This window comes from Lactuca virosa, chromosome 1, assembly GCF_052849685.1.
Source record: "Lactuca virosa cultivar CGN04683 chromosome 1, Lactuca_virosa_CGN04683_v6, whole genome shotgun sequence".
Classification (NCBI taxonomy): Eukaryota; Viridiplantae; Streptophyta; class Magnoliopsida; order Asterales; family Asteraceae; genus Lactuca; species Lactuca virosa.
This window is the reverse complement of record NC_136426.1, coordinates 53,694,147-53,766,235: the sequence shown is the minus strand read 5'-3', so window position 1 is coordinate 53,766,235 and position 72,089 is coordinate 53,694,147.

The window sequence follows — 72,089 nt, the reverse complement described above, 5'->3', positions numbered from 1 at the left end:
AGTCGGTTAGTGGAGCGCATGTGGTTAACCGGCACACTAGCTTGATTTAAAAAGGTAGGCAAAGGGTTTCTTAAAGTTTATCATAGGCCGGTGGAGCATGTGTGGTTAACCGGCACATCGGTTGGGTGATAAACATTTAAGAGTACCAAGTAATTTGCATGGTTACTTCACACCTTGTTTTGTGATCCTCGGCATCCCAGTCACAAAACCTGAAGGGCACACTCGAGATTGAAACATGCCATTGAAAAGTTCAATGAATCTCAAAAGATCTAGGAGTTTCAAATCCAATTAAAACCTAATAAATTATTTCGTTTTTCATGGTGGAAATTGGTGAATCGCCATTCACCTACCTTCAAATATTCTATAGCTTGGATTACGGCATCCCTCTTCCAAGTTATAAAATATTGTGTTGGGTCCTAGCCTTAATATTTCATATTGGGTGTTATATTAAGGACTTTGAATCAACTATCTTGAATATCTCCCAAAAGAAGTCTGGTTCAGACATCTATGATCTTCCCAAATCTCTTGGAACTTCACTTCCTCCACCTCTTCCAATTATTCTCCCTAACCCACAAGTTCAAGGTCACTCAAGCCCTATTGGCAAGCAAGGTCTATGTGTGATCGCATCTTGGAGATGAAGTCACATATTGACAAGACGGGAGAGTTGGGTGTCAAAGTCTTAAGAAAGTCAGATGTCCAATCACTTTCTAAGTTACATAGTTAGTTCCTTTGGGACTACTATGAAACAGACTATGACATGACCCTTAATGATCTTATCTATTTGCTTTGTGCTACTGAATCAACAATGATTTGGAGCACTGATAGAGCAAATTTGATTAGTAGATCAACTTCCCAAACCTTCAATGGACATTGACAATGGTAACATTGGATACCCAGTAAAAACTTTCTCTTCCCAATGGAAAGGGATCGACCATAGTCAACTCGGTTGACCAAATGGTAAAGAGAAAGGCCAAGTCTGAGATAGTCCCATGTATCATTACCAAAGAGTCCATATGTTTCTATTGCCAAAGGAAAGGGGAATTGATTGCGAAGCTGACTATTTACCTGAAAGATCATAAGGTTGATCAAGTCAAGAAGTTTGACTCAACTTCAGGTAAAGTCCATTATCTAACTCTGTTAAGTTTCTATTCTGAGATTCTTATTACATGATGTGACTGGGTCACATGTTGATGTATTAAGAATCAAAGAGAAATGAAGAAACTTAAAGGAAGTATATGTTGATTCTGATCGCAAAGATGAATCTCGATCGCATGGTTCAGTGATCAGAATTTTGAGTTGTTGCTTAGGAGTTATTGATGGGTTTTGAGCAATTCTAACACTCCTAAGTGTACATGCAACCCTAGAAAACCTTGGATCTATGTTTGTCTAAAATACATGCAAAATAATTTTTTCCAAGGTTCATAAACCTGTCTAGCATACATAGGGAACTTTATAATATAAAAGATAGCTAGAATTACATACCTTGTAGTTGTTATGATTCCTTGAAACCTTGAGAGCCTAGCACCCCAAGTGTGATGCCTCAAATGCTTCACACAACACCAACTGCTTTTGGAGTAAACTTGAGAGAACTGTAACATTTGCAAAAATCGGCCAAGCCCTCTTATAACTATGTGTAGCCGATTTTGGTGGAGAACATGTTGCTTTTATAGTGTGTCACATCTAGGGTTACACCATGTAAACCCTAATGTGGCATGACTCTTCATTTCCATGACCTATGTGTTTGTAACTCCCATGGAGCCTCCATGGAGCATCCAATGGGTTTAACCCAACTTGATTATCCATGAAGCCTTTTAGCCCACTGTACAAGTTATGGATGATTTACATAATCAACCTATATATTTAATTAGTCATCTTTTGATCACTTAATTAATCCTAGATTAATTCTTGATCAATACTAATTAAATAATACTATTAATATATTAGAACTTATAATATATTAATAAACCACAAGTGTTATTTCTCTCATTTAGTCTATCCAAATGCATGATGCCATGCAACCCAAATGGACCATGCCGGGTCGGGTCAAGTACATACCAGAAATAGTTATGGACTTAAACACCTTATCCAACAGTCTCCCACTTGGATAAGTCTAATAACTATTACTGCAAGTATGACTTCAGGAACCGATCAGCAATCGTAGCTCTTTTCAAGGTTTCTCGGAACTGAGAAGATGATGGTACGCCATTTCAGATAAGTGATCATATAATCCTCTGTTCTAGATATCAGCCGGACAAATACATGGAACAATGTCTTACTTTTGTCCAGCAGTTTGTTTCCCGATTTCCGATTTGTTTGACATAGAACTTAATTGAACACATCAACTTAGTTCTGACCGGGCCCGGTACATGGGTCAAAACAAAATCATCGAGGGGCCCAGATATCGCTTCTAATCCAAGAAGGAACAGATAAACTTCGACTCATATGCTTGTTCTACTACTTGTTAAATCACACACAAACGCACGTTTTATAACATCGAGTTACCAATGCGTTTTCGCACGATCAATGCATGACCAACTCATAGTCAACAAGTCATATCTCTAGGTTTGAAGACTTATATGATATTACCGTCTCGCGATCACTCGAGATAAATTCCATGAAGTGATACCAGTGAGCGTGGGTTGAATCCAATACTCAGAACTTATGAGCACTCATGAGTGTTGAGGCCATGTCCAACATCTTAGACCTCTACAACCAACCCATGACAGTCTTACTTCATATCTACTTCCAACATATGACTGAATGTGGTTAATTTGAACAATATGTAAACACAACATAAATATTCTGGAAGTCAAAACATGCAAAAGAAATAATAGTAAACGATTGACAAAAGATAGCAACACTTTACTCATAAATAAACACAACTTTTATTCATCATCAAATGTCAATTACACTTTACATATTTCAAAATTATCTAACTACTAAAACTAATATCATCCTTCAGCCCTATGCTCCGAGCATGCTGGAGATGCTTAACCCTACCCAGTCCCTTCGTGAGGGGATTTGCCGGGTTCTCATCCGATGATACCCTCTTTGCCACGAGGAGTCCTTCTTCTATACGATGTCTGATGAAATGGTATTTTCTGTCAATGTGTCTGGATCTCCCGTGATCCCTTGGTTCCTTTGCTAAGGCAATAGCACTTTCACTATCATAGAAGATTTCCATAGGCTCCTTAATAGCTAGTACAACTCCAAGATCTCCAATGAAGTTCTTTAGCCATATCGCCTCCTTTGCTGCCTCGCTTGCCGCTATATACTCTGATTCGCAAGTTGAATCAGCCATTGTCTCCTGCTTGGAACTTTTCCAAGAGATAGCTCCTCCATTTAAGGTAAAGACCCAGCCCGACTGAGAGCGGAAATTATCCCTATCAGTCTGGAAGCTAGCATCACTATACCCTACAACTCTCAAGTCATCACTCCCACCAAGGGTAAGGACCCACTCCTTAGTCCTTCGCAGATACTTGAGAATATTCTTTACCGCTGTCCAGTGAGCCTTACCAGGGTTCCCCTGATACCTGCTAACCATGCTTAAAGCAAAGGCTACATTAGGACGAGTGCAGGTCATAGCGTACATGATCGAGCCTACTGCAGAAGCACAAGGTACTCGACTCATTTCTGCTATCTCAACCTCGGTACTCGGGCTCTGAGTCTTACTCAGTCTAGCGTTACTCTGGATGGGTAACTCTCCTTTCTTGGAATCTTGCATGCTGAACCTCTTCAGCACCTTATCCAAGTATGTACTCTAACTAAGCCCAATTAGTCTTTTACTCCGATCTCTCAGAATCCTTATCCCTAGAATATAGGCAGCTTCTCCTAGGTCTTTCATAGCGAAACACTTCCCGAGCCAGGACTTCACTTCCTGCAAGGTCGGGATGTCATTTCCGATGAGTAGTATGTCATCCACATACAGTACCAAAAGCTAACTATACTCCCACTAGCCTTGACATATACACAAGATTCATCTTCACTCCTCGAAAAGCCAAACTCTTTGACTTTCTCATCAAAGGAAAGATTCCATCTGCGAGGTGCTTGCTTTAATCCATAAATGGATTTCTCAAGCTTACATACTCTATTAGGGTATTCTGTACTTACAAAACCCTCTGGCTGGTTCATGTAAACATCCTCAGCCAACTTTCCATTGAGGAAAGCGGTTTTGACATTCATTTGCCATATTTCATAGTCATGAAATGCAGCTATGGCTAACAATACTCTAATAGACTTAATCTTGGCCACTGGTGAAAAGGTCTCATCATAATCAACTCCTGGAGTTTGAGAAAAACCTTTTGCCACCAGTCTTGCCTTATAAGTGTGTACATTACCATCCATGTCGGTCTTCTTCTTGAAGATCCATTTGCACCCTACTGTCTTACAACCTGGTACATTGTCAACCATGTCCCAGACCTGATTGTTATACATGGACTGTATCTCGCTGTCCATTGCCTCTTTCCTTTATCAGACTCAGGGCCTGCCATGGCTTCCACATAGCTGTTAGGTTCATCCAGACTTACCAATGTCTCATCACTGATAAGTGTCTCACCTTCCGTAGTAATATGGAAACCATAGTAGTGCTCAGGTGCATTCCTAACCCTTATGGAACGCCTCAGAGGTACGGATTCGTCAATTGGATCAACAGGAGTTTCCTCCTCAAGTTGACTGCTAGGGTTTGAGGTTCCTTCACCACTTGACTCTTGAATTTCTTCAATGTCAATTTGCCTCCCACTGTTTCCTTGGCTTATGAACTCTCTTTCTCGAAAGACACCCCTCCTTGCTACAAAGACCACATTCTCACTAGGTCTGTAGAAGAGGTAACCAAAGGATTTCTGTGGGTAGCCGATGAAAATACACCTCTCACTTCGAGGTTCGAGCTTGTCGTGAGTCTCGTGTCTCACGAAAGCCTCGCAACCCCAAACCTTGATGTGGGATAAACTAGGAACTTTTCCACTCCATATCTCGTGAGGTGTTTTGGCAACCTTCTTTGTAGGGACCAGATTAAGGATATGGACAGCAGTCTCTAAGGCATACCCCCAAAATGAGATTGGTAGCGTAGCTCGACTCATCATGGAACGAACCATGTCCAACAAGGTTCGATTACGCCTCTCAGATACACCATTCAACTGTGGTGTCCTGGGAGGTGTCAATTGTGAGACAACCCCACATTCCCTCAGATAGTCGAGGAACTCAGTACTAAGATACTCACCACCGCGATCGGATCGAAGCATCTTAATGTTCCTGCCCAATTGATTCTCGACTTCCTGTTTAAACTCTTTAAACCTTTCGAAAGTCTCTGACTTATGCTTGATTAATTAGACATATCCATATCTACTATAATCATCTGTAAAAGTCACATAATAACGATTAGCATCCCTTGTGGCAGTTTTGAAAGGTCCACACACATCCGTGTGCACTAGATCCAACAAACCTTCACCCCTAGCACAAGAACCTGTGAAGGGTGACTTTGTCATTTTTCCAAGTAAGCATGATTCACAACTATCGTCTGACTTTAGGTCAAATGATTCCAAAACTCCATCCTTTTGGACTTGGCCTATGCGTTTCTTGCTTACATGTCCAAGACGACAATGCCATAATGATGCCTTATCCAAGTTATTATCATTAGTAGAATCAATACACAACACATTATTTCCTAAATCATCTACAACAGACACAGCTTCATACACACCATCACAAGGTAATGCTTTAAAATAAAACACATTATTAAAGAAAGCATTTATTCCACCAATTTCATTATCAAAAGAAAAGGTAAAACCTTGTTTGTACAAAGCATGAAAGGAAATAACATTTCTTGCCATTTTTGGCGAATAACAACATTTATTCAAATCTAAAGTAAACCCACGACTTAGCAACAAAGTATAAACTCCAATCTTGGTGACAGGTGAAACTTTCCTATTCCCCATGATCAAGTTTATCTTTCCATGCTTCACATTCTCACTTCTTCTTAGTCCCTGCAAATCAGAACAAATATGAATACCGCAACCGGTATCAAGGACCCAAGAGTTAGAATAGGGTGAGTTATTAGATAAGATAGTGTAAATACCTGCATGGTTGGGTTTCACTTTCCCATCCTTCAACTCTTGCTGGTACTTTGGGCAGTTCCGCTTCCAGTGCGCCTTTTCGTGGCAATAGAAGCATTCAGCCTCTTTGGGATCAGAAGAAGGTGTAACGAAACCTTTCTTGGTTCCGCTAGAAGAGGAGCCATCAAGAGTCTTACCCTTGGTACCCTTCGAAGGGTTATTCCTCTTCTTCCCTCTACCTTTCTCGATTGCCAGGACAGGTGCTGAGTTTGGAGTAGTAGTAGGAGTGGTCACAACCGACTTACCTTTAAGACCTGATTCTGCGGTCTTTAGGATTCCTTGAAGTTTGCTAAGTGTAAATTCCTCCTTGTTCATGTGGTATGTCATGCGGAATTGATCATAACACGAAGGTAAGGAGTGCAAAATAATATCTATTGCTAACTCCTCTGGGAAGTTCACATTCAACTTCATCAATCTGTCCACAAACCTTTGCATTTTCTGCATGTGGCCCGTGATGGGTTCACCATCTTTCATTCGGGTTGTGATCATAGAGGAGATGACTTCATATTGCTCTTGACGATCACTCTGATGGTAGCGGTCCATCAAATCCTGGTGCATCTCAAAAGGATAGTAGTCCTCATAGGACTTTTGGAGCTCGGCTGTCATAGTGGCCATCATGATGCATGCCACTTTTGTAGCATCTCTTTCATGTGCCTCATATTCAGCAAACTCCTCAGGAGTAGCAGTTGGCTCAGGTACCTTAAGCTCCTTGTCGAGAACATATTCCTTGTTCTCGTATCGAGTGACCATCCTGATGTTTCTGATCCAGTCAGTAAAGTTGGATCCATGAAAGATGACTCTCCCACAAAGGTTCATGAGAGAGAAGGAGCCAGTAGGGTTTGAGCCAGGAGCAGCATTGTTGGAAGACATCTGAAAAGAAGAAAACAAGTTTAGTTTAGATATAGAGATAGTCCTTAATAAAACACCCAAATGTAATATTAAGGCTACGATCCAATCACAATATATTATAACTTAGAAGAGGGATGCCGTAATCCAAGCTATAACATATTTGAAAGGTAGGTGAATGACGATTCACCAATTTCCACCATGAAAACGAAATATAAATTATTAGGTTTTATAAGGATTTTAGAAATTCCTAGATTCTTTTGAGATTCATTGAACTTTTCAATGGCATGTTTCAATCTCGAGTGTGCCCTTCATGTTTTGTGACTGGGATACCGAGGATCACAAAACAAGGTGTGAAGTAACCATGCAAATCACTTGGTGCCCTTAATGATTTTCACTCAATCGATGTGCCGGTTAACCATACGCTCTCCACCGACCTATGAAAAACCTTAAGTCACCCTTTGCCTACCTTGTTAAGTCCAAGTTAGTGTGCCGGTTAACCACATACGCTCCACCAACGACTTAATCAAAGTGCAAAGTGTAATTTCATGGGTTAGCACCTTATTCACATTTTCCTAAAGTAACTAAGATTGGGAATTTTATAAAACATTTAGTTACTTTATAATAATCATTATACTTTTTAATGAGAATTTTAAGTCACTGTCCTACCCGTTCGGCTAACGACCCTCCACGAGTCAAGGAAGCGGTGGGTGAGAGTGGACACCCATTAAGCTGCCATTTTATAGGCAACAACCTTATACCCCCTTATAGACCAGCTTCGTGAATGAGGCCTACTAACGGTAAAACGACTTGATCTTATATATATATATATATATATATATATATATATATATATATATATATATATGTATATATATATATATATATATATATATATATTATTAAACTTATAATATTATAAAGTATAAGGGTTGAATTTTAACTTTTAAAATTATAGGGGTTGGAACTAAAGTTAAGTAGATGACTTTACAAGTTCCAAAACTTGAGGGAAAGTTTTGTAACTTTACAAAACTCTTCAATTCATAACTTATGAGATTAATTGGTTCATTAAAATGAGTGACTCTTCATTTTATGTAACCTATGTGTTTCTTTAATGGACATTAAAAGATAAACTTTTGGTAATCCATAACTTGAGGACAAATCATGGATTCCATTGAAACACATAATGATCAAGAATTAAAACTAGCAAGAAGTTACACATAATTCCTATGATCATCTAAACTCATAAGAACATGAATATGAATATCAAAATTTCAAGAACACATAAAATCATGGAATTTTGATATTAGCCATTGTAAATGGATTAGAACAACCATTACACCATCTAAAAAAAGTTTAATAACACCAAAACAGTTTAGGGTAATGTTTCTAGTCCATTTCCAGCAGCAAAAGTCGAAAAACTGCATTCTGAGGCCCCTACTCGTCGAGTGCACGAACCTACTCGACGAGTAGGATGAATTTGGTCATAAACTCGGCGAGTCCCCCCATGGACTCGGCGAGTCCCCCCATGGACTCGGCGAGTTCATCATGCAGGCAGCAATAAAATCGACTTTTTTCACTATTTTGCATCAAATATTAACAAACAAGCCTAGTCTCTGATACCACTGATGGGTTTTGAGCAATTCTAACACTCCAAAGTGTACATGCAACCCTAGAAAACCTTGGATCTATGTTTGTCTAAAATACATGCAAAATACTTTTTTCCAAGGTTCATGAACCTATCTAGCATACATGGGGAACTTTATAATATAAAAGATAGCTAGAATTACATACCTTGTAGTTGTTATGATTCCTTGAAACCTTGAGAGCCTAGCACCCCAAGTGTGATGCCTCAAATGCTTCACACAACACCAAATGCTTTTGGAGTAAACTTGAGAGAAGTGTAACACTTGTAAAAATCGGCCCAGCCCTCTTATAACTATGTGTAGCCGATTTTGGTGGAGAACATGTTGCTTATATAGTGTGTCACATCTAGGGTTACACCATGTAAACCCTAATGTGGCATGACTCTTCATTTCCATGACCCATGGGTTTGTAACTCCCATGGAGCCTCCATGGAGCATCCAATGGGTTTAACCCAACTTGATTATCCATGAAGCCTTTTAGCCCATTATACAAGTTATGGATGATTTACATAATCAACCCATATATTTAATTAGTCATCTTTTGATCAATTAATTAATTCTAGATTAATTCTTGATCAATACTAATTAAATAATACTATTAATATATTAGAACTTATAATATATTAATAAACCACAAGTGTTATTTCTCTCATTTAGTCTATCCAAATGCATGATGCCATGCAACCCAAATGGACCATGCTGGGTTGGGTTAAGTACATACTAGAAATAGTTATGGACTTAGACACCTTATCCAACAGTTATGATATATTGCTTAGGAATAGATAACAACAAGTTTTTCATATGCTTTTACACTGTATGGATAAGTTTTTCCTCAAAGTTTTAAAATTAAAGGAAATTTTGGATTTTATTTATTCTAAGTATCCTTACAATGGCATTTGTGAAAAAAATGTTGCTTATATGATTCCTTTGATAGAAATAATGGAAAATGGATTTGTTTCTTTCATTTGTGGTAGTGTCTAAATTTACCAAATAAGGAAAGATTCTCATCACCCAAGGTTTCAGTTGGATAGAAACTTGGAAATCATGCAAGTTGTATAGTATGATTAATGAGAATTTTCATCTTTGGAAAAATTAAGATTAATTCCTTGTTCACATGTATATGTGAGTCAAGTGAAGGACTAAGGGATCGAGTACACATTCTGGTGCACTGATCAAGTCCACTACAAAAGATCGATAAGACTATTCGTCATGATTTACTAAAGTTTAGTAAGTATGGTTATACTTACAAGTTTAAGTATAATTCTGTAGCATTGGAAAAGTTTCGATGTATGGCAGAACGAAAGAGAAGAATCAAATTAGGCAGAAAGATAAAAGTTTCCCAAATCTGAAAAGATGGGGGAGTAATTTAGTATCAGGTTTTGTGATCATCTTAATGATTTAGAAATCATATCACAATTAGTCCTCTAAGGAAATCTTAGTGCATTCCTATGGCTAAGAAGGGGAATCAGGAATTGTTGGAATGGTTAAATCAAGAAGATGAGTCATACTTCGTTCCAAAACAAGTCTTAGAGTCATACTCCAAGACTGTAAGTTGAGTGACATATCTTAAAGAAAGGTTTAAAACACTTATCAATTGTAAGAGTAAAAGTGTCCTACTCTTGTACATTTGAAATTGATAAATTGTGATGTTTTGGATAAAACAAAGACCAACTAAGGCCAATTATGTGAAGTGTTTGTCTTGATAAAGAATCCGCACTATCTCTTGAATATTTAGCAAAATAGTTTTATATGTCAAGAGGACAGTGGGAATCTAAAAGATTCTGAAAGTATTTCAAGAAATAATCAAGAATAAAAACCTATATTTCATCACTAGCACAAGACTAGAGGTTTATAACCTATTGTGTTGACATTTCTGTGCCCATTCCAATAAAGTTGGCTATACATTTGAGTTCTACATGTTCTCAATTGTTTGCATAACTACTTGGAAGCAATGGCAGGCCATGTACTGCCAGGTGGCGAGAAGTTAAGATTGCACAAGTTCAATCCATATGAGTTTGGATTTGTCACTAACCTAGTCTTGTGATTATGGTTTTAACAAATTCACGTGGATAAGAACACATACACCATAAAATCTAAGGGTCATAAGGTTTCTCTCCGATTCATGAAAATGATGGTGAGGAAACACTTCCACTAAGTAGTTTTTAAGTAAGATAGCAATTGTGATCTTTGCAATCTAAAAGTCGTTAATGGAGCATGCGTGGTTAACCGGCACACTAATATGGACTTATGAGAAATGGAAAAAGTCTACACAATCGATACTATGATTACGAAATCCCTTTTCATAGTTCTAAAATTGTTTAGACACACCTGTGAGCTATCTAAGATAAGGTGTATGATTTTGATGAAGTCTTATCAAAGCAATCTCGTATCAGAAATCTGAACTTTGGTAAGAAAGTCAATAAAGTATTGATTTCTAGAAGTCCAGCTAATTTCTGGATACATGTCAAAGCTAGTGGGAGCATAAGTATTATGCTAAAAATTTTCATGTTAGTGGGAGCATGATAATTATGATAAGTATTGCAAGTTAGCAATATTAATTATAGAAAACAAAACTTTCAATTCATGAAGTTGCAGGGGTTGAAAAAGTTGTTTTGCTATAATTAAGGGAGAGGAAATTGTACTTCATTTCAATTCTAAAAGCTTAGATTGAGGCTTTAATCATCTTTAGTCAAGGATATATATATGGATTTTGTGTTGCAATGGCTCAACATAAGGAAATTCTATATATGGTTCCATTATTTGCGTTCTAAAATTCGATTATGATTACAGCATCCCTTTTCATAATCTGAATTATGAGAACTTGGGAAATAGACATAAAAATATTGTAGCAAAAGACTGGTCTAGAATCATGTCTTTATGTGAGACATCATGAATCGTGTCCCATTTGCTTTGGGTACAGGATTGATTGCATGTGCTATATTATTTGTCCTTTCTAAATTTTCCAAATGCCCAGAGGCATTAAGAAGGGAAAAGGTCTAGAATTGGATATGACTAAAATGGTTAAGCAATTGTCGAGGACAATCTAAGGTTTACCAAAGATTGGTTGCTCAGGGACAGTTGGAAGTATAGTGCTAATTTTGGAAGGACCATATTGACATATTCTGAAAAGAAGCATCTCTTGTTCAGAAGTGATAGTAAAAAATGAGAATATGAAGTTGTCTCCATAGGTGGAAGTTATCTGTGTAAGATTAGAAAACTTAATGCAAGAAGCATGTTCAAAGCAATGTACTTTGAATATGAGACTTAATTTCCATGGAGTTGATCTTCATTACCTTATAATGACTGTTGACAAGTCTTTGTGACTTTGTACATATTCATTACAAGAGGGTCAGTGCATATAAGTTTAAAATCTATCAGATTTCGGTAAATGATAGTTTACATTTTCGATAAGGATTTGGGAGTGTGAAAAGAGAATCATTGAAATTATGTTCAATCGATCTAGTTCACAAAGTAAAGATCATAGACAAACTTAGTGTACATACTTGGTATATGGCATAACTAATGTTTAGACAAACATCGGGTGCATACTTGGAGTATGGCATGAGTAGTGTCTAGAAAACATAGTGTGCATGCTTGGAGCATGGGACAACTATTGTTTTAATTCAAGTATAAAGTTGATAGTTTGAAACAGTATACAATGAATAATGTGTAATCCATATGGTGATAAATAAAAGATGTATTATTTATATTCATAAGTTCTAAGAACATATTGGATTCGATTATTCTCGTGTTTCACTTTGCATGTTTTGACTTCCTGAATAACTAGGTCGTATGTTGGAAGTAGATATGAATAAAGACTGTCATGGGTTGGTTTGTAGAGGTCTAAGATGTTGGACAAAGTGGTGCTACAACACTCATGAGTGCTCATAAGTTCTGAGTATTGGATTCAACCCGCGCTCATTTGAATCACTTCATGGATTTTATCACGAGTGATCATGAGATGATAATATCTTATATTCTTCAAACCTAGAGATATGAGTTGTTACTATGAGTTGGTTGTACATTGATTGCGCGAAAACGCATTGGTAACTCGATGTTATAAAACGTGCTTTTGTGTATGATTCAATAAGTAGTAGAACAAGCCATATGAGTCAAAGTTTATCCATTCCTTTTACCTTCGGGATAAAAGCAATATCTGTGGGCCTCTCGATGATTTAGTGATGACAAATATAAGTGCTCGCCCGGGCCTGGACTGATCTGATTTGTTCAATTAGTCAGTCGTCATAAATCCGAAATCAGGAAACAACAAATGGACAGAGAGAACGATTTGTAATCCATGTCTCAGTCCATATGATATCTAGAATGAAGGAATATATGATCCCTTATCTAATGGATAAGTCATTGACGAGATCAGAGTTTAGTTAAAACGTCAGAGTTCGACAGCGGCTTAAAGAGATACGATTGCCAGTCGGTTCTTGATGTCATACTCAATAATAGTTTTAGACTTATCCAAGTGGGAGACTGTTGGATTAGTGTCTAAGTCCATAACTATATTTGGTATGTACTTGACCCGACTCGGGATGGTCCATTTGGGTTGCATGGCATCATGCATTTGGATAGACTAAAATAAGAGAAATAACACTTAAGGTTTGGTAATATATTATAAGTTCTAATATATTAATAAGATTATTTAATTAGTATTGATCAAGAATTAATTAAGTGATCAAAAGGAGACTAATTAAATATATGGGTTGATTGTGTAAATTATCCATACTTGTATAGTGAGCTAATGCTCCATGGATTATCAAGTTGGGCTAAAACCCATAGGATGCTCCATGGTGTTTTGTACCCATGGATCATGGAAATGAAAGGCCATGACAATTATGGTTTACATGGTGTAACCCTAACTGTGACAAACTATATAAGCATCTTTTTCTTGTCAAAATCGGCCACCATGAGGCAACCATGTGAGACTATGAAGAAATGGTGAGGGCTAGCCGATTTCAAGAAGTGTTCATTTCTTTCTAAGTTATTTCAAGTGCATTTGATGTTTTGTGAACCATTTGAGGTGTCACACTTGGGGCACTCGGCTATTAAGCATCAAGGAATCAAGCTACATAAAAAGGTATGTCTTCTAACTAGTTTTATTACCCAAGTATCAAAAGATTGTATGCTAGATAGGGTAATACCTTGGAATAATCATATTTGCATGTATAATAGAGAAAACATAGATCCAAGGTATTTAGGGTTTCATGTACACTTAGGAGTGTTAGAATGCTAAAAACCCAACACCTTATCCATATATCCGTTTTCTGACAGTTTTTATAGTTTTATGAAAGTTTAAAACTGTCATATGACAGTTTTCAGACATAGATCTTAAAGTTGGTTTTTGGTCTCATTTATGGTACATACGAAAATAACATAAAACATTCTTTGTTTTTGTCTCTCTGAGTCTTATCCGATTAAAGATTGGGAGTACCACCCAAATACTTTCATCTGAAGTGAAACCACAATTCTCAGAATTTCCAAGGCTATTTTATCCTGATTTTCTTACAAAGATTTAAGTATTTCTGTGATCATGGCAAGTGGTGATTCTGTGAAGGAAATGACAAGTAAGTTTGAAAAAATATACATGAAACAACCTGAAGGGTTTGTGATGCCTGGAAATAAACACAAAGTGTGCAAGTTGAAGAAATCATTATATGGTTTGAAACAAGCACCAAAACAATGACATCAAAAGTTTGATGATGTTGTCTTGTCTAATGGTTTTGCATTAAACCATGGTGACAAGTGTGTATATAGCAAATTTTATACTTCTGGTAAAGGAGTCATGATTTGCTTATATGTAGATGATATGTTGATTTTTGGTACTGATTTAGAAGAAGTTGATAAAAGAAAAAAAAATTATCATCTAGTTTTGATATGAAAGACATGGGGGAGGCTGAGGTAATTCTTGGTATAAGAATTAGAAAAGGAAAAAATGGGATTTCAATTTCTCAATCTCATTATATTGAGAAGATATTGAAAAATTTTAACTTCGAGAATTGTTCTCCTGTTAGCACTCCTATAGATCCTAGTCTTAAGTTTCTACATAATAAAGGATCTCCAGTGTCTCAACATGAATACTCAAGGGCTATTGGTTGTCTAATGTATGCCATGATTAGTACTAAGCCTGATATAGCATATGATGTAGGAAGGCTTAGTAGATATACTAGTAATACTAGTTCACATCATTGGCAAGCTGTGAGTAGAGTATTCAAGTACTTGAAAGGGACCGTGAATTATGTTTTAACTTATAGTGGATATCCTTCTGTTTTGGAAGGTTATTCAGATTCCAGCTGGATTAACAACTTAGAGGATCACTCCTCTACAAGTGGTTGGGTGTTTCTTCTTGGAGGAGATGCCATTTCTTGGGCATCTAAGAAACATACTTGTATTACTAACTCAACCATGGAGTCTGAGTTTGTTGCATTATCTGCTGCTTGTAAAGAAGCTGAGTGGCTAAGGAATTTGATTTATGAAATTCCATTATGGCCTAAACCGATATCTACCATTTCTATCAGATGTGATGGTGCTGCAACCTTGGCTAAGGCTTATAGTCAAGTGTACAATGGAAACTCTAGACATTTAGGTGTTAGACATAGCATGATTCGTGAGCTCATCATGACTGGTGTGATATCTGTGGAGTTTGTAAGAACTCAGTTGAATTTAGCCGATCATCTAACCAAAGGGTTAGCAAGAGATCTTGTGCACAAGGCGGCTATAGGGATGGGTTTAAAGTCCACTTAAAATCTTTTATATTAAGATACCCAATTCCCATCTAATGTAATATTAGACGCTGAATTCAATGTGGAAAGCTTGATATTTGAAGATTGGAACACATTATTATCATCATCCCAAGGTATGTGTTCAGTACTACAAGTTAAGGAGCTTGAAATTTAATTTCTTAATAGTTCTTTGAAAAATTGCATTTGCAGGTGCAAGAACAAAAGAACTACCTATATAAGTATGAAGTTTAGCTGCTTCAAGAAGTTGGGACTTGACTTTGATATGCTTATTGAAGGATGGTACACAAGCTAGTAAAATATAGTGTCAAGTCAGAACTTTGAGAATGTAAATTGTTGTGTATATTATCTTCATGTATTCACTTAGAATAGAAAGGGTTCAATCCTTAGTGGCACCCTGATATTCGAATATTTGGAATGAGTAATATAATAATGTGAAATTCAATCGTCATGATATTTCATTTATGCTTCAGTTTGTTGGTGTTATGTTTCATTTTAAGTTAATCAAGATTACACTTAAATGGGGGAGGTTTGTTGGTGATTTGTTATCATCAATGTTATTTAAGTTTAATGGGATTACTTTGTTGACCAAAAGTGATATTGATAAATATTAAACAAGTAAGGAAGCTGTGGAGTACACACTTGTTTAAGTTTGATCAAGTTTCGAAGTACACTGTCATTTAGGGGCGAAGCCCCTGAACGAACGGGGGTCCGGGGGCAGCGCCCCTGGGAGCGGGGTCCAAGGGGCGGCAGCCCCTGGCGGAGTTCAAGGGGCAGAGCCCGTGGGTGGGATAATTGACCATTGGTTTGACCCTTATCCATATATCCGTTTTATGACAGTTTTTATAGTTTTATGACAGTTTAAAACTGTCATATGACAGTTTTCAGACAAAGATCTTAAAGTTGGTTTTTGGTCTCATTTCTGGTACATACGAAAATAACATCAAACATTCTTTGTTCTTGTCTCCCTGAGTCTTATCCGATTAAAGATTGGGAGTACCACCCAAATACTTTAATCTGAAAGTGAAACCACAATTCTCAGAATTTCCAAGGCTATTTTATCCCGATTTTCTTATAGGTGACAAGGATGGAACTTATTCAATCTCGTCCCTAAGGAAGATCACATATGAAAAACTTTTGGAACTAAGTACTATTGAGACCATATGGAATAAAACAGCTTCTAGAAATAATTTGCTTTTGTTGAGAACAAGACATTAGATACTTCCCATCTATAGAAATTTGGAGCGAATTGGAACCAATATTGGGTCCTCCTGTTCCTAGGCATCCAACAACAAGCCTGAAACATAAAAGCACACATGTTTATAGAGTGCCCGACTGCCAAAGAAGTCAAATCAATCCTAGGCATTAACTAGTGTGACGACATCCCATCCCAACTTATAACGCCTCGATGCAATTATTCTTCCAAGCCTAAAATCACAAATTTTCCTCACAAGGTGTACTCGATGATCACGATTATCTTATTGATGTTAACTTAGCTCATTTAGAGTAATTGAAATGATCCTATTTTCAATAAAAAGGTAACAAGTTGTAAAAACTTATCAAATGAGATCAAGCTCATGATACTTAATTAGATCAAATGTGTTTCGCTAACATCTCGCGATACCACCTCATAATAGTCCACACATTCACGAGCATTTAAATGGCACACTAACCATTTGCAATATTCGTGTGGTAGATTTATGGATGTGAAATTTCATGTACAATTGTTAATGAAAACTCCAAATCACTGGCATCCTCTATGAGGGCCATTTATTAAAGTGTTCGTTTACCATGTAAGACTAAATATTGTATCCTATTGTTAATGCAAATCATGAATTGTCATTGATGGTTCATGAGATTCAGTTTTATGTGTATGTATATCATCGATTGGAGATTTTGGCTTAACCAAAGATAGGTTCAAATTATTTCATGATCAAGAAAGGATGATGAGTAAACTTAAGTCGAATAACTACCAATAGAAGAATATGTCAACAAACCACCTTCCATCCACCTTCTCATATTTCCATTGCCAATGGTTCTTCTTCATTAGACATATCTACATTGTCAATCCCAATTTTTTATTGCAATTAATGACAATTTATCAGCCCTACCATATGCTTATTTCTATAAATTCCATCAAAATCCCAAGAGATATGTGAAAACATGTTGGAACAACTTTAGATGTTGCAAATATGGATACCGATCTACATACATTGATCCGACTTGCCAACACTGTTTTCAAAATATGGAATGCGACTCACCATCAAGAGTTAGACCAAACAATATAGTAACTAATGTCAAAGTCATTCCAAGCCCAACAACATCGATACATATCTCAAACTGTCCAAATAACACTCTAAAACAAAAAGGAGAATACTAAGAAACTTTCAAAAAATAATATTAGCGTTTTTCTTTAGAAATATTATATGACCTAATGAAAGAATATTTGTGTTTTTTTTTATCTTATTAATGTAAGCGAGAATTTTATATTGGATAATTTTGTTATTGCGAATTTTGTTGACAAACATGATCATTTAGCTCTCATGCAAGTTAGAACCATTCATTATACGAACTTGCAGCCTTATTTTCGTGGAGTTAGTGGCCATTTTCTCAAATCTCGCAAAAATATAGTTATCTATAAACAAAATCTTATACCGTCACTTTAGTGAATTATTTCTTAATAAAGGAAGCCTTTAAAATCTCATTATCTCAAATGGCGTTTTACCAAAATACCCTTGAAATGCAAGAATAGATAATCCATACGTAGCACACCTCTCAAAGCTAGTTAGATATGCTTTGCAAAGCACATCTTGTTTTTATGTTTAATCCACCCACTAAGCGGCGTATGATTGGGACCCAACGCATATTATTGATGCTGACATGGCAAGAGTTTATTGGTCCAATAGCAACCCTCTGGATTAGATTCAGATGCATATATTTGTGCCTAGGATAGAAAGAATTAAAGCAAAAATTATGGTGGCAAAATAGGGAAAAAATGAGTTGTAATCCTTAAACCCAATTGGATGGGTGGGTGACACGTAAGAAAGTAGCGCCTGAGGGTCCCACTGGTTAAGAGTCGCACCCCTTAAAATGGGAAGCAGTGTGCAAGTGTTTCCGTGAGTCAAGTGGGTGGTACTCCTACGAAATGATCCAAATTTAGGATTCAAAATAACCATTTTTCAAAGATAGAAAGACATAATTGTGAGAAGATATAAACTATATATACACTCATATGTATATTTGTTTTACGGATAATATACAAGAAGATATGACAATTGTAAAATATTTCAAACATCATACCCTATGAAAACATAAAAAACAGATAACTAACTTTTTATTTTTTTTTGATATTTATGCAAAATCTTGTAACATTGAACAAAAATATCACCCGTTATGATTTATGAAGTGTATGATGATCATACCATTAAAAAGAAACGAAGGGGAGGGGTAATTACACGAGTGATTGGAAAAAAGAGAAAGAGGGGGTCCAGTTGTCTTGGTGCTATCGGTGGGTGACGGTAGACGATTAATTGTCTGGACTATTGCATGTACTATACAAGAAAATTTATGAGATATAATATATTAATAAATATATTTCGTATTAGTGGGTGAATCTTTTTTATTAGGCAAGAGAAGTGATCCTGTATATAATAATTTTTTATAATATATAATTATTTATGTTTTAGATAATTATATAATTTATATATTGTATAACTCTTTAAATCATAAATACATAAATGGTTATATAACAAAAAAAAAATGTTAACTATAACTTTTTTTAACGTATACAATATTGTTAGATTGGTAGGTGTGAGCAGCATGTTATTTCATGTTAACACACCCAAAAGTTGTCACATCACCATCCTAGTCATTTTTAGTGTTATAACACAAAGTGTGGAAATTGACAACACCAAATAAACACAATCACAGACCAATGTGTCCCAGAAACAGCACCTCGCGCAACCATCATCAGAGTCTCCAATACCTCCCTCAGATGCTCCTCATGCTGCTCCTCGACCTTGGAATAGACCAGTATATCATCAAGAAACACAATCACAGACCGATCCAACATGAGCATGCATACACGATTCATGAGATCCATGAATGCGGCTGGAGCATTGGTGATCCCGCAGAGCATCACCACGAACTCGTAATGACCATAACGAGTTCTTAAGGTCGTCTTATGTGTATCCTCATCTCTCACTCTCATCTGATGGTAACCTGAACGCAGATCAATCTTGGAAAACCAACATGCACCCTAAAGTTCGTCAAATAAATCGTCGATCATTGGGAGTAGGTAACAGTTCTTCACTATCAGCTTATTCAGCTCCCGATAGTCAATACACATCTGATGCGTCCCATCACTTTTCTTCACAAATAAGATCGGTGCTCCCCATGGTGAACTTGTAATGCCCTGTTCCGAATCGTTTCCTAATACGGGGTGGTGACCCGAAGACTGAGTTGATGTGTTTTGAGCATTCTAACACTCCTAAGGTGTACATGCAACCCTAGAAACCTTGGATCTATGTTTTCTCTAAAATACATGCAAATTTGATTTCCAAGGTTTACAACCTAACTAGCATGTTATGGGGTACATGTAATACAAAACTTTAAGTAGAATAACATACCTTTCTTTTGTGGTTGATTGCTTGGAGTTTTGGAGCCTAGCACCAATAGTTTGGATGCCTCAAGTGGTGTCACAAATCACCCAAAACAACTTGGAAATACTTGAGAGAATATGATTCTTCCTAAAATCGGCCCACCCTTGTTTCTCACACACACTAGTGCCAATTCTAGAACCAAGGCCCTCTTTATATACTATGGAGGATTAGGGTTACACCCTAATACCCATGACTCTTCATTTACCTAGGATCCATGGGTTAAAAGCTCCATGGACTATCCATGGACTTCCATATACTCTTAGCCCATCCTAAATAAATCTTAGCTCATTCCATATATATGCAAGAGTCCATATTTAATTAGTTCCATTTGATCATTGAATTAATTCCATAAATCAAATCTTGATCAACACTAATTAAATAATATTAATATATTATAACAAATAATATATTAATGGATCATAAATATCTTATTCTCAAAATATGTCCATACAACTTGTTAGGTGAAGTGCAACCCAAATGGACCATGTCGGGTCGGGTTAAGTCATACCAAATATAGTTACGGACTTAGACACCTTATCGAACAGTCTCCCACTTGGATAAGTCTGATAACTATAGCTGCAAGTATAACTTCAGGAACCAAGCAGCAATCGTAGCTCTTTTAAAACTCTGTTGAACTGTGAAGCGCCATTTTAGATAAGTGGTCATATTATCCTCTGTTCTCAAGATATCAGCCAGACAAACACATGGAATAATGTCATACTTATTGTCCAGCAGTTGTTTCTCGATCTCTGATTTGTTTGACATAGAACTAAATTGAACACATCAATTAGGTTCTGACCGGGCCCGACACATAAGTCAAAATCAAATCATCGAGGGGCCCAGATATCGCTTCTATTGCTAGAAGGAACAGATAAACTTCGACTCATATGCTTGTACTAACTACTAGCTGAATTATGCACAAAAGCACGTTTTATGACATCATGTTACTGATGCGTTTTCGTGCAATCAATGGACAACCAACTGATAGTCAACAACTCATATCTCCAGGTTTGAAGATATATATGATATTATCGTCTCACGATCACTCGAGATAAATTCCATGAAGTGATACAAGTGAGCGTGGGTTTAATCCAATACTCAGACCTTATGAGCACTCATGAATGTTGTAGCAACCATTTCTATGTCTAATGCACCTTAGACAAATATTACAAGCCAGATTCATGACAGTCTTGATTCAATACTTAGCTCAAACATATGACCGACTGTGGAGAGTTTGAATAAAATAATTATTCTGGAAGTCAAAACATGCAAAGTTGAAACAATAGTAAACGATTAACATATGATAGTAACACTTTACTCATAAATAAATAAGAACTTTTATTTAATCATCAAAGGTTAATTATATTTTACAAGTTTCAAAACTATCTAATTATTGAAACTAATATCGTCCCTCAGCCCGATGCTTCTTGCATGTTGCAAATGTCTAATCCTAGTTAGTCCCTTCGTGAGGGGATCAGCAGGATTATCTTCTGACGATACCCTCTTTTCCACGAGGAGTCCATCTTCTATCTTGTGTCTTATGAAGTGATATTTTCTGTCAATGTGTATGGATCTTCCATGATCTCGTGGTTCCTTGGCTAAGGCAACCGCACTATTGCTGTCACAGAAAATCTCCATAGGCTCCTGTATAGCTGGTACAACTCCAAGGTCTCCAATGAAGTTCTTCAGCCATATTGCCTCCTTTGTCGCTTCACTTGCTGCTATGTACTCTGATTCACAAGTAGAATCAGCTACTGTCTCCTGCTTGGAACTTTTCCATGTAACTGCTCCTCCATTCAGGGTAAAGACCTAGCCTGACTGAGAGCGGAAATTATCCCTGTCAGTCTGAAAACTAGCATCACTATACCCAACCACTCTCAAGTCATCACTCCCACCAAGGGTAAGAACCCAGTCCTTAGTCCTCCGTAGGTACTTGAGAATATTCTTTACTGCAGTCCAGTGAGCCTTGCCAGGTGTGACAACCGTTAATTTTTGGTCAAGTCAAAGTCAACTAAAGTCAACAAGTCAAACCGGTCAACTAACTCTTGTATATTAGGGTTTCCATTATGTTTCTTATTGTATAACTCGCAATCTTAATACAAAGTATCACTTAGAGTTTTCACGTGTTCGGAAGTTCTAAACCCTAGTCAGGGCAAGTGATGAAACTACTTGATAAAACATTATTCCATACCCCTCGGGGGTGTATTACATTCATAACGAGGCTTAACAGAGTGTAAGAACCTTGCGTTACGAAGCCAAACACTCAAAAAGGTCACAAACGTAGTCTCTCTCAACCTCTTTCACTCTACCTCTCTATTTAAAATCTCTCCCAAATCTCTCTCACAATCTCTTTTAACTTTTTATAATCATTTGGGGCATCCCGACACTTAACTTGGTGAAAAACCGCTAGAAACGGGAAGTTCTTATGAAAAACAGCCTTATAGGACCGAAGTCCCTCCTAGAACCGAAGCCTTCCCTATTAGAACCGAACCCTGCTGAACTTAAACCTACTGGACCGAACTGTTGAAGGACCAAACCCGAACCTCCCCCTTCGGACTGAACCTCCTTTCGGCCCATTTCTCTTTCGGGTCATTTTGCCTTCGGGCCATTTCGCTTCTATTGCCTTCGGTCCATTTGGGTTGCATGGCATCATGCATTTGGATAGACTAAATGAGAGAAATAACACTTATAGTTTATTAATATATTATAAGTTCTAATATATTAATAGTATTATTTAATTATTATTGATCAAGAATTAATCTAGGATTAATTAAGTGATCAAAAGATGACTAATTAAATATATGGGTTGATCATGTAAATCATCCATAACTTGTATAGTGGGCTAAAAGGCTCCATGGATAATCAAGTTGGGTTAAACCCATTGAATGCTCCATGGAGGCTCCATGGGAGTTACAAACCCATGGGTCATGAAAATGAAGAGTCATGCCACATTAGGGTTTACATGGTGTAACCCTAGATGTGACACACTATATAAGCAACATGTTCTCCACCAAAATCGGGACACTAAGAAACAAGAGGGCTATGCCGATTTTAGAAGTGTGTATTCTCTCTAAAGTCATTCCAAAAGCATTTGGTGTTGTGTGAAGCATTTGAGGCATCACACTTGGGGTGCTAGGCTCACAAGGTTTCAAGGATCATAAGCAACAACAAGGTAAGTTATTCTATCTTTCATGCAAGTTAAAATTTGTTCCCCATGTATGCTAGATAGGAATATAACCTTGGAATTCAACTTTGCATGATAATTAGACAAACATAGATCCAAGGTTATTAGGGTTGCATGTACACTTAGGAAGTGTTAGAATGCTCAAAACCCATCAGTGGTATCAGAGCCTGGTTCGTTTGTTGTTGTTGTTTTTTTTTTTTTTTGTGTGCAAACAGCTTGAAAAAAAAATCGTTTTTCTGTTTTCTGCTCGTATGAAAGTTTGCACATTTGTTGCTGGAAATGGACTAGAAACATTACCCTAAACTATTTTGATGTTTTAAAGCTTGTTTTAGATGGTGTAATGTTTATGCTAATCCATTTACAATGGCAATTATGAAAATTACAAGTTTTTTTTAAGTGTAATTTTTGATTCTTGAAAGTGTTCATATTCATGTTCTTGAACTTATGAAGATTATATGATCATAGGAATTGTTTGTAACCTTCATGGTAGTTTAATTCATGATCATAATGTGTTTTAATGGAGTCCATAACTTGTCCTCAAGTTATGGAAAACCAAAAGTCTCACTTTTATTAAAGCCATTAAAAGAACACAAGAGTTATAAAAATGAAGAGTCTTCATTTTTATTACTCAATTAATTCATAAGTTATAAGAAATGAAAAGTTTTGGAAGTTTACAAAATTTGCCCTCAAGTTTTGGAACATGTAAAGTCTTGATTAAAACTTTAGTTCCAACCCTTAGAATTTTAAAAGTTAAAATTCAACCCTTATACTATATAATATTATAAGTTACTAATATATATATATATATATATATATATATATATATATATATATATATATATATATATATATATATATATATATATATATATATATATATATATATATATATATATATATATATGTATAACGTCAAGTCGTCTTACCGCTAGTACGCCTCATTCACGAAGCTGGTCTATAAGGGGGGTATAAGGTTGTTGCCTATAAAATGGCAACTTAATGGGTGTCCACTCTCACCCACCGCTTCCTTGATCGGTGGAGGGTCGTTAGCCGAACGGGTAAGACAAGGACTTATAAATTCTCATTAAAAGTATGATGAATATTATAAAGTAACTAAATGCTTTTATTAAATTCCCAATCTTAGTTACTTTAGGAAAATGTGAATAAGGTGCTAATCTATGAAATTACACTTTACACTTTGTTTAAGCCGTTGGTGGAGCGTGTGTGGTTAACCGGCACACTAACTTGGACTTAACAAGGTAGGTAAAGGGTGACTTAAGGTTTACCATAGCATCGGTGGAGCGTGTGTGGTTTACCAGCACATCGATTGAGTGATAAACCTTGAGGGTACCAAGTGATTTGCATGGTTACTTCACACCTCGTTTTGTGATCCTCGGTATCCCAGTCACAAAACTTGGAGGGCACACTCGAGATTGAAACATGCCTTTGAAAAGTTCATTGAATCTCAAAAGAATCTAGGAATTTCTAAGAACCAATTAAAAACCTAATATTTATATTTCGTTTTTCATGGTGGAAATTGGTGAATCGTCATTCACCTACCTTTCAAATATGTTATAGCTTGGATTACGGCATACCTCTTCTAAGTTATAATATATTGTGATTGGATCCTGGCCTTAATATTACATTTGGGTGTTTTATTAAGAACTCTCTTAATATCTAAACTAATCTTGTTCTCTTCTTTCAGATGTCTTCAAACAATGCTGCTTCTGGCTCTAATCCTAATGGCTCCTTTACCCTTATGAACTTGTGTGGGAAAGTCACTTTTGATGAGACCACTGCAACTCCCCAGGAGATCGCTGACTTCCGGGCACATGAAAGGGATGCTACAAAAGTGGCATGCATCATGTTGGCCACCCTGACAGCGGAACTCCAAAAGTCCTATGAGGACTTCTACCCTTTTGAAATGCACCAAGATCTGATGGAAATATACCATCAAAGTGCACGACAAGAGAGGTATGAAATCATATGCTCTATCATAACAACCATGATGAAGGACGGGGAATCCGTCACGAGCCACATGCAGAAAATGCAAAGGTATGTGGATCGGTTGCTGAAGCTTAATGTGAACTTCCCTGAGGAGCTTGCAATAGATATCATTTTGCACTCCTTACCATCGTGCTATGATCAATTCCGCATGACATATCACATGAATAAGGAAGAGGTCACACTCAGCAAACTTCAGGGACTCCTGAAGACCGCAGAAACAGGTCTTAAGGGTAAGTCGGTTGTTAACACTCCTACTCTAAACTCCGCCCCGGTTTTGGCAATCGGGAAAGGTAGAGGGAAGAAGAGGAAGAGCTCTTCGAAGGGTACCAAGGCTAGGACCCTTGATGGCTCTTCTTCAAGTGGAACCAAGAAAGGTTTTGTCACTCCTTCTTCTGACCCTAAAGAGGCTGAATGCTTCTATTGCCATGAAAAGTCACATTGGAAGCGGAACTGCCCAAAGTACCAGCAAGATGTGAAGGATGGGAAAGTTAAACCCAACCATGCAGGTATTTACACTATCTTATCTAATAACTCACCCCATTCTAACTCTTGGGTCCTTGATACCGGTTGTGGTATTCATATCTGTTCTGATTTGCAGGGACTAAGAAGAAGTGAGAATGTGGAGCATGGAAGAATACACTTAATCATGGGGAATATGAAAGCTTTACCTGTCACCAAGATTGGGGTTTATACTTTATCGCTAAGTAGTGGGTTTAGTTTAGATTTGAATAAATGTTGTTATTCACCAGAAATGGCAAGAAATATTATTTCCTTTCATGCATTGTATAAACAAGGTTTCACCTTTTCATTTGATAATGAAGTTGGTTCGATTAATGCTTTCTTTAATAATGTTCTTTATTTTAAAGCATTACCTTGTGATGGTGTGTATGAAACTGTATCTGTGGTTGATAACTTAGGAAATAATGTATTGTGTATTGATTCTGTTAATGATAATAACTTGGATAAAGCATCATTATGGCATTGTCGTCTTGGACATATAAGCAAGAAACGCATAGGCCAACTCCAAAAGGATGAAGTATTGGAGTCATTTGACCTAAAGTCAGATGATAGTTGCGAATCTTGCTTACTTGGAAAAATGACAAAGTCACCCTTCACAGGCTCTTGTGAGAGGGGTGAAGGTTTTTTGGATCTTATACACACAGATGTGTGTGGGCCCTTCAAACATGCCACAAGGGATGCTAATCGTTATTATTTGACTTTTACTGATGATTACAGTAGATATGGATATGTCTACTTAATCAAGCATAAGTCAGAGACTTTTGAGAGGTTTAAAGAGTTTAAACAGGAAGTCGAGAATCAATTGGGGAGGAACATTAAGATGCTTCGATCCGATCGAGGTGGTGAGTATCTTAGTTCAGAGTTCCTCGACCATCTTAGGGAATGTGGGATTGTCTCACAATTGACACCTCCCAGGACACCGTAGTTGAATGGTGTAGCTGAGAGGCGTAATCAACCTTGTTGGATATGGTTCGTTCCATGATGAGTCGAGCTTCGCTACCAATCTCATTTTGGGGGTATGCCTTAGAGACTGCCGCCCATATTCTTAATCTAGTTCCCACAAAGAAAGTTGCCAAAACTCCTCATGAGATGTGGACTGGTAAAGTACCCAAACTAGACCACATTAAGATTTGGGGTTGCGAGGCTTTCGTGAGACACGAGACTCATGATAAGCTCGAACCTCGAAGTGAGAGGTGTATTTTCATCGGCTACCCACATAAATCCTTTGGTTACCTCTTCTACAGACCTAGTGAGAATGTGGTCTTTGTAGCTAGGAGGGCGTTCTTTCGAGATAGAGAGTTCATAAGCCAAAGAGACAGTGGGAGGCAAGTTGACCTTGAAGAAATTCAAGAGTCAAGTGGTGAAGGAACTTCAAACCCTAGCACTCAACTTGAGGAGGAAACTTATGTTGAGCCAATTGACAAGTCTGTACCCCTGAGGCGTTCCACAAGGGTTAGGAATGCACCTGAGCATTACTATGGATTCCATATTACTGCGGAAGGTGATACACTTATCAATGATGAGACACTGATAGGTCTGGATGAACCTAACAGTTACGCGGAGGCCATGGCAGGCCCTGAGTCAGCCAAGTGGAAAGAGGCAATGGACAGCGAGATACAGTCCATGTATGACAATCAAGTTTGGAACTTGGTTGAGAATGTACAAGGTCGTAAGACTGTAGGGTGCAAATGGATCTTCAAGAAGAAGACCGACATGGATGGTAATGTACACACTTATAAGGCACGACTGGTTGCAAAGGGTTTCTCAAAAACTCCGGGAGTTGATTATGATGAGACCTTTTCTCCAGTGGCCAAGATTAAGTCTATTAGGGTTCTGTTAGCCATAGCCGCATTTCATGACTATTAAATATGGAAAATGGATGTCAAAACCGCTTTCCTTAATGGAAAGTTGGCTGAGGATGTTTACATGAGTCAGCGAGAGGGTTTTGTTAACACAGAGTACCCTAATAGAGTGTGTAAACTTGAGAAATCCATTTATGGGTTAAAGCAAGCACCTCGCAGATGGAATCTTTGCTTTGATGAGAAAGTCAAGGAATTTGGCTTTTCTAGGAGTGAAGATGAATCTTGTGTATATGTCAAGGCTAGTGGGAGTATAGTTAGCTTTTTGGTATTGTATGTGGATGACATACTACTCATAGGAAATGACATCCCAACTCTGGAGGAAGTTAAGTCCTGGCTTGGGAAGTGTTTCTCTATGAAGGACCTAGGAGAAGCTGCCTATATTCTAGGGATAAGGATCTTGAGAGACCGGAGTAAAAGACTAATTGGACTTAGTCAGAGTACTTACTTGGATAAGGTGTTGAAGAGATTCGACATGCAGGACTCCAAGAAAGGAGAGTTACCCATCCAGAGTAATGCCAGATTGAGTAAGACACAAAGCCCTAGTACTGAGGCTGAGATAGCAGAAATGAGTCGAATACCTTATGATTCGGCTGTAGGATCGATCATGTATGCTATGACGTGTACTCGACCTGATGTAGCCTTTGCTTTGAGCATGGTTAGCAGGTATCAGGGGAACCCTGGCAAGGCACACTAGACTGCGGTAAAGAATATCCTCAAGTACCTACGGAGGACTAAGGACTGGGTCCTTACCCTCGGTGGGAGTGAAGACTTGAGAGTTGTAGGGTATAGTGATGCTAGCTTTCAGACTGATAGGGATAATTTCCGCTCTCAATCAGGCTGGGTCTTTACCTTAAATGGAGGAGCATTTTCTTGGAAGAGTTCCAAGCAAGAGACAGTGGGTGATTCAACTTGCGAATCAGAGTATATAGCAGCTAGCGAGGCAGCAAAGGAGGCGATATGGCTGAAGAACTTCATTGGAGACCTTGGAGTTGTACCAGCTATTAAAGAGCCAATGGAAATTTTCTGTGATAGTAAAAGTGCAGTTGCCTTAGCCAAGGAACCAAGGGATCACGGGAGATCCAGACACATCGACAGAAAATACCATTTCATCAGACGTCGAATAGAAGAAGGACTCCTCGTGGCAAAGAGGGTATCATCGGATGAGAATCCAGCAGATCTTCTCACAAAGGGACTGACTCGGATTAAGCATCTCCAGCATGCTCGGAGCATAGGGCTGAAGGATGATATTAGATTTAGTAGTTAGATAACCTTGAAATTTGTAAAGTGTAATTGACATTAGATGATGAATAAAAGGTGTTTTATTTATTAGTAAAGTGTTGCTATCTCTTGTCGATCGTTTACTATATTTCTTTTGCATGTTTTGACTTCCAAAATAATTATGTTTGGTATATCATATTATTCGAACCTCCACAGTCGGTCATATGTCGGAAGTAGGTATGAATCAAGACTGTCATGATTGGTTGCAGAGGTCTAAGTTGTTGGACATGGCTACAACACTCATGAGTGCTCATAAGTTCTGAGCATTGGACTCAACCCACGCTCACTGGAATCACTTCATGGAATTTATCTTGAGTGATCGTGAGACGGTAATATCATATAAGTCTTCAAACCTAGAGATATGATTTGTTACTTATGAGTTGGTTATGCATTGATTGTACGTTAACGCATTGGTAACTCGATGTTATAAAACGTGCTTTTGTGTATAATTCAATGAGTGGTAGAACAAACATATGAGTCGAAGTTTATCTATTCCTTCTTGGATTAGAAGCTGATATTTGGGCCCCTCGATGATTTTGTTTTGACCTATGTACCGGGCCCGGTCAGAACTAAGTTGATGTGTTCAATTGAGTTCTATGTCAAACAAATCGGAAATCGGGAAACAAACTGCTGGACACAAAGTAAGACACTGTTCCATGCATTTGTCCGGCTGATATCTAGAACAGAGGATTATATGATCACTTATCTGAAATGGCGTATCATCATCTTCTCAGTTCCGAGAAACCTTGAAGAGAGCTACGATTGCTGATCGGTTCCTGAAGTCATACTTGCAGTTATAGTTATTAGACTTATCCAAGTGGGAGACTGTTGGATAAGGTGTCTAAGTCCATAACTATTTCTGGTATGTACTTGACCTGACCCGGCATGGTCCATTTGGGTTGCATGGCATCATGCATTTGGATAGACTAAATGAGAGAAACAACACTTGTGGTTTATTAATATATTATAAGTTCTAATATATTAATAGTATTATTTAATTATTATTGATCAAGAATTAATCTAGGATTAATTAAGTGATCAAAAGATGACTAATTAAATATATGGGTTGATCATGTAAATCATCCATAACTTGTATAGTGGGCTAAAAGGCTCCATGGATAATCAAGTTGGGTTAAACCCATTGAATGCTCCATGGAGGCTCCATGGGAGTTACAAACCCATGGGTCATGGAAATGAAGAGTCATGCCACATTAGGGTTTACATGGTGTAACCCTAGATGTGACACACTATATAAGCAACATGTTCTCCACCAAAATCGGGACACTAAGAAACAAGAGGGCTAGGCCGATTTTAGAAGTGTGTATTCTCTCTAAAGTCATTCCAAAAGCATTTGGTGTTGTGTGAAGAATTTGAGGCATCACACTTGGGGTGCTAGGCTCACAAGGTTTCAAGGATCATAAGCAACAACAAGGTAAGTTATTCTATCTTTCATGCAAGTTAAAATTTGTTCCCCATGTATGCTAGATAGGAATATAACATTGGAATTAAACTTTGCATGATAATTAGACAAACATAGATCCAAGGTTATTAGGGTTGCATGTATACTTAGGAAGTGTTAGAATGCTCAAAACCCATCAAAACCTACTGGACCGAACTGCTGAAGGACCGAACCCGAACCTCCCCCTTCGGACTGAACCTCCTTTCGGCCCATTTCTCTTTCAGGTAATTTTGCCTTCGGGCCATTTCGCTTCTATTGCCTTCGGTCCATGACTGCTGGGGACCGAACTTTGGCCCAATCCGAGGAACTTCGCAGACTTCCATTTTTCACCCGGTTTTCGACCCCGACTCTGTTTTAAGCCCGTTTTTTTATTATTTTAACGTGGGATTTTCACCCAAACTCATATTTTGACATATAAGACCCCATATATTCATAAATTAAGCACATTTTTTGGGAAATCTTTATTTTGGAATAAAATCTAGTAGGTGAGATTTTGAGGTGGAGTGTTGACTTCACCTTTGAGTTATGACCCAAGCAACCCACCACACCCACTCCAAGACCATACTCAGTTACTATTCACCCATACCTAGTCAACTATTTGTCCTTTCACCCTCTTTCTCTAGCTCATAAACTTAATTAAAGGCTGGAAGTTATTATCTCTCCTACTTTATTCACTCTTTCTCAAAGAAGAACAAACACACTTCTCTCACTTTCTCTCTCTCTCAAACTCGAGACTCCAAGGCTGTGATTGGGCTTCTCCTTCACTTGTGGGTAAGTAATTTCATCTTTCACTTGATTATCTTACACTCTTTCACCCAAATCAAGGTTTCCTTACACAAATATCATCATATTTGTTGTTAGATCTTCGAATCTTCAAGCATCTCCCAAGTGTTCATGACTTGGAAACTCATTTTCTTCATCATCCATCTACTGAAATCACCCAAGGTGAGTTCATACCCCTACATTTTCACGTTTTCTTTAAGTTTTAGGGGGGGGGGATACAAGTTAAAATACCAAAAACGTAACAAAACTCAAACAACAACTTTCATCAGAAAGGTTGAGTCTTATTCATGGACTGTTTTGACTATCTTAAACTTAATATCTTTCAAAACTGTTTAATATGAAAATAGTTCAGGTTCATACCTTTAAAATGACTTCTTTCACATCTCCATACGATGTTTCTACGATTTATGGTTATTCTTACAAAACTACCTATCATTTCAGAAACGAATTCGGACCAGTCTGTGAATATGAATGTTTTCACCCAAGTTAAAGGCTTCTAAAAATCATAATAAAAATTATGAATAAACTAGACACAATTTATGAACTCTCAGAATTTACGGATTCAGTTTTCGACTTCATATGATTTTTGTATGATTTTTCTAAAACTGTGCATAAAGGTTAAAAACTAGTTAATAGCTTACAACTTTCATAACACTTTGTAACATGTTGTGCAAAGTGCATAACAATAAGTTTCTAAATATTGAATGTATTTCTTGTTAGTTTATCATCATAAATAGAAATTAGTCATTCATGATAAGGTTTTTCCATTCATTTCGAACACATATAATAAACTACAATAAGTATAGTTTATGGAGTTTACGATAAAGGCACACCACATAAAAGGTTTTACTCTCAAAACAAATGGCTTTTCAAACACTACATGATAAACTATAATAGTAATAGTTTAAGGATTTCATATCACTAATTTATTCATAAAAGGTGGTTTCACTTCCACCGCGGAAGAGGTTTTATAATCAAACTATATGTAAACTAGTTAAAATAAGTTGTGAGACAATTCTCTCCCCGTACTCTTAGAGTATGGGATTCTAATTCCTGTAAGTTATAACCAGAGTCTCTTGTAGGTAGAGCATGATAATTGTGTATAGATCTATATTGGGATTGACACCCCACACCTCACTGCTAGCTACAGCCGGACCGACAGGTCTGCGGGTGACAAGAGTCATAGGATCTTGACGTCTGAAAAACGTTGTGGCAGGTTATTTCTCGTTATAGTATGGTTATAACGGCTCACATAGGTAGTTAACAATCTTTCAAGTTTACAGGGAAAATTCTACTTTGTAAGGGAGTTTTATCTATTTAAAACTACAAACACTTTATAAGTATAAAACACACTCATACTCTCGGTCTTGGGATTTAGGACTACATGACTTTTATAAGGAAAATATTGGATTTTCTTTGGAAACACATTTCTATTAAAACTACATTTCATCTAGAATTGTTGGACTTCAGCTATCATTGCTAAGTGTATATGCTAGAGTTATATAAGAATCTAGTCACAATCGACTTAGAATTGGTGGGCCCGACTTACTTCCTGTTCCTTGTTTGGTTGTGGACTTAGGGCAGACCCATTATATTCGACGGTTTATTTAACTTAAATTTTATATAACTTATATACATTGGGTGATTATAGAAGGAATCTAGGGGTCCTTCTAGGGTACATTATCGCATAACATAGGAGCATTCATTTCACACTTAATAAAGAAAATATTGGATTTTCTGGAATCATACTCTGTCGCTTTTACAAGAAAAACGGTTTCTTCCTCAAACAAAACTCTTATGAACTCACCAACTTAATTGTTGACACTTTTTCAAAACTACTTGTATTCTCAGGAAATCAGTGAAACAGGAAACCAATAACATTTTGAGGATGGGACGTTAAATCGTCAAACAGTTCATTTTGTTATCATAATGTAATTGATATTGAAACATGTAAACATATACTATGGTGTAACATTTTCAATTATATTTATGATGGTTGTACTTACTTTGAGCACTATTATACTCGTTGTTGTGATACTATACATGAAGTCTTCCACCCCCAGACGTTTCCACCATCCTTGGTTTGGGGGTGTGACAGATTGGTATCAGAGCATTGTTTATAGTGAACTAAGTATATCGAACCACATATGATATACAAACTATAAATGCATTGGGACTAAAGTCTCTGATTTAACATTTTCAAATGACTATACTTTTAGAAATAAATAGTTTCTTGTTAAAAGTATACATGCATGCATACATACTAAGGTCAGCATCATACTAGAACAAAACAAAAGTGGTGATTGTTGAATGACACAAGTAGGCTTGGGGATGTATAGTCAGGTCTGGGAATGACATAGCCTCATCAACTATGTCTATCCCAGAAGTGATTAGCATATGCCCGAGAATGGTTGTGGTGTTGCAACAAGTCTAAAAACTTACCAACTCTATCTACAAAGAAACATTGAAAACATAAGACAAACATTAAAATACTATAGGAGTATTAGGTGATACTATAACCAACTTATGTGAAAACTAAAGACCCTTATTAGTAGGTCTATAATGACTGAGTGCTTACGCTAAGGTTATACGTAATTAAAGATATTATAGACTCAGAATCTATGACTATTGCTCTACTTCATGTTCCTTGTTTGGTTGTGGACTTAGAGTAGAGTCATTTATTCAAAGGTCTATTCTATCTCAGATTATGTGTAACTGGTATGCACTATGTGATTATAGACGTGACTAATGAGGATCACCCCCTATAAGTAATTGTAGGATTAGACGTCTATTAATTATCTCTTCTACCCCTATTCTCGCACGAACAACATGGCAAAAGCTCAACTACCAGGAGACCCCTATTCTCCTAACCAGAAAGATGGTGGTTAAAACGAAGAAAGCCCCGAAGAGGATCCTGAGGAAATAATAGAGTAAGACCCCGAAGACAATTCAGATGAGCATCCGGAGGAAGCGAAACCAAAAGAAGACAAAGAAAAAGAAGAAATAGGAGAAGACTCTAACGAAGAGCCCGAGGTCTACAATACACCCTCCAGTCGCCACACCCCGGCGAGACTTCCATGGTCCGACACCTCGATGAGCCGTGGATTAAAGAGATGGAGTTAGGAATAAGGTCAAACACCCTCCCTGCAGTATGGAACGAGGCGTCTACAACCGCAACAGAGGAGGATGAGTAGACAGCGCCCTCCTTGTCATAGTACGCCGCATCACTCACTAGAGTGTACAAATACGAGCATCGGTCAGCCGAAATCATGGAGGTTGGCGCTACCACCAAGATCACCGCAATTTGCCTTCATCACCTGGATGGAGGCCATGAACAGATCAGAAAACACATCAAAGCCTTCAGAGGGAAGTGACCGCAACTCGAGCCGAGATTAGGAGTATCGGGAACGTCACACAGCATTAGAGAAAACGCGTAGTAAAAGCAGAACAACAAATGACAGAAGCCAGGGCAGAGGATAAGACAATGCAGACTTTCATGTCTTCATTCTATGGCCCACGGAACATCACCCGCCACGAGTAGTGTGTACACTACTGACATACCATTACCGGCTCAAACTCCTGGCGTGAATTTGAACACTACCCCATCATATACATAAATTCGACCCTTCAAATTTAGAGACTACGCTATTCAAGGGGTCGTGCGTCAAAGTTTTTCATTACATTAACAAAAACGTAGACCTATTATAAGGTCAAATCTTCCCGAACTCTATGCACTAGATTATATCAATAAAATTGGCATGCATTTCATTTCATTAGGAGTTTACCATACATTTCATAACTTAGTATTACAAACGATTTTCTTATGATAACTCTAAAAGTACTTAATGTATACCTCAAGGTTATGTGTAATTAAGAGACGATCGACTTAGAAATGGTGAGTCCGCCTTGGGTCCGGTTCCTTGTTTGGTTGTGGGTTCAGGGCAGACTCATTAAGTTCAACGGCCTATTAAACCTTAAATACACACAACTGGTATACGTCGAGTGATATTAGGAGTGGATCAAGCATGAGACAAATCACAAGATTACATTCGAGTCACTACTACTAAATTCATAAATTCATTCGTATGGACTTTCGTTATGAATTGCATGCAAGATACTTTTAAGTCGGAACATAATACAGAAAAATCTAGTTCAATAACATCCGACTTGTCACTACTATTAGAGACTTACCGTCTGTTCGTCTTTACAAACTTATGACAGAACTAAGATAACTTAGTTTAAACTACACTCTACTTATACCACTACTAAAAGACTTACATTCATTACGTCGTTAAACCTTATTGTTGAAAGATGCCTTCTTCGTAGACCTATAGGGTGCGATCATACCAGCACTAATGCACCGGATCCCATCAGAACTCCGCAGTTAAGCGTGCTTGGGCGAGAATAGTACTAGGTTGGACAAACTTAACACACGTACAAAACTTACCCACCACCATAACTCCGTCCCAAGAATGTTTAGCAGAAACATTGAGAATAGTTCAGCAAAGTGCGAAATTTACATATGTGTATATAAATCGTAAGAATGTATCTAGTAATAATCATCTCTACTCACGAGATCGTTTCTCGCCATGCAACAGAATTATGTCTTCACAAGGAGGTAACCAGCCAAATAGCAAGGCACCAATTCTACAGATAGACTCTACTACTTTTCAAGCTGCAGTCACAGCAGCCGTGACAGCCGTCATGGCGCAAACCAATGCTAACAATGCCAGCAGAGGTGGAAGCGGTACCGATAATACAAATCGTTCTAACAATCAGGGACATCGGCGGGTGTCTACCAACAAAGACGCCTCAGATACCAAACCTAAGAGCAAGAAACAAAAGTTTTGGGACAAAAAGAAGTGTAACCTACCTCAAAAATTTACTAGAAGACAGCAATCCGTGGCTGCACCTGCCATTACAACATCAGTCACGACACATGCCTCAGCATCAGCCACAACAATTGTCACCCAAGCACCGGCCAGACCTTATAATGGAATACTCCCAGAATGTAACAAGTGTAACTACCATCATACTGGGGTTTGCCGAGAGATGCATTGCAAAAACTGCAACAGGAGGGGACACACTGCCCGTTTTTGTAAGGCACCGGCGCAACCCATCACCCGGGTCCCCGTCGTTGGAGTAAGCCCTGCTTGTTACAAGTGCGGTGAAATGGGACACTTTAGGAGAGACTGTCTAAGAACAAGGAAGACTGGTGACGGTGGAAGGGTGCTTATGATCACCGCCAAAGTAACCAACCCGGAACCGCCCGTAAATACCAGTACGTGTTTCTTACATCAACGTTTAGATTAATTTTTTTTTACTAAAACTAGCATCGATTAAAGTATATCAACCATAAACCTCGAGAACACGACAAAACCCGAATAAGTCTTATCTCCTATATAAAAACATAGGGTTTTTACTAGTGAATCTATGATGGCTAGTGTAAACATTATGGCTATATATCATTAAGATTCTATGGACTTGGAATGTGTAATTCCGTCTTCTTTCCTGTTCCTTGGTTGGTTGTGGGCTTAAGGCGGAGTCACTCATTCGACTGCCCTTGCAATATTAATGATATACGAGTAGTTTACACCAAGCGATTATAAAAGATCTGGTAGGACTTATATTTCAAATTTCATCACAAATTGTTGAAGCATTCGTAATACTAGTACTCACTAACTACAACCTGGAATATTCGTAATGGTAACAACAAGGATAAAACGGGGAGCATAAAGGCACACATAGAATACACTATCATTCCAAAACAATAACTCCTTTTAAATCGACTTAGCTCAAGATACAATAAGAAATTCCAAGGTCGTCATTTAACATCAGGCAGATTGGTCCCCACCATATCAATTTCTTGTACTACGAAAAGTTCCCCCCATCTTTTCTCCAAATTCTTGAAGTCCCAGTCAAAACACTAATTTCGGGACGAAATTCTTTCTAACGGGGGGATGATGTGACAACCGTCAATTTTTTGTCTAGTCAAAGTCAACTAAAGTCAACAAGTCAAACCGGTTAACTCATCTAACCCTTGTATATTAGGGTTTCCATTATGTTTCTTATTGTACAACTCGCAATCTTAATACAAAGTATCACTTAAAGTTTTCACGTGTTCGGAAGTTCTAAACCCTAGTCAGGGCAAGTGATGAAACTACTCGATAAAACATTATTCCATACCCCTCGGGGGCGTATAACATTCATAACGAGGCTTAACAGAGTGTAAGAACCTTGTGTTACGAAGCCAAACACTCAAAAAGGTCACAAACGTAGACTCTCTCAACCTCTTTCACTCTATCTCTCTCTATTTAAAATCTCTCCCAAATCTCTCTCACAATCACTTTTACCTTTTTATAATCATTTGGGGCATCCCGACACTTAACTTGGTGAAAAACCGCTCGAAACGGGAAGTTCTTATGAAAAACAGCCTTATAGGACCGAAGTACCTCCTAGAACCGAAGCCTTCCCTATTAGAACCGAACCCTGCTGAACCGAAACCTGCTGGACCGAACTGCTGAACGACCGAACCCGAACCTCCCCCTTCGGACCGAACCTCCTTTCGGCCCATTTCGCTTTCGGGTCATTTTGCCTTCGGGCCATTTCGCTTCTATTGCCTTCGGTCCATGACTGCTGGGGACCAAACTTCGGCCCAATCCGAGGAACTTCGCAGTCTTCCATTTTTCACCCGGTTTTCGACCCCGACTCCGTTTTAAGCCCGTTTTTCATTATTTTAACGTGGGATTTTCACCCAAACTCATATCTTGACATATAAGACCCCATATATTCATAAATTAAGCACATTTTTAGGGAAATCTTTATTTTGGAATAAAATCTAGTGGGTGAGATTTTGAGGTGGAGTGTTGACTTTACATTTGAGTTATGACACAAGCAACCCACCACACCCACTACAAGACCATACTCAGTCACTATTCACCCATACCTAGTCAATTATTTGTCCTTTCACCCTCTTTCTCCAGCTCATAAACTTAATTAAAGGCTGGAAGTTATTATCTCTCCTACTTTATTCACTCTTTCTCAAAGAAGAACAAACACACTTCTCTCACTTTCTCTCTCTCTCTCTCTCAAACTCGAGACTCCAAGGCTGTGATTGAGCTTCTCCTTCACTTGTGGGTAAGTAATTTCATCTTTCACTTGATTATCTTACACTCTTTCACCCAAATCAAGGGTTCCTTACACAAATATCATCATATTTGTTGTTAGATCTTTGAATCTTCAAGCATCTCCCAAGTGTTCTTGACTTGGAAACTCCTGTTCTTCATCATCCATCTACTGAAATCACCCAAGGTGAGTTCATACCCCTACATTTTCACGTTTTCTTCAGGTTTAGGCGGGGGGGGGGGGGGAATACAAGTTAACATACCAAAAACTTAACTAAACTCAAACAACAGCTTTCATCAGAAAAGTTGAGTCTTATTCACGGACTGTTTTGACTATCTTAAACTTAATATCTTTCAAAACTGTTTAATATGCAAATAGTTCAGGTTCATACCTTTAAAATGACTACTTTCACATCTCCATACAATTTTTCTATAATTTATAGTGATTTTTACAAAACTGCCTATCATTTTAGAAACGAATTCGGACCAGTCTGTGAATAGGAATGTTTTCACACAAGTTAAAGACTTCTAAAAATCATAATAAAAATTATGAATAAAATAGACACATTTTATGAACTATCAGAATTTACGGATTCAGTTTTCGACTTCGTATGATTTTTATATGATTTTTCTAAAAAAGTGCAGAAAGGTTAAAAACTAGTTAACAGCTTACAACTTTCATAACACTTTGTAACATGTTGAGCAAAGTGCATAAAAATAAGTTTCTAAATATTGAATGTATTTATTGTTAGTTTATCATCATAAACAGAAATTAGTCATTCATGATAAGGTTTTTCCATTCATTTCGAACACATATAATAAACTACAATAAGTATAGTTTATAGAGTTTACGATAAAGGCACACCACAGAAAAGGTTTTACTCTCAAAACAAATGGCTTTTCAAACACTACATGATAAACTATAATAGTAATAGTTTAAGGATTTCATATCACTAATTTATTCATAAAAGGTGGTTTCACTTCCACCGCGGAAGAGGTTTTATAATCAAACTATATGTAAACTAGTTAACATAAGTTGTGAGACAATTCTCTCCCCGTACTCTTAGAGTATGGGATTCTAATTCCTGTAAGTTATAACCAGAGTCTCTTGTAGGTAGAGCGTGATAATTGTGTATAGATCTATATTGGGATTGACACCCCACACCTCACTTCTAGCTACAGCCGGACCGGCAGGTCTGCGGGTGACAAGAGTCATAGGATCTTGACGTCTGAAAAACGTTGTGGCAGGTTATTTCTCGTTATAGTATGGTTATAACGGCTCACATAGGTAGTTAACAATCTTTCAAGTTTACAGGGAAAATTCTACTTTGTAAGGGAGTTTTATCTATTTAAAACTACAAACACTTTATAAGTATAAAACACACTCATACTCTCGGTCTTGGGATTTAGGACTACATGACTTTTATAAGGAAAATATTGGATTTTCTTTGGAAACACATTTCTATTAAAACTACATTTCATCTAGAATTGTTGGACTTCAGCTATCATTGCTAAGTGTATATGGTAGAGTTATATAAGAATCTAGTCACAATCGACTTAGAATTGGTGGGCCCGACTTACTTCCTGTTCCTTGTTTGGTTGTGGACCTAGGGCAGACTCATTATATTCGACGGTTTATTTAACTTAAATTTTATATAACTTATATACATTGGGTGATTATAGAAGGAATCTAGGGGTCCTTCTAGGGTACATTATCGCATAACATAGGAGCATTCATTTCACACTTAATAAAGAAAATATTGGATTTTCTGGAATCATACTCTGTCGCTTTTACAAGAAAAACGGTTTCTTCCTCAAACAAAACTCTTATGAACTCACCAACTTAATTGTTGATACTTTTTCAAAACTACTTGTATTCTCATGAAATCAGTGAAACAGGAAACCAACAGCATTTTGAGGATGGGACGTTAAATCGTCAAACAGTTCATTTTGTCATCATAATGTAATTGATTTTGAAACATGTAAACATATACTATGGTGTAACCTTTTCAATTATATTTATGATGGTTGTACTTACTTTGAGCACTATTATACTCGTTGTTGTGATACTATACATGAAGTCCTCCACCCCTGGACGTTTCCGCCATCCTTGGTTTGGGGGTGTGACACCAGGATTTCCCTGATATCTGCTGACCATGGTCAAAGCAAAGGCCACATCAGGACGAGTACAAGTCATAGTATACATGATCGAGCCAACAACGGAAGCATATGGTAATCGACTTATCTCAGCTATCTTAGCCTCTATACTCGGACTCTGAGTTTTACTCAGTCTGGCATTGTGTTGGATTGGTAACTCTCCTTTCTTGGAATTCTCCATGTTGAACCTCTTCAACACTTTATCCAAGTAGATACTCTAACTAAGTCCAATTAGTCTTTTACTCCTGTCTGTCAGTATCCTTATCCCTAGGATATAGGCAGCTTCCCCAAGGTCCTTCATAGCGAAACACTTACCAAGCTAGGACTTAACCTATTGCATGGTTGGGATGTCATTTCCTATGAGTAGTATGTCATCCACATACAACACCAAAAAGCTAATTATACTCCCACTAGCCCTAACATATACACACGACTCATCCTCGCTCCTCGAAAAGCCAAACTCTTTGACTTTCTCATCGAAGCAAAGATTCCATCTGCGAGGTGCTTGTTTTAATCCATAAATGGATTTCTCAAGCTTACACACTCTATTAGGGTACTTTGCATTGACAAAACCCTCTGGCTGAGCCATGTAAACATCCTCAGTCAACTTTCCATTAAGGAAAGCGGTTTTGACATCCATTTGCCATATTTCATAATCATGAAATGCAGCAATGGCTAGAATAACCCTAATAGGCTTAATCTTTGCCACTGGTGAAAAGGTCTCATCATAATCAACTCCCGGAGTTTAAGAAAAGTCCTTTGCAACCAGTTGTTCCTTATAAGTGTGTACATTACCATCCATGTCGGTATTCTTCTTGAAGATCCATTTGCACCCAACTGTCTTACAACCTGGTACATTATCAACCAAGTTCCAAACTTGATCGTCATACATGGATTGTATCTCGCTGTCCATAGCCTCTTTCCATTTAGCAGCCTCAGGGCATGCCATGGCTTCCGTGTAGCTGTTAGGTTCATCCAGACTTACTAGTGTACTATCACTGATAAGCGTATCACCTTCCGCAGCAATATGGAAACCATAGTAATGCTCAGGTGCATTCCTAACTCTCGTGGAACGCCTCAGAGGTATGGGCTCATCTATCAGATCAACAGGAGTTTCCTCCTCAGGTTGGTCACTAGTGTTTGAGGTTCCTTCACTGCTTGACTCTTGAAGCTCTTCAAGGTCAATTTTCCTCCCACTGTCTCCTTGGCTTATAAATTCTCTCTCACGAAAGACTCATCTCCTTGCCATAAAGACCACATTCTCACTGGGTCTGTAGAAGAGGTAACCAAAGGATTTATGTGGGTAGCCGATGAAAATACACATCTCGCTTCGGGGTTCGATCTTGTCGTGAGACTCGCGTCTCACAAAATCCTCGCAACCCCAAATCTTGATGTGGTCCAGATTGGGAACTTTTTCGGTCCAAATCTCATGAGGTGTTTTAGGAACCTTCTTTGTGGGGACTAGATTAAGGATATGGGCGGCAATCTCTAAGGCATACCCCCAGAATGAGATTGGTAATGAAGCTCGACTCATCATGGAACGAACCATGTCCAACAAGGTTCGATTGCGCCTCTCAGCTACACCATTCAGCTGTGGTGTCCTAGGAGGTGTCAATTGTGAGACAATCCCACATTCCTTAAGATAGTCAAGGAACTCAATACTAAGATACTCTCCTCCCCGATCGGATCGGAGCATCTTGATGTTCCTGCCCAGTTGATTCTCCACTTCCTGCTTAAACTATTTGAATTTTTCAAAGGTCTCTAACTTATGCTTGATTAAGTAGATATATCCATATCTGCTTTAATCATCAGTAAAAGTCACATAGTAGCGATTAGCATCCCTAGTGACGGTTTTGAAGGGTCCACACACATCTGTGCGTATAAGGTCCAACAAACCTTCACCCCTCTCACAAGAACCAGTGAAGGGTGACTTTTTAATTTTTCCAAGTAAACAAGACTCGCAACTATCATCTGACTTTAGGTCAAATGACTCCAAAACTCCAGCCTTTTGGAGTTGGCCTATGCGCTTCTTGTTAACATGTCCAAGACGACAATGCCACAAGGATGCTTTATCTAGACTATTTGAAGAATCAATACACAATACATTATTTCCTAGATTATCTACAACATTCACAACTTCATATACACCATCACAAGGTAATGCTTTAAAATAAAACACATCATTATAAAAAGCATCAACAGCACCATTTTTATTATCAAATGAAAATGTGAATCCTTGCTTGTACAAACTATGAAAGGAAATAATATTTCTCACTATTTCTGACGAGTAACAACATTTATTCAAATCTAAAGTTAAACCATTATTAAGCAATAAAGAATAAACTCCAATCTTAGTCACAGGTGATGCTTTCCTATTGCCCATGATTAAGTTTATCTTCCCGTGCTCCACTTCTTCACTTCTTCTTGGGCCCTGCAAATCAGTACAAATGTGAATACCACAACCTGTATCAAGTACCCAAGAGTTAGAACGCAATAAGTTTTGAGACAATATAGTATAAATACCTGCATGGGTGGGTTTAAATTTCCCATCCCTTACATCCTGCAAGTATTTGGGGCAGCTTCGTTTCCAGTGCCCCTTTTCCTGGCAGTAGAAGCATTGTGCTTCTTTAGGGTTTGAAGAAGGAGGAATGGAACCTTTCTTGGTTCCACTTGAAGAGGAGCCATCAAGGGACTTTCCCTTGGTACCCTTCGAAGGGGTCTTCCTCTTCTTCCCTTTTCCTTGCCCAATTGCCAAAACAGGGGCAGTAGTAGGAGTAGGAATAACAGCTGATGTACTTTTTAGGCCACTTTCAGCGGTCCTTAAAAGTCCTTGAAGCTTGTTGAGTGTGACTTCCTCGTTGTTCATATGATAAGTCATGCGAAACTGATCATAACTTGGAGGTAAGGAATGAAGAATGATGTCAATCGCCATGTCCTCAGGAAAGTCCACATTAAGCTTCAATAACCAGTCCATGAACCTTTTCATTTTCTGCAAGTGACCGGTGAGGGATTCTCCCTCCTTCATCCTAGCTGTTATCATGGAGGAAATGATTTCATACCTCTCCTGATGCATCTCAAAAGGGTAGAAATCTTCATAGGATTTCTGGAGTTCTGCTGTCATTATGGCCAGCATGATGCAAGAGACCTTAGTGGCATCTTTCTCATGGGTAATGTACTCAGCAACCTCCTCAGGAGTAGCAGTCGACTCATCAACAACCTTCAGTTCTCTGTCAAGGACATACTCCTTCCCCTTATAGCGAGTAATCATTCTGATGTTCCTAATCCATTCATTGAAATTTGAACCATCAAAAGTGACTTTCCCACACAAGTTCATTAGGGAAAAAGAGACTGTAGGGTTTGAGCCAGTAGCAGTGTTGGAAGACATCTGAAAGAAAGAAAGACAAGTTTTATTAGATAAGGAGTCCTTAATAAGTTACCCAAATGAAGTATTAAGGCTTGGACCCAACAAACTATTTATAGTTGGAAGAGGGATGCCGTAATCCAAGCTATAAAATATTTGAAGGTAGGTAAATGACGATTTACCAATTTCCACCACGAAAACGAAATAGATTATTATGTTTTATTGGATTTGAAATTCCTAGATCTTTTGAGATACATTGAACTTTCAATGGCATGTTTGAATCTCGATTGTGCCCTCTCAAGTTTGTGACTGGGATGCCGAGGATCACAAACAAGGTCTGAATAACCATGCAAATTGACTTGGTACCCTCAACTTTATCACCTAATCGATGTGCCGGTTAACCACACGCGCTCCACTGATCTATGAAAAAATCAAGTTACCCTTTGCCACTCTTACTAGTCCTTATTAGTGTGTCGGTTAACCACACACGCTCCACTAACGACTTTGTAAGGTACAAAGTGTAATTTCATGGGTTAGCACCTATTTCACATTTTCCTAAAGTAAATAAGATTGGGAATTAATAAAGGTTTAGTTACTTTATAATTTCATTATAATTTTAATGAAGATTTAAAGTCCTTGTCCTACCCGTTCGGCTAACGACCCTCCACCAGTCAAGGAAGCGGTGGGTGAGAGTGGACACCCATTAAGCTGCCATTTTATTGGCAACAACCTTATACCCCCTTATAGACCGGCTTCGTGAATGAGGCCTACTAACGGTAAGACTGACTTATTCTTATACATATATATAATAATTAAACTTTTGATATTATAGAAGTATAAGGATTGAATTTTAAACTTTTGAAATTCTAAGGTTCAATTTGGAATTAAAGTATTTAATGTGTGAGACTTTACAAATTCTAAACTTGAGGGCAAGTTTTGAAACTATTCAAGACTCTTCAACTTCATAACTTATGAGTTAATGGCCAAATAAAATGAAGACTCTTCATTTTATGTAACATATGAGTTCTTTAATGACAATTTTAAAGAAGTGATTTTTGGTTATCCATAACTTGACGACAAGTTATGGACTCCATCATTAGGCATTAAGATCAAGAATTGATCATCAAACAATTCAGCAAATAATTCCTATGATCTAACCATAACTCATAAGAACATGAATATTCATACCAAAATTTCAAGAATCATATTAACACATATAAAACATGGAATGTTGATATTAGCCATTGTAAATGGATTAGCATAAGCATTACACCAACTAAAACAAGTTTTAAAACACCAAAACAGTTTAGGGTAATGTTTCTAGTCCATTTCCAACAGCAAAACTCGAAAATCTGCATTCAGGGGATTCTACTCGTCGCGTGCAAGAACCTACTCGACGAGTAGGATGAATTATCACATGGACTCGTCGAGTCCCCCCATGGACTCGGTGAGTTCATGCTTCAGAATGCAGAAAATTGAGTTTTTTCAACAAGTTTGCGTCAAGTATCAAGAAAACAAGCCTAGGCTCTGATACCACTAATGGGTTTTGAGCATTCTAACACTCCTAAGGTGTACATGCAACCCTAGAAACCTTGGATCTATGTTTTCTCTAAAATACATGCAAATTTGATTTCCAAAGTTTACAACCTAACTAGCATGTTATGGGGTACATGTAATACAAAACTTTAAGTAGAATAACATACCTTTCTTTTGTGGTTGATTGCTTGGAGTTTTGGAGCCTAGCACCAATAGCGTGGATGCCTCAAGTGGTGTCACAAATAACCCAAAACAACTTGGAAATACTTGAGAGAATATGATTCTTCCTAAAATCGGCCCACCCTTGTTTCTCACACACACTAGTGCCAATTCTAGAACCAAGGCCCTCTTTATATACTATGGAGGATTAGGGTTACACCCTAATACCCATGACTCTTAATTTACCTTGGATCCATGGGTTAAAAGCTCCATGGACTATCCATGGACTTCCATATAATCTTAGCCCATCCTAAATAAATCTTAGCCCATTCCATATATATGCAAGAGTCCATATTTAATTAGTTCCATTTGATCATTGAATTAATTCCATAAATCAAATCTTGATCAACACTAATTAAATAATATTAATATATTATAAAAAATAATATATTAATGGATCATAAATATCTTATTCTCAAAATATATCCATACAACTTGTTCGGTGAAGTGCAACCCAAATGGACCATGTCGGGTCGGGTCAAGTCATACCAAATATAGTTACGGACTTAGACACCTTATCCAACATGAGTATCATCAGGATTAGGGCCTTTGAGGAAAAGAGATTTAGACCCAACTGGGTGTGCGTAATGTAATTTGGATGATCCGGGAGTTTGGTTTGTGTTTTGGAGCCAAGGGGTATTTCGGTAAAGTGTCAGTGTGGGCTTTTATGGAAATTGGATTTTTGTTCGGAAAGTTTTAAGGAAAGTATGATTTGATAGAATCATAGAGCTTCTCGTTAACTTTTCGTGGATATAAGGATCGTCGGAAACGGACTTATAACGAAGAAGTTATGGCCTTTGGAAGTTTGGTGGTTTTAGGGTTAAACCAAGTACGCGGGGCGCACACAAGTGTACGCATGTCGTACTAGTGCTAAGGCCAGTACGTAGCGTACAATGGTGTACGCTGGGTGTATTAAGTAATTTGATTGCGGGTGCTCTAAGGAGTACGATGGGCGTACCAGAAGTACGTTGGGCGTACTTAGTCAGACCTAAACCCTAATCTAGGGTCTTGGACCCTTTTTAAGCTCCTTAACTCACCACCAAACCCTATTATCTTCAGGCTCCATCCTACTAACCCCTATAATCGAAATCCTAGCCCCCATTTGAGTGGTTTTTGAGCTTTTTGTGGTATTTCATGCTTTTTAGTGTTCATGGAGGAAGAAGGAACTTCTTGGACAAGTGTGGGATTGCTTGAAGCTTTTGGATACAGGCTTGTTGCATCTTGATCTACATTTTGGTGGTATAAAGTTTCTATCTTGATAACTGTAGGTGTTAGATCTAGTTTAAGGACTATTTTGGGTTCATTTTGGTCCTTAGAGTCATCCTTGTGAGTATGAGCTACTCGAAGAGCTTAGAATGTTGGATCTTGGCCTTTTTGTGGTCCCTTGTTCATAAAAATGTCATCTTCATGAACTATGTTGGATCATGCATGAGTTTGGATGTTTATTTTGGATGTTATTAAGGTTTTGGTCCCATTAAGCCATGCAAAGGAGTAAAGTTGCCAAATTTACGTTTTAATACATCTCATTAGGGTCATATCTGAGTTTGGAAGTCATTGTCTTAACCATTAAAAGCTTAATATGGATTTGTGGTCCCTGATGATGTAGCGCCCGCAGATTCGGGCTAGTCAATTTAGAGACGATAAGCGTCAAAACTGAATTTTTCATAGAGGATTATTTAGAATAAATAATCTTAACTAAGCTTTAGTATATGTCACAAGGTTTCCGTACATGTAAATAACATTGAAATCCGAGTTATAACGAAGAAGTTATGACATGTCGAAGTTTCGCGATAAAACCGACACGACACCGGGAATCGTAAAAGTGAGTTTATGATAAACTGCTTTTTAGCCTTAGGGATCTAAATGAAAGTTGTAGAGTACATCTCCACCTACGCGTGGATATAAAGAACGTCAAAAACAGAGCTCGAATGAAAAGGTTATGGACTTCCAAAGATGTAGCTGTCTGAGAGCATGACATGTGTCAGAAACCCTAATTTGACTGAGCTCTCGATGTGAGCATAGAAATTCACGACGTGAGGAGTCAAAACACCACATTTTAAGGCTAGAATACAGATGAAAAGTCTACATTCAAAACTCACGACGTGAGCATGATTTCTCACGACGTGACTGTTGGATTAGTGTCTAAGTCCATAACTATTTTGGTATGTACTTGACCTGATTGTGAGCATGGTCCTTTTGGGTTGCCTTCATACGGGTGACTAGACAGGATGACAGTTGAGGAGAGAGGTTGATTAGGGCATATATATGATTTATTTACTATATTATATGAATAATATATTAATTTGGAATCATATTATTAATTAGTATTTAATCAAAAATTAATTAGGAATTAATTTTGGGATTAAAGGAATTAATTAAAAGTACAGGGGCTGTCTTGTAATTATTTGATATTTGAGACTTTGGGCTATTGGATCACCTTTATTAAGGCTTGAACGAAAATCCTAGAAGGATCTAGGAGTTTTCGTCCAAGGGCTTAAGGAAATGAGTCCATGGACTTGCTTAGGCCCTAAGCTAAGGGATTAAGGTTTCCACCTTGAAACCCTAGCTAGCCTCAAGTATAAATAGCACCCTAAGGCACTAGAATTCCATCACTCCTTGGGAAAACCCTAAAAGGGACGAATTTTAGGGCAAGATACCCTTCTCTCCTCTCTCCCATATTCATCCTTTCACCTAGTGTGTTTGTGAGCCATTAGAGGTACTACACTTGTGGTACTTGCTTTCAAGAGCTAAGGAAATTCAAGGAACTAGTTGTTATTGCTATATAACAACAAAAGGTATGTATTCTATTCTCCTATGTAGATTTCAAAAATTAGAGGAGAATTCCAGGTTTCTTTTTGTGTTCATAAAGTTGTATGTCTAATAGTGAAAACATAGATCCAATTAGGGTTGCATGCACACATAGGATTGTTTGTATAAAACCCAACAGTGGTATCAGAGCCATTGGTTTTTGTTTTCAATTAGATTCTATCCAAAAGTATGAATTTGACATATTAGGGTTTATAGCCAATAAACCCTAAAGGCATGATTTTCGAAATTAGGGTTCATAAACCCTAAATTTCGAAATTTGGTTAGGGTTTCCCAAATCCTTTCCTTAGCCTCCAAGATTTCGAATTCTAGGGTTATCCAACCCTAGGATTTCGAAATTGGCCTCCTCCCCAAGATTAGATCCTAATTTTTAGGGATTTGGATAATGCCATATCTTGTAATTATCTTTTAAGTGTTTAAATTTGGTAATTAAAGATTTTGAATTATCTCATCCCATAATTTCGAATTTTAGGGGATTTAAGGGATTATGTTAAATTAATTGTTTAATTTAATGGATATCCTCCAAGATTTAATAATTCAAATTAATTGTTTAATTTTGGATAATTATTAAATCAAATTTTAATATTTAAGATTAAAAGGTTTTAATTTTTCGAAAATTTTTTAAACCTAATTGTTTTGAAAAGTTCAAAACTTGCCCTCAAGTTTTGGAATTTAAAAGTTGATTAAAAGTTTAATTTTGAAATGTTAAATTCTAAAACCCTCGTATTTTGAAAAAGTTCAAATTACACCCTTATGGTTTTGTTAAGTTAATTAAAAGAGGAAGTTAATAAAACCACCTAGTATTTTAAAAGTGTAAAATACACCCTATACTATATATATATGGCATTAAAAGTCTAATATTATATATGTATAAGTAAACAGTCAGTCTTACCGTTAGTAGGCCTCATTCACGAAGCTGGTCTATAAGGGGTGTTTAAGGAAATTGCCTATAAAATGGCGATTGAATGGGTATGCACTCTTACCCACCGCACTCTTGACTAGTGGAGGGTCGTTAGCCGAACGGGTAGGATAGGACGAAACCTTCCATTATAAGTATAATGAAGTACAAAGTAACTACATGCTTTAACAAATTCCCAAATTCTAGTTACTTTAGGGTAAAATGTGAATTTGTATGCTAATCCATGGAATTACACTTCGTACCCTTGTCAAACGTTAGTGGAGCGTGTGTGGCTAACAGGCACACTAATTTGGGATTGACATTGGTGGCGAAGGGTGGCTCGATGTTTATCATAGATCAATGGAGCGTGTGTGGCTAACCGGCACATTGATTAGGTGATAGTAGCAATTGGGTGCACCACGTGATTCGTATGGTTATTCACACCTTGTTTGTGATCCTCGGCATCCCAGTCACAAATAGAAGGGCATAATCGAGATTAAACATGCCATTGAAAAGTTCAATGAATCTCAAAAGATCTAGAAGTTTCAATTCATTTAAAACTTAAATTTCTTTTTCGTTTTTCATGGTGGGAATTGGTAAATCGTCATTTACCTACCTTCAAATATTCTGCAACTAAATTATGGAATCCCTCTTCTAGGTTGTAGAATGTTGTGTTGGATCCTAGCCTTGATGTTTCATTTGGGTGTTACATCAAGGATTCTTATCAACTAACTTGAATTTTCTCCCGTTTTGTAGATGTCTAAATCTTACAATGGTCTTCCCAAGTCCCTTGGAACAAGCTTTCCAAATGAAGACGACGTTCCACGATACGATCAAGGAAATGAGAGTCATGCTTCACTTCCTCCACCTCCTCCAATTATTCTCCCTAACCCACAAGTTCAAAGGCTATAAAAGTTCAAGCTCACTCAAGCCCTATTGGCATGTAAACACGAAGATGGGAAACCTATGTGTGCACACATCTTAGAGACGAAGTCACACATTGATAGGTTAAGGATGATGGGTGTCGATATCTCAGAAATGTTGGCTGTTGACTGGGTTCTTCAGTCACTTCATGAATCATATAGTGAGTTCGTTAGAGAGTACTATATGATGGACCATGACGTGACCCTCATTGATTTGACCTATTTGCTTATAGCTGCTGAATCAGAAATGATTTGGCGTGCTAATCGAGCAAATTTGTCTGGCAAATCAAACTCCCAAACTTCAATGGACATTGAAAATAGTGACATTGGAAATCCAGAAAAGGTAAATTTTGAGATAGTTCCTTGTGCCATTCCAAAAGAGTCCATGTGCTTCTACTGCCAAGAGAAGGGGCATTGGAGACGAAGCTGCCCTGTTTACCTGAGAGATCTAAGAGATGGGAGAGTCAAGACGTATGGCTCTACTTCAGGTAAAATCCAATAACTAACTCTATAAGTTCCTATTCTTTGATTTTCAATACATGATGTGATAAGATTACATTTTGATGTTTTGTAGGATCGAAGAAAAGAGAGGAAGCCTAAGGGAAGAAGTAAGCTGAATCTGATCGTGAAGAAATGGATTTCGATCGCATTGCTTGGAGATCAGATTTTTGAGCTACTACTTTAGAGTTAGAATAGATTGCTTAGAAATTGAAATAACATAGTTTTCATTTGAATTGCATTGTAAGGACACGTTTTTCCGCAATAAAATGAATTTTGATTTCGTCCTATTTATTTATCCTTGCAATGGCATATGTGAAAATGGATGTTTATGTATTTCTAATTTTAGCAATGTTGAATTGGATGTGATTCTTGATTATGTTATTTGTGAAATGTCGAGGATTTGCCAAATAAAGGAAGATTCTCATCACCCAAGTTTCAATTGGACAGAAACCTGGAATCATACAACTTGGTTGCATGATGAATGAGAAACTTCATATTTTGGAAATTAGACTAATTCTTTGGCAAAGTGTCAAGAGAAGGACCAGGAGATCGAGTACACTAGGTTGTGCGTTGATCAAGTCCACCACAAGAGTGATAAAGATATTCGTCATGATTTACTAAAGGTTAGTAAATATGATTATACTTATAAGATTAAGTATAATTCTGAGTTGATTGAAAGAGTTTCAATCAATAGCAGAACGAATAAGAAGAATCGAGTAGGCAGAAAGATAAAAGTTTCTCTATTCTAAGAAGAAGGGAGAGTACCTTTTATTGTGTTTTATGATAAGTCTTAATGATTAAGAACCATATCTCAATTGATCCTCTAAGTGAGTCTTACTGCAATTGCATGTATAAGAAGAGGAATCGAGAATTGTAGAAATGGTTAAATCAAGAAGTCAATTATACTTCGCTCCAATATCAAGTCTTAGAGTCAAGATTCTAACATGAGTGACAAGTCTTAAGTAGGTTTATAACACTCGACAAATGTGGAATTTTAAAAGTTTTCTTATTCTTGCACATTTGAAATTGGTAAGTTGTGATGTCTTGGATAAGACAAAGACCAACCAGGTGCGATTGTGTAAAGTGTTAAACTTGACAAAAGGCTACACTAAATCTTGAATATTTGTTTGTCAAGAAATGTTTCTTGACAAGAGAATCTTATATGTCAAGGAGTCAGTGGGAGTCTTAATGGTCTTGAAAAGTTTCAAGAACAAATCAAGAGTAAACCTAGTTAATCATCACTAGCACACGACTTGAGGTTTAAAGCCTATCGTGGATGACATACTCTTTTTCTGTGCCATTCCAATTGAGTTAATTATGCGTGCGAGTTCTATAAGTTCTCATTTGAATGCATAAAGACAAAGCACCTTGATCAATGGAAAGTACATTGATATGAAAGGATGAGTTGCTTGGAAGACATGGTGGGCATTCATGTTACCATGAGGCAAGAAATCAAGATTGAACAAGTTCAGTCCATATGGTTTTGGATTTGTCGCAAACTTTCGTTTTGACAAATTCACATGGATAGGAACACATACATCATAAAATCTAAGTGTCATAAGGTTTTCCTCCTTCATGAAAATGATTATGAGGAAATGCTTTCACTAAGAGAGATTTTAAGAAGATAGCAATTGTGAAAATTGTATTCTCAAATTCGATTATGATTACGGCATCCCTTTTCATAGTTCGAATTGTGAGATTTGGCAATTGATCTAAACATTTGGGACTTAGTAACATAAATTCTGAATTGTTTAGACACACATGTGAGCTATCTAAGGCAAAGGTGTATGAGCTTAAAAAGCTTAGATAAAGGCTTATCAAAGCATTAGGTATTAGAAATATGAACTTAAGGAATTCAATAAGCATTGTTTTCTAGAAGTTCAATTGTTTTCTGAATACATGTCAAAGCTAGTGGGAGCATAAGTGTTATGCTGGTAAGAAAATAACCGTCATGTTAGTGGGAGCATGATTATTATGGTAAGTATTGCAAGTTAGCAATATTAATTATAGAAAACAAAGATTCATTTTGCAAAGTTGCAAGGGTTGAAAAATTGTTTTGCTATAATTAAGGGAGAAAATATTATACTTCGTTTCAAAATTCTAAAGCTTAGATCGAGAAATGTTAATAAATTTAGTCAAGGATACATAGTGCATTCTCAAAATTCGATTATGATTACGGCATCCCTCTTCATAGTTCGAATTGTGGGAACAGGGCACATAAAATATTATGGCAGAAGGATGATGAAGTATCATGTCTTTATGTGAGACATTATGCATCGTGTCCAATACGCTTCGGGTATAGGATCGATTGCATATGCTATAATATTTGACCATTCTAAAATTTTCCAAATGCCTAGGGCATTAAGAGGGAAAAGGGACTAGAACTGGTTTTGACTAAAATAATTAAACAACTATCAAAGGACGATCTCAGGTTCACTGAGGATTTGTCGCTTGTGAGTAGTTGGAAGTATAGTACTGGATGGACTATATTGACATTATTATGAATAGATAAGATTCTATTAAGAATGAGTTGTCATATGGCAAATATGGAAATGTTTCCATTAATGAGAGTTGGATATTAAGAAATATGTCTAGATTAGAAACTTTTATGCGAGAAGCATGTTCAAAGGAATGTACTTTGAATGTGAGACTTCACGTCTATGGAATTGTCTTGTAACAATTTTCGATAGAATACCTTGTAATTTCATTAGCCGGGTCTTGGTGACTTTTGTGCTATGACATTACGAAATAATCATTGCATAAAATGTTAGAATCTGACATATTCTAAAAGTGGCAAGAATTTGGTATTCTTATACTAATAATAAGGATTGGGGATTGTGAAATGAGTTTCATTGGAAAAGTTTTCAATTGATCTATTTCACAAAGTATGGACCATAGGAAACCAAAGTGTGTATGCTTGGAGCATGAGACAATTGTGGTTATAATTCGAGTAATAAGTTGATTTTCTGAAACAGTAAGCAATGAATAATGAGTAATCAATATGGTGTTTAAATAAAAGTGTTTTTATTTACGCTCAAAAGTTTTGGGACCATATATGATTAATATTATTATTGCGTTTCATTTTTCATGTTTTGACTTCCAGAATAACTAGGTTATTCGAACCTCCACAGTCGGTCATACGTTGGAAGTAGGTATGAAGGAAGACTGTCATGAATCTGTCTGTAGATTGTCTAAAGTGTTTAGACATAGCACAAGTTTGCTGCAGAGTTCATGAGTGCTTTGATAAGATTAAAGTATTGGATTAAACCCACGCTCACTTGAATCACTTCATGGTTTTATCACGAGTGATTGGTGAGACGATAACATTGTATATTCTTGAAACCGAGACGTGTGAGTTGTTATTTGCTGGTCGGTTGCACATTGATGATAAATAAACACACCAGTAACTTGGTGTTATAAAACTTATTGTTGTGTGTAATTCGATTAGTAGGTGCAAGCAAGCATTTGAGTCAAAGTTTATCCATTCCTTTTACCCAAGGTGGGATAAAAGCGATATAAGTGGGCCCCTCGATGATTTAGTGATGACAAAGGAAAGTGCTCGGCCGGGCCAGGACTGATTTGATTTGTTCAATTAGTCAGTCGTCATAAATCGGAAATCGGGAAACGACACATAGACTGAGAGAATGATTTCAATCCATGTCTCATGTCTATACGATATCTTGTAGAATGGAGGAAAATATCATCCCTTATCTACAGGACACGCGTATCTGATAAGATCAGAGTTGACAGCGGCTTTTGGGAGCTACGATTGCTGATCAGGTTCTGAAGTCATACGCAGAATAGTTATTAGACTTATCCAAGTGGGAGACTGTTGGATTAGTGTCTAAGTCCATAACTATTTTGGTATGTACTTGACCTGATTGTGAGCATGGTCCTCTTGGGTTGCCTTCACACGGGTGACTAGACAGGATGACAGTTGAGGAGAGAGGTTGATTAGGGCATATATATGATTTATTTACTATATTATATGAATAATATATTAATTTGGAATCATATTATTAATTAGTATTTAATCAAAAATTAATTAGGAGTTAATTTTGGGATTAAAGGAATTAATTAAAAGTACAGGGGCTGTTTTGTATTTATTTGATAGTTGAGACTTTGGGCTATTGGATCACCTTTATTAAGGCTTGAACGAAAATCCTAGAAGGATCTAGGAGTTTTCGTCCAAGGGCTTAAGGAAATGAGTCCATGGACTTGCTTAGGCCCTAAGCTAAGGGATTAAGGTTTCCACCTTGAAACCCTAGCTAGCCTCAAGTATAAATAGCACCCTAAGGCACTAGAATTCCATCACTCCTTGGGAAAACCCTAAAAGGGACGAATTTTAGGGCAAGATACCCTTCTCTCCTCTCTCCCATATTCATCCTTTCACCTAGTGTGTTTGTGAGCCATTAGAGGTACTACACTTGTGGTACTTGCTTTCAAGAGCTAAGGAAATTCAAGGAACTAGTTGTTATTGCTATATAACAACAAAAGGTATGTATTCTATTCTCCTATGTAGATTTCAAAAATTAGAGGAGAATTCCAGGTTTCTTTTTGTGTTCATAAAGTTGTATGTCTAATAGTGAAAACATAGATCCAATTAGGGTTGCATGCACACATAGGATTGTTTGTATAAAACCTATCAGTGACGAGTCAAACGGACACTAATCGAGCCTAGAAAACACCTGGGAAGTCTACGGGATGACTAATGGAAGCTTACGACGTGAGCATGTGAGCCTCATGACGTGAGAGGCCAAAATCAGCCTATAAATAACCATTTCGACCCTAAGCTTCCTTACACCAAATTCTTTTTTTTCTCTCTCTCTCTCTCTCTCTCTCTCACTCTCTCCCTCGTTTGTTGAAGTCGTTCCGCTTTCGAGCCCGACGATCACGAACCACAGACCGTTTCTAGATAGATTCAATTAAAGCACGCTACAAGTGAGTGCATAGTTACTTTCATCTTACACATAGATATGAAGTATTTAATATAAATTACGTGCAATGTGTGCATATTATTTGTGTTCTTGATATCTATGTTGGATGAAAGATTTATACATGTTTTAGATGAATTAAACTGTATGTGTATTTTATATCTACGAATATGTTGGGTAGAACAAGGGTAGATAAATAATGAGGGATGAAAGATGATATAGATGAATATTGGCAACTGCGCCATAACCCGTAGGTGTTTTTGATTTACGTGTTCACCAGATATACTCTAAATATCCTGACAGCTGTGCCTAAAGAATAATATCGGCAGGTGCGCCTAATAGAGAATGTCATAATCCTGGCAGCTGCGCCTAAAGGATAATATCGGCAGTTGCGCCTAATAGAGAATGTCATAATCCTGGTAGCTGCGCCTAAAGGATAATATCGGCAGCTGCGCCTAATAGAGAACGTCATAATCCTGGCACCTGTGCCTAAATGATAATATTGGCAGCTATGCCTAATAGATAACATTGGCAGCTGTGTCATAGGCAACGATGGACTTCGTTCCTATTCCTTAGGAGATTCCTTAGGAATGAAAAAGTAAATGATAGATGATTCTTAGGGTAGATCCTTAAGAATAACGAAGATAATGGGGATGGGTAATTGGGTTGATTGTTTGATGATTAAACATAATAATTATATTATTGTGGGTTGAAAACCCTATGTACTCACCCGGTTTCCCAACCTGACCCGCTCAGTCTATTTGTATCACAGGTATCGATACGAAGCTACTTTACACTGAGAGATTTAAAGGAGATGTAGATCACTAGTGTAAACAAATGTAAGGTCTGTTTATGCTTATGTTTCAGTATTGACGATGACCTCCCAAATATTTAATATGAACAAAATACATTTCTTTGGAAATGCTTTGATAATATATTTATCATGTTTTTTCTGGGAACAAATTCCGCAATATATTTCTTTAAAAATATACTCTGATTTTCAAATAAAGCATAAACAAATCGGTCTTTTCTGGCAGTGAATTTGGGGATGTCACAGATGAGTATGCTGGGCATACTCAGGAAGTAGCCTCAGTGTAATGGAGGTTTTGTGCATCACCCGTTTGTACCCTGTACTTTGAGAGTGAGTACGTTGGGCGTATCATTCTGGTACGTGGGGCGTACTCCCTAGTTTGCCATTTTGGGCCTTTTGAGATTTGGGCCTTGTTGGTCCATTGGACTTCTGACTTTGGGCCATGGATGGACTTAGGATTTTCTTGGAAGTAGGTCCATGATGGTTTTGGGGCTCAATCGGGTTATTGTGCTATAATGGGTTTTGTTGCTTTTGATTTGGGCTTTGGGTTGTCATTTTAGGCTTTTGTGCTTTTGGGCTGGACCTTGGTTATGGAACAAGTACGAAAAGGGTAAAATGGTCTTTTACCCTTTAAGAAGTTGGTTTATGGAGTGGGCCTCGGATTTTGGATTATCGGGTTAATTATTGATTAAGCTTGTATTTATTGTTAGTTGGCGTAAGGTTATCCGATTCAGCGGTCCGAGCAGTTATTTGATTATCAGCGGATTGAGGTGAGTCTCCTCACTGAGTTTAGCGGGTCGAAGGCACCAATGACGGCCCATGGTTTATATGATAGGATGCTAGATGTCTACATGACTCTTGCATGTGTTATGTGAGGGTATTCTTACCAGGCAAGGCTCGATGCTAGGCGGAGCCTGATGAGTATATTGTATGCTAGTTATCCATATGTGTTTTTATGCTTACCGGGCAAGGCCGGATGTCGGGCGAGGCTCGATAACTGTATGGTATGATATTGTCTTTTTGATTATCGCATGCGCTAGTATGATTATATGTTTATAGGATTATATGTATTGGGCGGGGCCCGATGTCAGGCGGAGCCTGGTGATTGACAGATCTGTAAACCGAGTGAGGCTTGATGTCGGGCGGGGCCCAAGGCCAGGTGGGACTCGATCTCGGGTGGGGGCCCAGTATGATTTTATTATGTATGGTATGTGGTATTTTGGGGAAATCACTAAGCTTTGTGCTTACGGTTTTTATGGTTATGGTTTCAAGAACTTCTAGTTCGAAAGGGAAGAGCCCGACTTGATCGTAGCGCATCCACCCATGTTTCCGCATTATGCTGATTTTGGGATTGTACTCTGATAACTGTTTTATTATAAAAGTACTTTTGAATATTTGGTTTAGCAGATATTGAATCTTGACTTAAAGATAATTAATGCATTGTTTGAATTAAAAATGAATTTTTTACCTCATAATTTTCCGATGTTACAAAACTACTCGGCCGAATGAATCCTTTGTCTAACAGCTCCTGCAGCTGTGTAGACAACTCCTGCATCTCTGGAGGTGCTAACCGATAAGGTGCTTTGGCTATCAGAGCCGCGCCGGGAACTAGGTCACTCCGAAACTTCACTTGCCTCTCTGAAGGCACTCCAGGAAAGTCATCCGGGAACACATCCGGATACTCCCGAACAATTGGAACATCATCCACATTCTCCTTACCCTTCTACGGGTATCCATAACATAGGCGACAAATCCATAAAAACTGTGCTACAAATATCGCCTGAACCTAGCTGTTGAACATAAAACTGGCCCACTCCGAACACTCTCTTCCTGAATCACCAACTCTCCCCCACTTGGGGCTCGGATACGCACCAACTGCTGCTCGCAATCAATCATTTCCCCATTGGGGCACACCCAATCCATCCTGACTATAACCTTACTCCCACACAGGGGAATAGGAACCAAATCGATCAGATATCGTTTGCTGAAGAACTCCAGAACACAACCCCGAAAAACGCTAGATACTCGTATAGGACGATCGTCAACAATCTCAACCTATAATGGACAATCCAGCTCCCCTAGAGCATCGCAAACCTCTTGCTGAGCACAAGAGATACAAAGGATCAGGTAGCCCCTGAATCAAACAATACCAAAGCAGAGATACCGTTCACAAGGAACGATCCTAAATCAAAACATACATATATAAGCAGAAAAATTGGCAAAAATAAATAGATAAGGAGAAGATACATACCCGTCACGACATCAGGTGTTACGCGAGCCTCCTTGGCTGTCAGCTGAAAAGCCCTGCTCCTCATAACAGGCGCATCCGCCTTGCCCTGGTGGCCATCTGTAATCCTCAAAGACGTTGGAGCGGGAGCTGCAACTGGTCATGTCACTGCTAGACTCGGACAATCGGTCTTTTTATGGCCCCTCTTATTGCAATGGATGCAAATTAGGCTCGATCCCTGGGTAGTGGTTGTGCAATCCCGACTAAAATGCCCAATCTTGCCGCACTTATAACAGCCTGAACCACCACCACCACAATGGCCCCAACCCTACTGGCCTCTCGATATCGAATCAAATACCTTGGGCCTCTTTCCCGAAACCTCCAAACATTGAACCTGATCTGGCTTACTCTTCCTTTCCATCTCCAAGTCAATCTCCCTCTCTCTGGCACGCGCTATCATATCCTCCAGTGTCTTGCAACTGGATCGACTCACAAATTGCCTGTTATCGCTCCTCAACATCTCATGGTACCTCGCCTTCTTCATCTCCTCGTCCGCCACACACTGCGCAACCAATAACGCCCTCTCACAAAACATAGCAGTGATCTCCACCACCGTCTTAGTAGTCTGATGAAGGTCCTGAAACTCCCTCGCCAACTGCTGGACCTCAATGACAGGTGCAAAATCCGCCTGAAACCTCATCACAAAATCCTCCCAAGTCATGGACTCAATCGCCTCGCCTCCTAAGGTGTGCCAAACCTCCTCCCACCAGTCTCGAGCTCTGTATTTCATAAGACAAGGCGCAAGTCTGACCTTCGCCTCCTCAGGACAAGCACTAGATTGGAAGGCGTTCCTGACGTCTGCTGTCACACCCCCGAACCGATTAAACGGCAGAAACGTCCAGGGGCAGATAACGTCATGTACAGTATCACAACAATTGCATAATAGAGATCAAAGCCTTACATATATTGTATTGATAATTTAATATTTACATTGTATTTGAATCATTGTTTGACTCCAAAAGCATACATCAAAATATAAGACGTAACAATATTAAACTCCGTCTTCACTAAAATATGTGTGGGTACCTGTCTACTGATTCCTTGAGAATACAAGTGGTTTTGAAAAGAGAGTGTCAACAATTAAGTTGGTGAGTTCGTAAGTATTTTGTATGAGGAATAAATGTCTTTGTTCCTTGAAAATGATAGTATGTTCTTCCAGAAAATCCAATATTTTCTTTGTATATGTAATGTAGTCTTAAATGTTCTAAGACTAAAATATATAAGTATTGTTGTACTTTGTAATAGTATAGCGTAGTTTTATATCTTTATAAAACTATTTGAATACTTGTTTTCCGAAATGTAAACTGTATTGTACTTGAAAACAATATACTATAATTGTATCGGTATGAAACCCATTGTATGTTTCCTGAAATGTAACTGTATTAACTGGGAAATAATGTAATGTAGTTTTAGATAAATAAAAACATTAGAAGACGTGTACGTATTCGTAAACCAAACGTATTATTAATACCAAATTGTGAGTTATTATAAACATACTTAGCGACTGTTGGCCTGTTACGACGTTCATCAGGTGTCGGAATGTTACGACATTTGTCACCCCAGACCTGCCGGTCTAGCTATTGCAAGCAGCTTAGGTGCGAGATTGTCAGTCCCGTATAGATCTATACACAATTGTCACGCTCTCCCTCCAGGAGACTCTAGTTATAATACAAGACTTTTGATGGTACTTAGGTAAGCACTTGAAGATAATGTCTCACAAAGCTATATTAATGGTTTACGTGTAGTGTAATGAAACTCCTTTTTCTTGTAATGTTTGTATGTAAATGTTTACATGGTATGAAAAATAATTATTCTTTTAAATAATTATTTTCTGTGCCCCCAACCGGGTAAAACACTGTGTATGCTCCATAAACTATACCTATTATAGTTTATATAAATCTTTCGTTGAAATGTGAACCCTTTGTATAATATTATCAAATTTGACATGATAATAAGTTGAAATAAGATAATTATATATGTTCGTTTATATATTTATACCCTTTTTGCTCGACATGTTACAAAAGGGTTAAAGTTTTACTGTTTCAAATTTTGTACCCATATGAATATTTATATTTAATAAAAATATAAATGTAATGGTTTGTATATTAACACAATTTATCTTGTGTTTTACTTGTATCCCCCTCCCCCAAAAAAAAACATATAAAAATCGTGAAAACTGTAGGGGTATGAACTCACCTCGAGTGTGTGTTCTTGATCGAATACTAAGTGATAGCGATGACCCTCGGGTTAGAATATGTGTAAATAGTCGTATCTTAATAATATTTAACACATAATGTATAAATAAAATGGCTTATTATGTAAGTGGTGATAAATCCTTAGATTATTTAAGAAGACTTACAAAGGTTTCTATGAATAATCTTGAAGATATCTAGTTTCCTGGGAAATGTTGAGGATGTTCTTGGTACACTTATGAAGATTTGAAGATACTAGATGAAGATTTGATGATTGTTTCTATGAGTTTTGAGAGGAAAAATGTGGAGATTTCGAGTGAAATGTGAGAAATGAGTTTGTGTTTTCGGTTTGGGCATATAAATATGGGGATAAATTGATGTGATAGGTGCATTGAAAAGTGTAATTTATCCTCTTGAATTGTGTGCCACCGTTTAAAAATAGTGTTTTCGGCTTATCTTCCAGACCGAGAAGTGTAGTATTCGGTCTATAGTGTATTCAGCCAAGAGGTTTTCGGTCTAAAAGCTCCAAGGGTTCTCGGTGGAAGGGATTTTGGTCATGGGGGTTTGCGGTCCGAAGGTGGGACCTCGCCTCGCACGATTTCGGTCTAAATGGTGATTTAGGTCTCTCATTGATTTCAGCCGAGAAGTGATTTCGGCCTTGGCAATTTTTGATTCCAAATACCGAAAAGCCTTAAAGTAGGGTATTAATTCATTCTTTTTTGCTTTATGAATTTAATAAATTAAATTTTATTTAACAAGTTTGACTTTTATTGACTTTCTTTGACTTTGTTGACCCGAAATAATCGGTTGTTACATTATCCCCCCGTTAGAGGGAATTTCGTCCCGAAATTATTTCTAAAGTGGCACTCATGAACTAAGGAAAAGATGTGGGTACTTTTGTTTCATCTGGTCTTCCCGTTCCCAAGTGAATTCTGGTTCCCGCTTGACATTCCAGCGAACCTTCACTATTGGTATACGACTTTGTTTTGTTCTCTTGATTTCCCTATCCATGATTTCTACTAGTTCTTCTATGAAGTGTGGGCTCGCATTTATCTCGATTTCATCGAGTGGGATTATAAGAGTTCGTCGGACAGACACTTCTTTAGATTGGATACGTGAAATGTGGGATGTATGTTACTAGTTCATGCGGTAGTTTAAGTTTGTAAGCCACCGGGCCGATTCTAGCAAGATTATCGAATGGCACCATGTACCTTGGATTTAGTTTTTTACATTTTTCGAAACGTATCATTCCTTTCCAGGGTGATACCTTTAATAGGACACGGTCGCCAAGCTGAATTTCCAAGGGCTTTCGTCGTTTGTCCGCATAACTTTTTTTCGGTCCCTAGATGCTTTTAGTCATTCCCGAATTTGGACGATCTTCTCTGTAGTTTCTCGTATGATCTCGGGACCGGTGAGAGTGTTGTCAAAAACTTGTTTCTTTGCTAGTTGCGTATCACCCACTTCAGCCCAGCATAGAGGGGATCTGCACTTACGGCCATAAAGGGCTTCAAATGGAGCAAATTTGATGCTAGTGTGATAACTGTTATTCTACGAGAATTCAACGAGTGGTAAATGGGTATCCCAAGCTTTACCAAAATCTATCACACAAGCTTTCAACATGTCTTCCAGTATCTGAATGGTTCTCTCGCTTTGCCCATCAGTCTGGGGATGGTACGCTGTACTCATGTCGAGTCTGGTCCTAAGGATTTTTGCAGTAATTGCCAAAACCGTGAGGTAAATCTAATATCTTTGTCAGAGATAATGGATACTGGCACACCATGCAATCATACTATCTCTTTAATGTACGTCCTGGTTAGTTTCTCCATCTTGTCAGTTTCTTTTATTGGCAGGAAGTGTGCAGATTTGGTTAATCTGTCGACGATTACCCATATGGTGTCAGGACCACCCGTTGTCTTGGGTAACTTGGTTATGAAATCCATGGTTATCCTCTCCCACTTCCATTCGGGTATTTCTGGTTGTTGTAGTAAACCCGAAGGATTCTGGTATTCTACCTTGACCTTGGCGTAAGTCAAGCACTTGCCCACATAGGTAGTAGTTTCTGCTTTCATGTTTGGCCACCAATATAGTTTCTTGAGGTCCAGCTACATCTTGTCTGAACCGGGATGAACGGAGTATCTAGTCTTGTGGGCTTCGTTCATGACTACGTCTCTGTACCCACCGAACTTCGGTGTCCAGATCCGGTTCATGAGGTAACGAACTCCGTCATCCTTAACTTCTAGGTTTTTATCTATTCCTCTTAAGGCTTCACCTGCCACGTTTTCAGGTTTCAAGGCTTCCAGCTGAGCCTCTTTGATCTGTGTGGACAGGTGTGAATGGATAGTCATGGTTAATGACTTTACTCGGTGGCCCGAGTACTCTTTTCGACTAAGGGCATCTACTACTATATTGGCTTTGCCTGGATGATAACAAATATCACATTCGTAATCATTGAGTCGTTCTACCCATCGTCGTTGCCTCATGTTGAGTTCTTTTTTATCAAAGATGTACTGGAGGCTCTTATGATCCGTGGAGACTGTGCACTTCGTACCATAAAAGGTAATGCCTCCAGATCTTCAGAGCAAATACTACTGCTTCGATTTCGAGGTCGTGCGTGGTATAGTTAACTTCGTGGTTCTTAAGTTGTATCGAGGCATAGGATATCACCTTTCCTCATTGCATAAGAACGCGGCCTAGCCCTTGCTTGGACGCATCGCAGTAAACTACAAAATTTTTTGTCCCTTCTGGGAGGGACAAGATCGGGGCGCTACATAGGGCTCGTTTTAGTGTTTGGAAAGCAGTTTCTTGTTTCTTCTCCCAGTTGAAGGTTACACCCTTCTGAGTCAGGGTGGTGAGTGGCTTTGCAATCTTGGAGAAGTTTTGTATGAACCTCCTGTAGTATCCAGAGAGGCCTAAGAATTGACGAATTTCAATTAGAGGTCTTGGCATCGCCCAGTTTTCGATTGCCTTGATTTTGGAAGGATCTATGTGTATCCCTTCCTCGCTGACCACGTGACCTAGGAAATCCACCTTTCGAATCCAGAATTCACATTTCGAGAACTTCGCATACAACTTCTCCGCCCTTAATGTTTCCAAGACTTGTCGTAAGTGTTGGATGTGTTCTTCCTTACTTCGGGAGTAGACTAATATGTCGTTGATGAAAACTATTATGAATTTGTCTAAGTAAGGTCGACATACATGGTTCATCAGGTCCATAAACACTGCGGGTGCATTTGTCAATCCGAAGGGCATCACTACAAACTCGTAGTGACTGTAGTGAGTTTTGAATGCGGTCTTAGGAATATCTTCTTCCTGGACTCGTAGCTGATGGTATCCTGATCTTAGGTCGATCTTTGAGTAGAAACTTGCTCCTTGTAATTGGTCGAAGAGGTCGTTGATTCGAGGTAAAGGGTATCGATTTTTGATAGTGAGTTTATTTAGATCCCGGTAGTCAATGCACATGCGGAACGATTCATCCTTCTTCTCCACGATCAAGACCTGTGCTCCCCAAGGTGAGAAGCTTGGTCTGATGAACCCTTTGCTTAGCATTTTGTTCAGTTGGGTGGATAATTCCTGCATTTCTGCCGGTGCTAATCAGTATGGGGATTTGGCTACGGGGGTAGCTCCGGGAATCAAGTCAATTCTGAACTCGACTTGGCGTTCGGGTGGTACTCGTGGGAGATCTTCGGGGAATATGTCGGGGAAGTTACAGACTTCGGGAATCTCCTTGATGTCTTTCACTTCCTGTTTCTTATCCACAACGTGAGCTAAGAAAGTGTAGTATTCTTTGCGAAGATACTTTTGATCCCTTACGGAAGAAATGATTTGAAGGTTCACGTCGAGTTTGTCGCCATAAATGACGAGGGTTTCACTACTTGGTAGATTAAGGCGAATGACTTTTTCGTAACACATGATATCGGCATGGTGAGGACTTAACAATCCATGCCAATGATGATATCCAAACTTTTTATTGTGACCGACATCAGGTCGATGTGGAAACATTAGTTGTTTAGAGTAAGGGTATATCCTATGTATATATCGTTAGTGCTCTCTGCCTTTTCGTTTGCCATTTCTACGGTGAATGTGTCTTTTAGTGATTGGGGATTTTGTTTAAGTAAGTGTTTAAATTTATGGCTCACGAAACGTATCTCCACACCACTATCGAAAAGTATGCATGTATATGAATTGTTGAGGAGGAAAGTACCGGTAACCACAGCAGGATCATTCACTCCCTCCTCTTGTCCCATTGTTAAAACTCTTCCCACACCTCCGATATTCCTCGCTTTTGGGTAGTCCCTCTTGAAATGCCCTATTTCACCACAACCATAACAGGCCTGGCTCACTCCTGCATTGGCGGTTTTGGGTGGTTTGTTGTATCGGAGTCCTACAGAAACAGGCAGTGTGCCCCTTCCGGTTGCAATTATTGCAGTGCATCTACCGACAGGCTCCGATGTGATGAAATTTGCACTCGTTACACTTTGGGAGGGTTCCAGCATATGATTTCGCAGGTGCTGGAGCGGTAGGAATAGTAGCAGCATGAAGTGCCATAGTTTGTTGCTTCTTTGTGGGCTCTTGTGACGACTGGCCCTTCCTTTTGTTCCAAAATTTCTTTTTGTTGCCACGTTCTTTGGGTTATTCGGGAATGGCTGTCATAAAGCCCTGGCGGACTCCATGATCAACGAGTGTTTGTGCCAGGCGCTTGGCCCTGTCAAAAGTAAGTCGATTCGTAGATATCACGTTTCCTTGGATCTGGGGAGATAGTCCCCAGATGTATCTCCCCACCTTTTTACTCTACGGGGTAACCATCACGGGACATAATACTGCTAGGTCACTGAATCTGGAAGTGTAGGTTGCAATGTGAGAGTCCTTCATCGTCAGGTTCCAAAGCTCCTCCTCTAGCTTTTGCACCTCGCCCCTCGGGCAGTATTCTGCTAGCATAAGAATCTTTAAGTCTTCCCAGCTCATGGTGTTGGCTACTGGGAGAGTCAATGATTTGACATAACCGGTCCACCATGAGAGGGCTCTATCCCTGAATTTGCATGTTGCGAATTTGACTTTGCTTCCCTATGGTCACACACAGATTTCGAACACTGATTCTGTCTTTTCGAACCAACGTGTTAGAGCAATGACACCTCCAGTGCCATCAAAATACTTTAGCTTGCATTTGGAGAAGTCTTTGTAGGAACATTCACTCGGATGTCCCTGGCTAGTGTTATTAGTACCGCCTCCTGACCCACTGGCGCCATTTGTGCTGATTTGCGCCATGGCGGCAGCCACAACTGCCGTCACTGCAGTTTGGAAAACTGCAGTGTCCATGTGAGGAGGTGGTGGTGGCGGTGGTGGAGTTAGTGGTGTGTTGTTGACACGCCTGATAGATTTACGTGGTGATATCTTTCTCTATAAGGTTTAAAGATGTTTTTGAATTAGAACATCTTACTTTAGGGCTGTTTATGCCGACTGTATAATAATAACAGTATGAAAGACACATAAATAGCCTAATTGGGTAGTCATATAGTATCATAAAATATGTTCACCACGATCATTCCCAAACACATGTTGGTCGTATCTCAAATAAATATAGTTGATCAGGCTATATTTATCCCAGATATGATTACATAACTGTCTAGGCTGAATCGCAGTGTTCAACTTATCTAAATACTTTTATGTAGTTTTTAATGTGATACTGATCCTAGTATGTACGCACGTACGTATACTTTCATAAAAATACTTGTATTTTAAAAGTATACTTTTAGTCAAAGCACTTTAGCCCCATTGTGTTTATAGTGGTATATCTTGTACAGTTTGATATACTTAGTTCACTATAAACAATGCTCTGATACCAATCTGTCACACACCCGAACCGAGTAAACGGCGGAAACGTCAGGGGGTGGATGACGTCATGTACAGTATCACAACAATTCCATAATAGAGATCAAAGCATTACATACATTGTATTGATAATTTAATATTTACATTGTATTTGAATCATTGTTTCACTCCAAAAGCATACATCAAAATGTAAGACGTAACAATATTAAGCTCCGTCTTCACCAAAATATGTGTGGGTACCTGTCTACTGATTCCCTGAGAATACAAGTGGTTTTGAAAAGAGAGTGTCAACAATTAAGTTGTTGAGTTCATAAGTATTTTGTATGAGGAATAAGTGTCTTTGTTCCTTGAAAATGATAGTATGTTCTTCTAGTAAATCCAATATTTTCTTTGTATATGTAATGTAGTCTTAAATGTTCTAAGACTAAAATGTATAAGTATTGTTGTACTTTGTAATAGTATAGCATAGTTTTATATCTTTATAAAACTATTTGAATGCTTGTTTTCTGAAATGTAAATAGTATTGTACTTGAAAACAATATACTGTAATCGTATCTGTATGAAACCCTTTGTATGTTTCCTGAAATGTAACTGTATTAACTAGGAAATAATGTAATGTAGTTTTAAATAAATAAAAACATTAGATGACGTGTATGTATTCGTAAACCAAACGTATTATTAATACCAAATTGTGAGTTATTATAACCATACTTAGCGACTGTTGGCCTGTTACGACGTTCATCAGGTGTCGGAATGTTACGGCATTAATCACCCCAGACCTGCAGGTCTAGCTGTTGCAAGCAGCTTAGGTGCAAGATTGTCAGTCCCGTATAGATCTATACACAATTGTCACGCTCTCCCTCTAGGAGACTCTAGTTATAATACAAGACTTTTGATGGTACTTAGGTAAGCACTTGAAGATAATGTCTCACAAAGCTATATTAATGGTTTACGTGTAGTGTAATGAAACTCCTTTTTCTTGTAATGTTTGTATGTAAATGTTTACATGGTATGAAAAATAATTATTCTTTTAAATAATTATTTTCTGTGCCCCCAACCGGGTAAAACACTGTGTATGCTCCATAAACTATACCTATTATAGTTTATATAAATGTTTCGTTGAAATGTGAACCCTTTGTATAATATTATCAAATTTGACATGATAATAAGTTGAAATAAGATAATTATATATGTTCGTTTATATATTTATACCCTTTTTGCTCGACATGTTACAAAAGGGTTAAAGTTTTACTGTTTCAAATTTTGTACCCATATGAATATTTATATTTAATAAAAATATAAATGTAATGGTTTGTATATTAACACAATTTATCTTGTGTTTTACTTGTATCCCCCCCCCCCCAAAAAAAAACAAATAAAAATCGTGAAAACTGTAGGGGTATGAACTCACCTCGAGTGTGTGTTCTTGATCGAATACTAAGTGATAGCGATGACCCTCGGGTTAGAATATGTGTAAATAGTCGTATCCTAATAATATTTAACACATAATGTATAAATAAAATGGCTTATTATGTAAGTGGTGATAAATCCTTGGATTATTTAAGAAGAATTACAAAGGTTTCTATGAATAATCTTGAAGATATCTAGTTTCCTGGGAAATGTTGAGGATGTTCTTGGTACACTTATGAAGATTTGAAGATACTAGATGAAGATTTGATGATTGTTTCTATGAGTTTTGAGAGGAAAAATGTGGAGATTTCTAGTGAAATGTGAGAAATGAGTTTGTGTTTTCGGTTTGGGCATATAAATATGGGGATAAATTGATGTGATAGGTGCATTGAAAAGTGTAATTTATCCTCTTGAATTGTGTGCCACCGTTTAAAAATAGTGTTTTCGGCTTATCTTCCAGACCGAGAAGTGTAGTATTCGGTCTATAGTGTATTCAGCCAAGAGGTTTTCGGTCTAAAAGCTCCAAGGGTTCTCGGTGGAAGGGATTTTGGTCATGGGGGTTTGCGGTCCGAAGGTGGGACCTCGCCTTGCACGATTTCGGTCTAAATGGTGATTTAGGTCTCTCATTGATTTCAGCCGAGAAGTGATTTCGGCCTTGGCAATTTTTGATTCCAAATACCGAAAAGCCTTAAAGTAGGGTATTAATTCATTCTTTTTTGCTTTATGAATTTAATAAATTAAATTTTATTTAACAAGTTTGACTTTTATTGACTTTATTTGACTTTGTTGACCCAAAATAATCGGTTGTTACATTATCCCCCCGTTAGAGGGAATTTCGTCCCGAAATTATTTCTAAAGTGGCACTCATGAACTAAGGAAAAGATGTGGGTACTTTTGTTTCATCTGGTCTTCCCGTTCCCAAGTGAATTCTGGTTCCCGCTTGACATTCCAGCAAACCTTCACTATTGGTATACGACTTTGTTTTGTTCTCTTGATTTCCCTATCCATGATTTCTACTAGTTCTTCTACGAAGTGTGGGCTGGCATTTATCTCGATTTCATCGAGTGGGATTATAAGAGTTCGTCGGACAGACACTTCTTTAGATTGGATACGTGAAATGTGGGATGTATGTTACTAGTTCATGCGGTAGTTTAAGTTTGTAAGCCACCGGGCCGATTCTAGCAAGATTATCGAATGGCACCATGTACCTTGGATTTAGTTTTTTACATTTTTCGAAACGTATCATTCCTTTCCAGGGTGATACCTTTAATAGGACACGGTCGCCAAGCTGAAATTCCAAGGGCTTTCGTCGTTTGTCCGCATAACTTTTTTCGGTCCCTAGATGCTTTTAGTCATTCCCGAATTTGGACGATCTTCTCTGTAGTTTCTCGTATGATCTCGAGACCGGTGAGAGTGTTGTCAGAAACTTGTTTCTTTGCTAGTTGCGTATCACCCACTTCAGCCCAGCATAGAGGGGATCTGCACTTACGGCCATAAAGGGCTTCAAATGGAGCAAATTTGATGCTAGTGTGATAACTGTTATTCTACGAGAATTCAACGAGTGGTAAATGGGTATCCCAAGCTTTACCAAAATCTATCACACAAGCTTTCAACATGTCTTCCAGTATCTGAATGGTTCTCTCGCTTTGCCCATCAGTCTGGGGATGGTACGCTGTACTCATGTCGAGTCTGGTCCTAAGGATTTTTGCAGTAATTGCCAAAACCGTGAGGTAAATCTAATATCTTTGTCAGAGATAATGGATACTGGCACACCATGCAATCATACTATCTCTTTAATGTACGTCCTGGTTAGTTTCTCCATCTTGTCAGTTTCTTTTATTGGCAGGAAGTGTGCAGATTTGGTTAATCTGTCGACGATTACCCATATGGTGTCAGGACCACCCGTTGTCTTGGGTAACTTGGTTATGAAATCCATGGTTATCCTCTCCCACTTCCATTCGGGTATTTCTGGTTGTTGTAGTAAACCCGAAGGATTCTGGTATTCTACCTTGACCTTGGCGTAAGTCAAGCACTTGCCCACATAGGTAGTAGTTTCTGCTTTCATGTTTGGCCACCAATATAGTTTCTTGAGGTCCAGCTACATCTTGTCTGAACCGGGATGAACGGAGTATCTAGTCTTGTGGGCTTCGTTCATGACTACGTCTCTGTACCCACCGAACTTCGGTGTCCAGATCCGGTTCATGAGGTAACGAACTCCGTCATCCTTAACTTCTAGGTTTTTATCTATTCCTCTTAAGGCTTCACCTGCCACGTTTTCAGGTTTCAAGGCTTCCAGCTGAGCCTCTTTGATCTGTGTGGACAGGTGTGAATGGATAGTCATGGTTAATGACTTTACTCGGTGGCCCGAGTACTCTTTTCGACTAAGGGCATCTACTACTATATTGGCTTTGCCTGGATGATAACAAATATCACATTCGTAATCATTGAGTCGTTCTACCCATCGTCGTTGCCTCATGTTGAGTTCTTTTTTATCAAAGATGTACTGGAGGCTCTTATGATCCGTGGAGACTGTGCACTTCGTACCATAAAAGGTAATGCCTCCAGATCTTCAGAGCAAATACTACTGCTTCGATTTCGAGGTCGTGCGTGGTATAGTTAACTTCGTGGTTCTTAAGTTGTATCGAGGCATAGGATATCACCTTTCCTCATTGCATAAGAACGCGGCCTAGCCCTTGCTTGGACGCATCGCAGTAAACTACAAAATTTTTTGTCCCTTCTGGGAGGGACAAGATCGGGGCGCTACATAGGGCTCGTTTTAGTGTTTGGAAAGCAGTTTCTTGTTTCTTCTCCCAGTTGAAGGTTACACCCTTCTGAGTCAGGGTGGTGAGTGGCTTTGCAATCTTGGAGAAGTTTTGTATGAACCTCCTGTAGTATCCAGAGAGGCCTAAGAATTGACGAATTTCAATTAGAGGTCTTGGCATCGCCCAGTTTTCGATTGCCTTGATTTTGGAAGGATCTATGTGTATCCCTTCCTCGCTGACCACGTGACCTAGGAAATCCACCTTTCGAATCCAGAATTCACATTTCGAGAACTTCGCATACAACTTCTCCGCCCTTAATGTTTCCAAGACTTGTCGTAAGTGTTGGATGTGTTCTTCCTTACTTCGGGAGTAGACTAATATGTCGTTGATGAAAACTATTATGAATTTGTCTAAGTAAGGTCGACATACATGGTTCATCAGGTCCATAAACACTGCGGGTGCATTTGTCAATCCGAAGGGCATCACTACAAACTCGTAGTGACTGTAGTGAGTTTTGAATGCGGTCTTAGGAATATCTTCTTCCTGGACTCGTAGCTGATGGTATCCTGATCTTAGGTCGATCTTTGAGTAGAAACTTGCTCCTTGTAATTGGTCGAAGAGGTCGTTGATTCGAGGTAAAGGGTATCGATTTTTGATAGTGAGTTTATTTAGATCCCGGTAGTCAATGCACATGCGGAACGATTCATCCTTCTTCTCCACGATCAAGACCTGTGCTCCCCAAGGTGAGAAGCTTGGTCTGATGAACCCTTTGCTTTGCATTTTGTTCAGTTGGGTGGATAATTCCTGCATTTCTGCCGGTGCTAATCAGTATGGGGATTTGGCTACGGGGGTAGCTCCGGGAATCAAGTCAATTCTGAACTCGACTTGGCGTTCGGGTGGTACTCGTGGGAGATCTTCGGGGAATATGTCGGGGAAGTTACAGACTTCGGGAATCTCCTTGATGTCTTTCACTTCCTGTTTCTTATCCACAACGTGAGCTAAGAAAGTGTAGTATTCTTTGCGAAGATACTTTTGATCCCTTACGGAAGAAATGATTTGAAGGTTCACGTCGAGTTTGTCGCCATAAATGACGAGGGTTTCACTACTTGGTAGATTAAGGCGAATGACTTTTGCGTAACACATGATATCGGCATGGTGAGGACTTAAGAATCCATGCCAATGATGATGTCCAAACTTTTTATTGTGACCGACATCAGGTCGATG